This window comes from Zychaea mexicana, assembly GCF_025766255.1.
Source record: "Zychaea mexicana strain RSA 1403 chromosome Unknown BDB00scaffold_142, whole genome shotgun sequence".
NCBI lineage: Eukaryota > Fungi > Mucoromycota > Mucoromycetes > Mucorales > Lichtheimiaceae > Zychaea > Zychaea mexicana.
The window spans coordinates 1-68936 of record NW_026516805.1 but is presented as its reverse complement, the minus strand read 5'-3'; the positions used below and the strand labels follow the sequence as shown (position 1 = coordinate 68936).

Genomic DNA, 68936 nt, shown 5'->3' with positions numbered 1-68936 from the left:
GGCCATTTCTAAACTCGACTTATTCATGCGGTGCCATTTACTTGACCATCAATAATCTTCCACGATCCGAACGCTACAAGACAGAGAATGTCATTCTTGTTGGTGTAATGCCTGGCCCACGAGAAGCGAGCACAACCGACATAAACAATTACCTTCGACCCCTGGTTGATGAATTGTTGGAATGGTACAGTGGAAAATCGATCAGTACGCGCGAGCATCCACAAGGAACTTGTGTCCGTTTCGCCTTGTTCATTAATGCTTGCGATATCCCTGCTGCACGGAAAACCAGCGGTTTTACGTCGCACGCGAGCCTTTGTGCCTGCCACAAATGCGTTTGCCAATTCAATGTTTTCCCTGGCACAACCAACATTGACTACTCTGGGTTTGATGTCGAAAATTGGGACTTGCGGACGTTCGAGGACAATCGAGCATGTGCTGAGCAGTGGCGGGGTGCAGAGACGATGAGTGCTCGACGAGATCTGGAACGCGCAAATGGGACGAGATGGTCAGAGTTGCATCGTCTTGGCTACTTTGATCCTGTCCGTTGCACCATCATCGACCCGATGCATAACTTGTTTCTCGGCACGGCAAAGCGCATGGCAAAGGTCTGGATGGACAGAGACCTCATTGACTGAACCGACCTCCAACAGATGCAGGTGCTGGCGAATGGCATTGTTCTTCCTCCTGACTATGTTACCTTGAGCCGAAAAATCGAAAGTGGCTTCTCGTTCATGACCGCTGACGATTGGAAATCATGGTGCATTGTATACTCGCCTTTTGTGCTCGACGGCCACCTTCCCAGAAGATATCTCGAAAACTGGCTGATGTTTGTTGATGCGTGTCGCTTGCTGGTCAAGCCATCGATTACTGTGGATGAAATTGCAGAAGCGAACAACCTGCTCCAGCAATTTTGCACTGGTGTTGAACGGTTGTATGGCCCAGAAGAAATCACACCGAACATGCACCTGCATATGCATTTGAACGCGACGATCGAGGATTTTGGGCCGTTGTACGCGTACTGGCTCTTCTCGTTTGAACGGTACAACGGTTATCTGAAAGAGATCGACACCAATCAGAAAGACTCGTTTGAAATCACGTTTATGAAGAAGTTCTTGCAGAAGACTGGTGCTCGCGATTTTGTCCGTTCGTTTGAAGCCCACTTCCAGCACCACCAACACCATTTCTCTTTTTTGAATCGGTTCCTTGACCTTGTACAGCCGATCCCACGCGCAGCTGATGTTGTCCAGCGTCAATTCGATGTTCATGCGTTTTTGGCGTTGTCGACGGATGTTGGTACCAACCACTACGTTACAGGAAGTGAGCCGCTGCCGCCAGATGTAACCCCTTTGCATTATGGACGGATAGCGTTTATGCCTGAGCAACTGTACAGTTTCTTGTTGGCATTTTACCGTGCTGTATATGACGATCATCTCGTTCACTATACCCAAGCTGGTGATGGGCAAGTTTTCATCAGTAACCAGTACTGGAAAATGAAGACGATAACGATGATGGGGCAGATTTACTGCAGTGCTGAAGCGAGATCGCGACGTGGTGCCCACGCTCAAGTTCTGTTCCACGTAGACGATCGCGGAGAAGCAATGGCCTGGCCATGCGAGATCCAATTTTTCTTTCGGCATGTGCAGTTGATTCGTGGGCAGCAGAGAGAGCATGTTTTTGCGTATGTTCGATGGTACAGCATCCACAGAGACAATGACGGCCGACGATTCGTGGATCCCTACGTTGAAACTTGGTGTAGTCGTTTTCGAGGCGAAGCGATGGATTGTATTGTACCGGTCCATCGTTTATATGGACAAGTTGCTGTTGTGAAACTGGGTGCACAAACTAGTGCAAATGCTAGAACAGTAGTCCTTCCCTTGGCGAAAAAGATGCTAGCATAATCAAAGCGTTGACTTTTCTTATCCGTCCCTTCTAAGTTTCCGCTATTATTGATGAGTTAAAGTGTTGTATATCGCAAAGGGAAATTCGGTAACTAAGTTGCAAAAAAAAGATGAAGTTAAATTCGAGATCCAATGCGGTGCGAACGAAAGAAGAGCAAAGCTACCAGCAGCTGTATACACACCAGGTACCAATTCGTATTATGTAGCTTATGAGAACGGTTGTTAAGACTTTTTATCGAACTTGAATCGAAACTAATCGTACAGCAAGATGTTATGGTTACCAGATTAGACGAAAAGCTTTTCCACTGTTGCTGTTTGTAAAGCTTTAACGAGCACATTGAGTGACTCTGTTGTCTGTGCTGCAATAAGAGATGACAAAGAAGTGACGTGTCTAAGAGCAGTGGCCAAAAAAGAAAAAAGATACATTTACCACGAGTGATATTTTTTATAGACTCCCCCCACTCCGAAAACAACAGCTGCATATGCAATAGTAACTTTTCTTTTGCCCACCCCTTACCCACACGACACGAAGCCGTGCAACCATTTTTTTTATTTTTTATTCTTAAAAATCAACTGCCCAACCCTCCAATTGCGCTCTTGCATCGTCAGACAAAGGTGCACCACCAACACCATCCACCCGCATCAATCTATTGACGTCTGCGTCCGGTCTCAGTCCGTCGAGTGTGCTTAAGAACTCATTTGCCTACAAACAATTTGTCAAACACAACTTCGACGCATTTACCAAACAAGCACACAACAATTACCCTCTCACTCCTCCACAAGGGCTTGAGTACAACCAAACGCTTGTCACCATCACCTTCGACGTCCGTCTCTTCTTCAGACATGTACTCCAACTGGAGCAATGCCTCCCCTCCCGGATATGTTGCATCCAGCTGTGCCTGATGCTGTCGGTAAACTTGAAGTCGGCGCTTGTGCTTCTACTTTCTGTGTCAGAACTGATTATACTAAAAAGAATGGATGGTTGTTTCTTTTTCTTACACTGTGGCGACGACTATTTCGGCGAGCCGACACTTTTCTTTGTGCTGCACGCACAGCCGACCGACGACCCTCACGACGCATATTAGCAAAAAAGTCGTAAATCTTTGTAGACAGTTCAGCGTGTGATAACTGGTACCGTCCACCACCATCGATGTACGACATGATGCGGGTACGAACAGCGCGATTGCGTGCTGAACGATAATCGGCATCCAACTGGAAGCCGCCGTCTCCCAGAGAACGATGGAAATGGCGGATTGCGCACTATAATTCGATGATACTATTAATCGGCTATTTACCTAGATATATCCATTAGTTTTCTTACAGAAACATGCCTCAAACGATGCACTGGAGGTTGTTGCATTGGAACCTCGGCTCGAGCTAGATGTTCAGCAGGAGAGGGCACAGGCTGCTGTTGTATGGCCAGGTTCTGTCTGGCTACGACGTTCCCCATCGCTTCAAATTGGTTCTCCAGCGCCAAGTTTCGCGCCTCCAATGCCCTGAGGCGATCCTCCATATTCAAAACGACGTTCCTGGCGTTTTCTTACTCAACTGCCGCCCTACGCTCGGCGTTCCGTTGCTCTCTGGCGGCATTACGTTCTCCTATAGTAGGCATCTACACAGAGTCTTAATATACAACACTCAATGGATGTACACTAACTGCTACCTATTCACTTTTTTTTAGTAGTTAAACGTGAGGGAAGGTAAAGCAAAAAGAAGGCAGATTGTATTGAGGGGTTTTTAAGGGGAACACTTTATCATAGGATAGATCGATCGATGGTCTCCTTCCTATGCATAGTGAGGATGGAAAAGAAGCTAGTCTGCATGTACGGCTTTCTTTCTCTTTTTTCGTGTTTTCCATACATCCATTTTTTATCTCTTTCTTTCACTTTTTCCACTTTTCATACTTCTCCTGCCCTTTTCCAATTGCCAAGTACCCATTCACCAGGTATGTTATATCATCATGTACTATGAAGAACAAATTATAACTAATAATTAATTTCTATATATAATTTAAAAAGAGTTGTTGTTAATGTTAATTTACTCGTGAAAGGCTTGCCTCCCTCTGCAACCTTCCACCTCTAAATCTCATTGTCAAGTTAGTTTTCGTCCTTCGTCCTCAACTAAAGGAGGGGATGCTCATTACCATTCCGCTTGGTTCAATTAATAAAGAAATTATGTTTTTATTTTATATATTTTTATTCATTATGAATAAAATGTTTTTGGAAATTATTTTTTATAATGATAAATATTATTATAACTTTTGAAAATAAACTAAACTAAATTATGTGTTACACCATAATTTATGTTTAAACTATTTTTTTATTATTCTCAAAACATAATTAATTTCTTCTTTAATATTTATACAGAAAACAAAATTATAACTTTTTTATCATATATAACTTAATACAATAATTTATAGTTATTATTTATTCATCTATACGTTGTGTGCTATATGATTGTTGATATGTGTAAGCTCTTGCTATATACTTATAGCTCTTGTTGATTATGTTCTTTAGGTTATAGCTTTCATTTTCGCTATCAGGATCGAGTGGTTATGATGTAAGGTTTCTCTCCGTTTCTTTTTTATATGGTCTCCACAAATACGTACAAGAATTGACTACTAACACTCTATCATGCTATAAGATATATCATCCACTCGACTGGTTGCTAGTAAATCTCAACGTGTCTCAAGTAGTAATACCTATGGTAAGTATCAAACGGCTTTTCTTCCCTTTTCCTTACTACCTCTGTTCTCCAAACTAATAACTGCTCAATCTCTATATGTGGTCTTCCAATTGACGACACTGCTCCATTCCACACTTTACCATCTGGACATTTCGCTTTTGCTTTCTACCATTCTGCTATGGTGCATACTGACTTAAACCGTGAGCTGTCGAAAATTGAGAATTTTTGAAACGCCGCGGCTAAATTTGCACCCGAAATACCCAATATGTTTCTTCATATATCATACTCTATGTTTGCACTGGTCAGGAAATTACATGATCGATAGCTATACTCATTTATTTATGGAAGTCAGAAATAACAGAGGTAAAAATAAAAACTAATCACTTGCTCCAATTCTGCGGTGGGATTTGTAACTTCTAGAAGTAAATTTCTCTACGATCTTGGCAGCTTCACGATCGTCTTTCATATCCTTGTATGCTTGGATATAACGCCAGCAACGGTTGTAGTATCGACGTATTGCCAAAGGAGGATCATCAGGAGGAGACGTGCGATCAAGATAGCCATCGAGATTATTTTTTAAGGAAGAATAAGAGTAATTACACTCTTTTCTTGCAATACGTTTCGACGCGCCCCAGTATCTTTCATCCAGTTGGTTTCACAATGGTACTTCGGATACAATGCAAAGAGATGGCCTGCCTTGAGTACAGCTTCGTGCAACATCGTTTTTTGGGCAACGAAGTCAGGTTGAGCTTGAAGCATATGGAAGGGGCAGCAGTCATTGTACTCATTTGGAGGAGCTTTGCAATTGGTTATCCAATGTTGTTTCTTTGCCTCGAATTCACTCCAACGACCAAGACCACGCTCTTCCAGTATAGTCCTAAGTCCTTTTTGAATCCAGGTTCGGACCTCTTTTGGACCACGTTTTGTCTTGACTACTTCTTTTTGCAAAATATAGAAGTTCTGTATCTTCTGTTCGCCGTTAAAATCGGTGTACTTGCCAGGTAAGATAACTCTTTCTTCGATCCCCTTTAGCACTTTGTCCTTCAAGGTAAATTTGCTTGCTAATTTTGCACTTGCTCCGTAGGCATTGTGGTTGCTGGACTGGTCGAATACAAACAAAGCCTGGCAGTCAGGGTGGAGTCGCTCAAAGAGAGGAATGGCATCTTCTTTTAGCTGCTCCAGCATATCTTTTGAGGTCCAGTAGCCATCACGGTTCACACCTGCGAAAAAGAACTTCCGTGATTTCCAACCTTTGATCCTCATGGTTCCATGACATGGGCACTGGAACTCGCTAACCATGATTGATCCTCCTGGAGACTTCTTTCTGATTGGATTTTCACCTTCATGGAGCCAAAGATCAGTTTTGCCATCGTTTGAGTAGAAGGTTGATTCGTCATGGGTTACCATGACAATCTTCCTTTGTCCTTCCGTAGCCGAGGTTCTTGGATGACATGCTCTTGCCCTTCAGGATACGTTTCCATGAATTGCTTATATTCAATCATCTGTGCTGCCCACGTTTGACGATATTTCACCACATCTTTGCGCTCGTGACCGTCGACGTAAACGTCCTTTTTGTTCGTACGATACTTGTAGCCCCATTCATGAAGGTAATTGCTTAGGACAGAAGCTGATATTTGTCCTGGAAGTCCAAGGAGTGTCGGAATGACAATCTCGTTCAGAAACTTCAACAATTCTGGCAAGTCTCTATGCTGTGGTTTTGTTTCTTTCAGCCAATGCTGTGCTGCTTCAGCCACGTCTTCATCACTTAGAAGTGATAATCGCTTGACGTGTTTGCCTTGCTGATGTGGTGAAATGCGGCCAGTCTCGAGATACTGTTTGGCATAAAAACATCGAATTACCATGGGTCGATAATACTTGGATGGACATATCCATGCAATCCTAGCTGCTATTTCGGATGCTGCTATTGCTCCTTTGCCTCCAACGCGTTCGCGGAAATACGCATGGACCGCAATGTATTTTCTCAGCTCAAAGTCATTCAAGCCCCTTTCCGCCTCTTTCTTAATGTTCATTCGGGGAACAACGAGAGGTTCCAGCCGTTCGCATGCTTCTTCCATAGTCATCATCGGCTTGTAGTCGAGCAGCGACTCTATCCATTCTTCATTGGCACTTGTCGTCTCTTGCGACGCTTCTGTGTCGGTTGTTTCAGCAGTGCTACGCATGAAATCGGTAATACGGTAAGACCCATTTGCCTTCTTTGCTGCTATTTGCTGCCGGTAGTACTTTGTCGTTCTTCCATTTCCCCAGTATGGGCCACGTGAGCACACTTCATTACTCGATCGTATACCAAAATCAGGTATAGAAGCAGTCGAATCAGGTTCATCGTCGATTGATGCAAGTATCTCGAAATCGTCAAGTTCCTGATCTTCAACAATCGGGATTTGCACAGTGCGATCCTCAAGTAACGGTGAAATGGATCCAAAATGCTTGTAAGTGGTATTGTTCCGCTGTTCTTTGGCGCGTCTTTGTCGCTTGTTTGGAGGGGGCATGGGTGTGATAAACGTGGGTTGTGGATAGAGTAAAAGATTGAATAAGAGACAATATGAAAATACAGTGAGAGTCAAATATGAGATGATTTTTATTGAATGAATTCACAACCCTTTATATACTGTTGGAGATGCTATCAAAACTTCCGTTCGGATGAACTGATAAATGGATCGCGGACATGCCGGGTTTCGGATGTTTCAAAGATGAAGAAGGATGGGAAGGTTGAGTTTGTCGGCCATGATAATAGACGTTGTCTTCCGATTGTAAAGAGTGATCTTTGCCTCGATCAGTGCGTTCCTTGTTTGGTGAAGTCTCACTTTTGTCTGTGCTGGAATTAGTATCCGCTCTTTGACAGGTACACTTCGCTCAACTCAGATAATGTAGATTGAAACTAAGTACTGACAATGGTTGGTCCTGAGTTATGATTCTCGATTCTGATTCATGTTTAAGAGATTATCGATATTATATTGCAACGAAGTATTGACAATAGTTGGTCCTGAGTCATTTTCGATTGTGATCCATGTTTGAGAGATTATCAATATGGTGCTAATTATGTAATATTTGATTCATCCATGTGTGTGGTGTTCTCTCTACTGCATTTTAATGGTTACGAAGAAGATGGAATGGGTTGAGTTATTTGGATCAAACTCAAAGTAGTGTAGTTTCACCACAATGAGCGAGTATCAATGAGGGAAACACAACCCTTGTAAAAAAGCAGTATAATGATGAGGATAACATGTTTGTGTAACCATGACAAATACAATGTTACACAGGCTGTAATAGCCTACATCACCTCACTGATCTACCCCTCCCACCTTGTCGAATTCTTGGGTCTACATAGTAAATTTTCATATTCCGACAAAACTTTGATGGCTATCAGGGCTCTCTAAAACACCTTTTTTCATAAAGTAACGAGTAAGAAATGCTTATAATATGCTATTAAACACATCTTGCTGGTCAGAATCTCAAAAAATTCACTTTGGACAACTCTGATACACTTTCTTTTTTTGGGTCGGTATTTCAAATATATTAACGATTCAAGTCAGTATGCACCATACAAAAGGTCTCGAACAATATAAACATATGTATGGAGTAAACAATGAATGCATGCAAAATAGAAATAAACAGTTCTAGATCAGCACTAAAGTACTAGAACAGAATCAATGCATATATATGGTAAACAAAGAATGCATGCAAAGAGAAATAAATAGTTCTAGATAAACACACAAGGACTCAAACAGCGTTAATAGAATGTATAGAGTAAAAAAATAATGCATATAAAGAGAAGTAAATAGTTCCAGATAAACATACAAGGACCCGAACAGTGTAAGTGCAATGTATAGAGTAAACAAAGAATGCATGCAACGAGAAATAAATAGTTTCAAATAAGCACATAAGATCCAAACATGAATAACCTATGATTATGGAAAAGCAAAGTAAATGGTTAAAGATAGCTCCAAAGGATTGATGCCACTCAAATGCATGTACATAATAAATAAAAGATATTGAAGAGAAGTAGGTAGTTATAGATAGCATCAACAGATTGCAGCAACACATTATATGTATGTATAAACAAAAGATGCAAGGAAAAGAGAAACAAATAGTTATAGTACTAGCAAAGGATTAGAGGAATATAAATGCATGTACGGAGTAAACAAAGGATGCATGCAAAATCAAAATAAACAATTATATGCAATAATCCATACCCAATAAAGTTAAGAAGATACAACAGCAATAATATGCTGTGATATATCTAGTAAGATTACCTTCACTGTTAAAAAACTATATAAAGGCACCAATATTTTTCAGTTTAGTTCATTGCTATTTTCATTATCCCTTTTTTACTTACGTTCTTCATATTCTGTATCATCTAACTATGGCTCTTCCAAACATTCTTGACTTTATGGCTACTATTCCAGACCATCATGAAGCTTTGACGTAAGTATATCTTTATGTTGTTGAAATTGTGTCCTTGTAAAATGTGGTGTTTTTATAAATATATGTACTGACTTAAGGAGAATCTCCTTACTTTAGTTTTTTGGTTAATAACAATGTGTTCAGTACTACCATGGTCTGTGATGAGGGTTCATCTATGGAACTTTACTGGCCCCCTAGTTGGAAACGACCGAAATGGCGCTGCTCGCGTAGCTGTCCTTGTGGTCGGTCATCCAAAAGCATTACTACTGGCAGCTACTTTTACAACCGGAAGGCTGATATACGGATGATTCTTTTCATCTTGTACACCTTTATCGCACGAGCTTCTGTTACAACACTCACAGCGTTGACAGGGCTCCACCGGGATACTACATCACAAATCATTTTTGATGTCTATCAGGTTATACTTCAGGATATCACAGATGATGATCTCATGCTTGGTAACGCATTTATTTCTTTTTTTATTGATGATGCTTTTTGGGTAATTGTTGTCATTAATCAAATATATTTTTAAACAGGTGGTGAGGGCGTCACTGAAGTACAAATTGATGAAAGCAAGTTCGGTAAACGGAAATATAATCAAGGCAATCGTGTTGAAGGTGTCTGGGTCTTTGGTATGATCGAAAATCGTAATGGCCGAGCTGGGAAGGCATTCTTAACCATCGTGCCGGATCGTACGGGTGATACACTATTGCCACTTATTAAGCAGTATGTGCGTCCTGGTACCACCATCATCTCTGATTGTCATGCGCCGTATATACGTATAGGCGATATAGAGGACAGAAATTTTACACATCATACCGTCAACCATAGCATAGGCTATACGACTACTGACCATGCTCCTGGTAATTCTGGTGATGATTCTGCATTGTACAATACGAATATGATCGAAGGTAATATTTATCTATATTTATACTTTTTTCTTTAAAAGATAGTGAGCTCTCTACTAACTATAGTTAATATTAGGGTTTTGGGCAGTTGTTAAGCAACAAATCAGCCGCCGCCACCGCACAGTTTCTGCTTACCCATGGAAGCTTTTAGAATTCCTATGGCGTAGAAAGCATCAAGATGAGCTGTGGGGTGCCCTTTTACAAGGCCTTTCTGCAACTGAGTTCTCTTCTGAGAGGCTTAGTGATGAGAACACTGAATTTGTTTTAGACTCTCTCCCGACTAGGGTTCCAGGTGACTATACACAGTACGAACATCCAGCTGATAATGGCCCTTTCAATATGATGGAATTAGTCCCTAGTAATGTAGAAGAAGAAGAGGAGAGCAATAATATTAGCTCTGAATCAGACGATCCATCAGGAGACTCTGATGATAGGTAATTATCTCTATTTATTTTCTATAACAATTCATACTCTTTTACTAATATATAGAGTCTATTTTAAAGTGAATGGTTACCTCCGCTCACCAATAGGGAACAAGGTCCAAGTGTAGTTACTCCCTAACAGGAGGCGCCACGATATAGGGTGATCCCATTGTCTCTCCTTAGAAGGTTTCCTTCTTTCCCTAGTGATAATGACCTTGGTCTTTAGTTATACTAGATGCTTCTATATCCCTATATTATTATCTCATTTATATTTCAATCCCTTGCAGTTTTTTCTTATAACAATTTAGTTTTATATATCTTCTATCAATAAAATAGCTTAGTCTGGACATTTCTCTGTATTAACTATTGATATATCACTAGTAAAAAGTATAGGTAATGTTTACTCTACTTCAAAGTTTAATTGCTCCCCGAATATGTACCGCTAAGCCACAAAAATTACACCAATAAACAGCCTATTGTCTTGGCTACTTTGATGCAAAATTTTATTTGTGTAACGTCACGTGAACGCTGGGAAACCCCAGGGTTCCTATATTAGGCGGTAACCAACAAATAAAGTATAACCACCATCTGTTGCCAATACATCTTGTTTAGATATTTTTCTATATAATTTCATGTTCAAAAACATACTTCCAACAGAACTATCAGAATAATAATCGCTTTTGGAAGCATATAAAATCATATCGTTAATATCACTAATAATTTGTGTACGAACTCCATTTTTTTTAAATTTATATGACCATAATCTTTCATGTTTTATATCAGTATTAACATAGTTAATTCTTGAATCATGACCATCTATTATAAAAGTTATGTGTTTAAAAAGTGGTAAATTATATTTATAAGAAGATAAAATTCTTAAAGTTAAAGAAGAAAACATATTCTCCATAGAATCATTAACAATTTTATTTAACCTTTTATAGTTATCTTCATCTATCCAAAACTTTTTATAATATTTGTGAAATGATGTTTGCGGGATAAACTTATTAATTTCAATACCAGAAACACAAGAAACTAAATGATATAATAAAAATAAACCTTTTTCAACTTCAAAATAAGGGCCAGGATATTCACAGCTAGTATATAAAACAACCAAAAGAAAAAAACAGCTATATGACCAAGTTTATCTACTAAAATCTTTTTTAAACCATCAATACCTTTAATATGTTTTAATTCTGTACGATGCTTGTAATTATAATTAGCAATTGGCCAGTTATATTCCAAAAATTCCCACTTATTAACAATAATTTTGTTAACTTCATTATTAATCTTTTCATCTATTTGTTGGTTATCTATTGTAATATATTTTTTATATTTAATTAAAATTCAATTTTTTTTATATTCAATTTTTAAAAATATAATAATTTTGTAAACATGAAGAATTTTTGTGAACCTTAAATATTTTACTGACCTTAGTTTAGATGAAAAACTTCAACTAGTAACCATCCTCCCTAGAAGTATGAAGTAAATTAATTATAAACAAATGTTGTGTAATGTTAATATGAAAGTTTTGCATACTTCCCTTTATAGAAAAGACAGTAACTCAATCAATGAAACCATAAAAAACAATTGTTATTATTTCAAAGGTAGATAAAACACAAAGCCCTGCCCATGAGAGGAACATCTTGTTGGGACGGTACCACCAAGGCCATCTGACAAATGCGATGTGTTAAGAAAAAACGCGCTACCCATGAGAGGAACATCTTGTTGGGGCGGTACTACCAGGGCCATCTGATGTGCATTACTCGGACTTCCGAAAGTAGGTCATAATATACACCCATGAGAGGAACATCTTATAAGGACGGTACCACCAAGGCCATCTGATGTGCATTACTAGTACTTTTCGAAAATCCTGATTATTATTGAAGAAAAAAACAAAAGTTTCATCAGGCACGTTAAGACTAAGGCATAAGCTCTGAGATTGAGAATATCTGAGTTATTATGTTATGTAAGATTTAATATCGTTGTAAGTAGGTGGAATGGAGGCTTTGTAAATGTACTAAGATGTTTGGTCATTTTTTTTTATATAGAGGTTTTACCCTCAAAATTCTTATTGTAAATGGTACAAAATGATGAAGAGGGGTTCTAAGGCCGCTAATATATAAACAACGGAAGAGAAAAAAAATTGCAATAAAAGAGAAAGATAAGAACTATTTATAATAAAAGAGTGTTGATATGTTCAATCGCTGAATTTGCAATCTTTTTTGGAAGAAAAGGAATGTCCTGGAAAATAAATTTCTAATAGGCACGCCATATATGTAAAAGAGTGTAAGAAATAATTAATAATAAATTTGTGTGTGAGAAGATTGAAGAAGCAGGATCTCCTGTAAAGAAGAAATGAAGAAAAGTCGAAGGACAGGATCATGAAACTATAATAATTCCATACTTGATATTTTGATGGACATAAGAAAAGAAAATGTATATTATTTTCTATGAGAGTTGGCATATACGTATTAAACTGAAAGGATGATTGAAAGCATGTGTTAAAGCTGATGTTGGTAATTTGTGATGATATATTCGAAAGAGTAAATTACGTACATAGTGATCTATAGGAGTTGACCAAAAAAATTCCAATTCTGAGGTAAAATTAGTGAAGTAGAAGTTTATTGTTTATGATTTTGTCAATATTTTTTTTGTAGACCATTGTTGAAGCATTATGTTGGATGTGGCTGTGGTGGTGAATGGTTGATAATTAATAAGTTCAAGTGAATGGTGATGATTAATTGTTTGTTGATGTGGTGGTTGATAAAAGTGTGTGAAGAAGGGAAAAAAGACATAATGGTTGTTGTTAAGGTCATCTTTGAGTCAGTTTTGAAGTGTAGGGTATTGGATGTAATTATGTTGCTGTTGATCACGTAATTGTAGTTGACCCAAGGTTGAATCATAAATAAAAAAAAATCTTGAACAATGCGTTTGGTGAAACCTGGACAGCGTGGTGGTCGATTTGAAGATATTTGATCATAGTGTGGGTATCTTGTTTTTGTGACGTGTTGATGAAAATAAATAGGGTGGATCCAGCAGTGATATATTTCTCATACACATGGCTCACACACCATCTTTTTTTGCTGGGTACTCTATCATGATTCTCATCCACCTGTTCAAGAAAAGTTGCTGCATTTTATATTGTTTATTACCCAAAAACCAACACGGATCTCTAATTCCTGCTTTACATATTTAACGACAATTTGTTTTGTGCTCATGAATTTAAGATCTTTTGATTTATTGTATTCTTTATATCATTCACTAGTGGAATCTTAGTTATAATCATGTATTATTGTTTATGGTCAAGGTATCTTTGGCAGCAAGGGTAGAGTTTAACTTTCCCTATTTTTTTTTTATCTTTCTCTATCTCTTCAATAAAAAAAACAACCCGTCTCGTATATTTTTATATTTATTTACTGGCTTATTTTTCTATATAACAGTATGGTCGATGTTGTTCCGGTACAATCACTCTCTAGTGGAGTTGATTTTTTTTCCAGGAATTTGATGAAGGTCAGAGCGATGTGGCGCATAGTAACTTTTAAACTATTCCTTTTGCTAATGTATTGCCTGTACAAACATCCCAGCGTCAAACATGACTGATAATAGTGAAAGACTCGAAGGTAATATAATGCTGCTCCTTCAATGAAATATTAAAAATAATAAGGACTAATATAATATACCAGCGATCTGTTCTCAATTGAGTCGTATGAAAGAGAATGGGCCAGTTCTGTTTCAGTCTGTTATAGATGCCATGGAAACTGAAATCGTTCAAAGCAGTCTTTATTTTTGGTGTGAATTTTGATTATAAGGCAATGTAGATCAAGGACATTCAAAATTGTGCCAACAATCTTGGAAATATGACTGGTAAATGCAAAAGATTGATGACAAGATAACTTCGGGCGAATAATACGCTACTAACACTATTTGCATAATATGGTTAGGATAACGCGAAGCCAACATGGAAGCGTATTGAAAACAAGCTCAATATTGAACGTCAAGACAACACATCAGCACCAGTAAAATCACGATCAACTCCGGCACCAGTAGCATCCTCTTCCTCCTCATCCCCTTCTTCTTCCTCGTCCTCTACTTGTCCAACTTTAAAAACCAAGCTTTCGACCATTGACCGTGACAAGGTATTGAAAGTGTATGATGCATTGATACGAGATGAAAACACATGCTGGGTGCTAAAGGCAACCAAACAACAAGCCACACTCGAAAAAAAGACACTATGGTTAGTCAAAAGAAAAATGCGTGAATTCGTTGCCACTCTTACCTACGTCCAGTAAGTATTGTTCATGGGAAATAAAAAAAACGAAATGAGTCACTAATTCATCTTCAGTCCTACTTTATCATTTATTCTTGACATGAGTGATTTGAATTGGGTCAATTATTTCAATAAGGAAGAGCTGGAGGAACTCAAGAGTAGTGGCCAGCCTATCCTTCGATGCATACACGACGAACTCAAACCAAAGTTCGAGCAGATTGAAAATTTGGTAAGTCTGTGTATGTGAACGGCAACACCACATGTATATTTCAATATTATTAACTTATTTCGGTTATCGTCGTGATAATATGTATATAGAAATCTGCTTTGGATGCTTATAACTTTAGACGACTCATTGATCATCATCCCATTGAACAACCTTTGCTTGCATGGCTTTCCCAGACGTTGATGTAAACGGCAACGTTTTTTACTCCTGGCACGCGTACACCTACTCAAAATATGTTGGAAAGTGATAAACTATATTATCTGTGGAGCTTATTGAGTACGATTCACCGTAATTCGGGCATTGAAGCATTGGGGTGAGTGTAAAATTTAATTTGGATGAAGCTGGTCAAAAGCAAAGAATCTTTGGATATTCAGTGCTGACAAAATTTTCATTTTCATTTTATTATTTAAAGAAAGGAAAAAACAAGTACCTTTCATGCTAAAATCTTAAATTCAAAACGCAAACTATCTGCTGTTGATGAGATTGAACGTGAAAAGATTGGTAGAAGACTTGATACAATTTATATTGGCAGGGGTATTGAATTGGGTGGATTAGAGGTAGGTCCTACGAAAGATAATACAAAAGAATTCGAAGATTCTATGTTGAAACTCCCATTTGTTTTCAAGGATATGTTGAGCGAAATCGTGAGCCGTCGTCCTTCACTCTTACATAAGGCTCATATCCTTGGTTACAACATAAATGGTATGTATGCAAAATAATAATAATAATAATAATAATAATAATAATAATAATAATAATAATAATAATAATAATAATAATAGTACAAGACTGATGAGAATATGTGCGCTAAAACAAATCAAATACAATAGGTGATGCTGTTCGTTTAATAGATGCAGATATTCCTGGTGGTCATATTGTAAGAATTCGACGAACAGATGAACTCGAGTACCCATCAGACAATGATGACTATGTTTTGAAGATGGTGTCATTGCTAGAACTAGCTTCGTATGGAAAAGCCATTATCGATGACACTTATTCTTTGTGCTGTCAAACCCGAGTCCCGCCATTGGCAACTGGTAATCTAAGTCTACTTTCTCCATCATTTGCTCCCAATACTGATAACCAAGGTCAATCCTCGAACGCCTCTAGTTCTGTCAAAAAATCGCGTAAAAATACAAATTAATTCCTTTCAGCATCCATTCCCTCCACCGCTGGACTGCTTTACTTTCACACATCCTATACACCCCACTACCTGAAGTTCTATGCATCATTTTCATTATTATCCATTTTCTATGATCATCTATGGTTGTTTTACTATTATCATATATGCCCTATCATTTTTATTATTATTACCATTTCCTCATCATTGTTATTTTACTATCATTTTTTATTATCATCATTTGTCTCATTACATTCTCTTATTACTCCCACATGAGTACATTACAAAATTAGCAAGAACAATTGTCTGATATTATCACAAAGCACTGACACCTAATACACAAGATTATAAATAAGCATATTCAATAAAAGGGAATGCCCTCTATTTTTTTTTGTTTGATCATCTCTATTTTACTATGTGTTGGTAGTCCATAATGGATGATTTTCATTTTGACTTCTGGGACAAAAAATATGTGTGTAAGAGTCATTGTAGCGTTGTTGCTATGGCTACGCCTAAATTTGCATGGTGTGGCTCAACTTCAAGCAATTTCGTTCAGATAGCTCAATTTGGATAACGTGGCCCATTTTCAAAATCGTAGCCCGTTTTAATTTTGTGTGGCCAAATTCAATTTCTAACGCTGTAATTAAAAAGTTCAAATGCTTGACACTATAGAAAATATAAATATTATATGAAAGCAGCATTTTTCTTTTTTCTTTTTCTTCACAACTTTACAATCAAAACTATACATCATGATACAATTTTTTTATGAAGATGGACAGGTAAATGCTGTTGATGAGAACCGCAGGCCTGAGCCAATGGATTACATTGTCGATTAAAACCTTTATGCATTAGAATTGCTTACATCACACACCGAGTATTTGTAGAAAGTAAATTCTATGAGCACAGTGCGTAATTTCATGAGGACAGAATGCAACTCATTATTGAAAAAAGCAGAGTTTCACTCTTTTAGGATGAACGTCATGATCGTCATGATCGTGTTCGAGAATGGGATGAAACAGATATGAATTTCTTGATGAATCAACATTCCATATAAATATGAAACGTACAAGAGCTTGGTCAACAGTGGGTACTACAAGAGCAAAAACTACCACGGTATTGGGAGCCATCTCTGTTTCAGGACTAGGTAAGAAAATAATCGTAAGTATAAAAGGTAAGTAAAATTTTTCTTTTCTCTATCTATAGGTAAATCATCAAAACTTTATGAAAATAATCTTCAAAATGGTCTTTATTTGACAGCTTAATGCAACATTCGCAAAGTTGCTTCTAAAAACAGGCGACATCAGTATCAAAAAATGCGACATTTGATTTCTAAGCAAACGACTTTGATTTTGAAACATGTGACATAAATTTTGCTGCCAAGCGACATTGATTTTTATTGGTTTGCGACATTGATTTCTACTGGCTGCGACATTACTTTTCAGCTAAGAATACCACCCCCGCCCGACCTCAACAGTCGAAAATTACGTGCTGCAGTTGCCGACCTTCAGGTCGTGATTGAAACCGCAAAGTAACCGCAAGCCTTCGGGTTTTAAATAAACAAGGAATCATTACTCATATTTCCCAATCATAGTCTCATCCCACATCAAAATAACCATGCTACATCACAACGAACAAACACTTATTGTAAAATATGAGAAAGCTACAGAAGCACTTATGCAAGAAGAAGGAGCGAGAAGTGACGAGGAAGCAAAGTTGATTGCAGAAGACAAGAACATTCAGTCAATCATTTGCGAACATGATGAGGTGGCTGTTCAACTGAACGCGCTTTTGAACGAAATGATCGTTTGAAGGCATTTCATTTGATGGACACCCCTTGCCCCAGTGATATATTTCTGCGGCCGTTACACTTACTACTGATGCCACCGACGGTAACAGAGAAGCTACGATGATGGGTGAAGTCCGCGCTTTGAACAAGGCAATGGAGAAGGAGTATCAGGAACGCCTTGCTCGTATTGCCGATAGGTACAACGCGCCTGTAGACGCTCTGAAGCACTTGAAACCACCATTCATTCGCAAAAATACTGGCGGTTTTCTGGCTTCAACATCTTTCAGAAACGCCCTTTTGATTCTGATGGTTAGTTTATTATCTTCTATCTCTTATGTACAACCAAGAACGCTGAACACCCTTTTATGACGTGAAACTATGTTTTAGAAAAAGCAGAATTGAAAATCAACAAAAGATCAATCGGAAACATCCAGGCGCGCAGAGGGGCAATTTGGAGGGAGATGGATGAAGGTGCCAGGAAACCGTATGAAGACAAGGCACAAAGTTGAATGGGGAGATGATTGGTACACAGAAGACCATGCGAGACAGGTACCATCGACTCATACCTGCTCTTGAGAAAATCTCACCATGCTGAGGGATGAATGTGGTGTAGAAAGCATTTGCTTTCTTGCACCAAGCAAAACGGACGGCGTCATCAAGCCTTATAGGGATGGCTATGGCTCTGGTAATACAACTTCTTAATGATATGTGAAGGAAACCATCTAATTGAAACCTTTACAGTGAAACTTTTTGCAACAGCGGAATACCGTCAAAAAAGTTGCAAAATCCGAGAACTGCAAATGTGATTATGTTACACAAGTGGGATCGATAAGCTGGCAATCACATCTTTCCTTATTTAGTTTAAAAGCTCTTAAATATAGAATACAATAGTGTATCTCTTTTGCTACTGGTTCGAGTCTCACTGTCTCTGAAGTTTGAGATTAATATACAATATATAAGGCTGAAGCGGGAAATTGCAGGTCCCGATTTCCAAGTTGCAATCTGCAAAAACTGAGGAATTTGCAATTTTACTAAGTGTTGAGCGGGAATCTGCTCAAAAAAGTTGCAATAAGTGGGGATCTGCAATAAACGGGGGTGCAAAAAGCGGGGGTTCACTGTAGTTGGCGGAGGCCATTTCTATAAGCTGATGTAGCATGGTGAAGTCGAACTTAGCAGCCGGTCGTTCATTGACGATTTCCAACATGAAATGATCACTTATAACCGAGGTACTTGGAAAACTGTATGACTTAAACCGCCACAATTCAGTACTTATGCTTTAGCTTATCAGCGCAAATAGCACACAATGCCGTTGATACGAATGTTGCCTCTGTTCCATCTTTCGCTACACCAAGTTCTTCTTCGACTACTACTGCCACTACCACTATTATTCCGTCTACCACCACCACCACTGCCACGAATCACAGTGTGCCTGCGCCATCTCTTGTTGCAGCTGCTGATAGATCTATCTCCAAAAAAAATCAGCATCGTAACGAGAAGATATGCGGGATACCATTTTGGTCATATAGTAAGTTTTATCGTATAAACAATACAGAGACATTTAATAATGTATCTATTATCTTGTAAAACCTTAGGGCAAGCCGTACAGCAATTTTACGGCGTTCATATCGATGACAATGCCCATATGCCCTGGAAGGATGAACGGATGTATGAGGATATTGTCATGGAAGGATGGCCGGATATTCCGCGCGATCATCCTTCTCGTTTGTCCGACATGCGAAATTTGAGCTTGCGGATGTTTGAACAACATTCGATTCGTGCTAGCACCAAGACAGCAACAACAGCAGCAGCAGGAATAAGGAAAATCCTTTTAAGATCGCTTAATATATATACTACATATTTACGACTGACAATCCGGATCAATAGGTTGCTTTGTCTATTGGTTTTACGTAGACGCCATGAAGGTTTTTGTGAGAGTATGGTATCACGGTAATACTTAGACTCCAATGTATGGCGTTTCTCTGGTAGGTTAAAATATATAATTAAGCGGTAAGCAATGATATAATAGCAGCTAGCGAAAAACTTATCTAGTGGAATATGAGTTATTATTTTTAGTTTGTATATGTCTCGAGTGACATACTTTAATACCACAATTGTACTTGCATCTTCTTCATAAAGGATATCTGAGGCTATATACGTCCTATCTATTTTGTGGGTTTATATTACTATATGATAAGTAAAACGAGCAAAGAGACCGGGGTATCATAGCTATCTATGGTTATGGTACACCTCAAATCTCTCATTGTTATAAGACATCGATATATTTCTGCTTGTCCTATGGGATTTAAAGCGGCTTCATTCCTGTGCGACATATTAACTACGACTGTCTCACCTTGCTCTTGTTGCTCCTGTATTTCTTTGTTTATTTTGGGCGGCTGTATATTGCTTTAGGGTTTAAGCTGTACATGCATAATAGGCAAAACAGCAACTTCGTAAAGACGAGCTCAAGGCGCTCTATAGAAGATTTAAGTATTTTCGCTGGTTGCGCCTAGAAGCAAAAGATTATTACTAGCTGTCTATGCTGACGGTACATAGAGTCAACGATTTATGTAGAAAGTTCGTACGCTTGATTTATAAAGTACATACATACTTTGCTCTCACACTCAAACGTCACACTATAACTTACCACATCATGCTGCTGCCCCCACTATCGAATAACTCAATTATTTGTTTATCATACAATACAAATGAACTATCTCCTATTGTCATCTATTGAGGTAAGCTCAAACTGTTTACGATAATCATTGTAATAGATTCCGATCTTTACTTAAAGATTTGTGAACTGCTTTACGAGCAAACGCTGCTCCATGCACAAGCACTGCTATAATCTGATTGACACACACTGCTGCAACAATAATTAGCAAGATGCAATCAGTTTGGGTTTTCCTCGTAAGATTATAGTCACTATGTACTGTATTACTGTATGTACTTTATAAATAGGTAAACAGTTTAGTTCTTTAGTATCTTTTTCATTTAACGTTACCTTTTTATCTTAACGAAAGGTTTATCTTCTATGATTTTCACAAGTAATAATTCCTAGTTGTTGATTCCCACACTTATCCTTTCTATTTTAACTTATAATTAAGCAGATCCATCAGTTTTATCCACTTTTACTAATATCTTCCTTCCTCGTTATCGGGATTTGTGATCTATATATAGCTATATCAAGCTTTAAGTAACACAACTTCCATGTTCGAAGATGAATCTAACAGTACTGGCCAGTTTCCGAACTATATAGTGCTAATTATAGATCCTTTATAATTTGCCTTTTATGAAAGACCAACTGGTGCCTCCCATTTCTGTACAAGAAATGTTACAGCAACAGTTCGTTCCATTTTCTCTACTGAAGAGAAAAAAGTTAGAGCACAACCAAGCTGATGGAAAAACGATGGTCTTTCTTATATGGACCTTACCTGGCACTTGGAAGTAAAAAGAGCAGCTGTTGCCTGTATTGTCTGTACGTGAGATCACTCCCAAAAGAACGAGAACTGTGTAAAATAAAAGACGACGCTAAACTCGTAAAACTCCTGTACTCATGTTAAACGAAATCGAATAAACAATACTGATCAAAATTATGGGCATTAATGCTTTAATCACCTTAAATAGTTCAGTTGGATAACTGGGCGCTCGACCCGTTAATGCCAGTATCTTTGGCCCACAGTTGCGAAGTAGCGACAGATAACACCTTTCCAGAAGAGATCTGTATCCTGAACTGTGACCCAACGGTTCGACCGTTTTAAACTGTGTATCTCATTCTGTACCGATAAGATTATTTCACAACCGAGATACACACAGTTTCTTCATTTTTTTAACGTGAAGAAAACATAGAACTTGCCAATGCTTTAATTGCCTATATAGGCCATTTGAGAAGATCAGTCACTGTACAGTATACACTATCGTCTTTACTATCAATAAATATTATTATATACTATCATATTGGGAATGGGCCCAGCCCCACACCCGTTTAGCAATACCTGTCAGGAATAAAACCAGCACCTTGACCAACCGTTTCTGCCTTAACGCGATACATTGGTCAAATTTAGAGCCCTAGAAACAAGTTGTTGCATTTACTCATACACAGCTGCATCAATGTGTCTGACTCGTTTATCTAAATGCAACTATAACAGATCCATCTGTTTGCGTTATGCAACTACAGCAGAACCATCCGTCTGAGTTGCGCATCTGTGACAGACCCGTCTGGCTGGGTTGCGCAACCACAGCAGAACCATCCGCCTGGTTTGTGCATCCATAACAGACCCATCTGGCTTGGTTGCTAGGCACCTGGCTTACGTTGAATATAATAGATAACTCCATCAATGATACAATCAGAAATGATCACTTACATTGTTTATCTTTGTCTGGGTCTGGTGAATACTTATAAAGAAGAAGAGATGGTCGTATTTTTAGCAGTACTTGAATAAGCTATCTAATAAGAAAAATGTTTAGCAATTATAGCTTGATAATACTGAGTATGCAATGAACGGGAACGGCTTTACTGTAGAGAAAGTATTGTTATTCATATATTCTTTAGATATATTTTTAAAGCTGTATATATTTATTTGCAGTTGGAAAAAGCTATACAGATGCATTTACTTAAATCTTGAGAAGAGTGTCGGGCAACTTAACCTTCTCATTTCAAGCTTCATTGATCATTCAAGTCAACAAACAAGGGTACGAACTAAAATTTTGAAAGTTGCTTTGCAGATTACTTTTAACGCTGACTCTTTACTTCCTCGTGAGATATGAAATATAGTGCCTTGTATTATCGTACAAAACCTATTATTACGTTATTATCTATTATGTTTGATAAATAAAAATAAAAATAATGCATTATGCTCATTCAACTATGTGGAAGAGAGAAATAGATAGTAGCCATAATATTAATTAGTTTGCACAATGGATGCACGCGATGTAGACAGACGGATCTGCAACCCACACGGATGGTTCAGTCAGAGTTGCGTAACCCAGCCAGACGGGTCTGTCACAGATGCGCAACTCAGCCAAACGGGTTCGTCACAGATGCGCAACCCAGACGAATTGTTCTACTGTGGTTGTGGGACCTAGGCTGTCCAACAGCCACATGCATCTTCGTCTTTACAGTAATTAGCCTGGCAGATTAGTTGCATAATATGATGCTGACAACGGTGGGTATATCGAAAACCACTTCGCCCTTTCGCCACTTACCGCAATGGATACTGTATTTTAACTGGGTGCTAATCAGGTTCTTTACCAGCTATAAAAGGCTATGATCATCGTGTAGGTTCATTCGGAGATGGCTCAAGAGTAGCAACAAAAAAAGCCTTTTTTTTTGTAGTGTATGTCCCTTACCCTTTTTCACCTGTAAAATCGTTTTGCTAAAAATAAACCATGCCCGAGTCTTCTGCGTATGTTTCTAGAAAACGGCACCGTAGTTATATCACATTTTTCATAGTATTAGCAAACTAACCATGACGCAGCGAAAATTACTCCTTTAACGACACCAGCTTCATTACTCCAACCCTTCCTCCGCCACCCCAGCAGGGTAGACCACGTCGCGCGTCCATGACCCCTGGAACGCCAACTTTGACATGGTACTCCGACAAAACTCGTCCCACCAAGTTTCCTTTGCAAAATTATTGCATCAAGCACTCCAAGCACTATGCTACTGAAGACGCCTTCAGAAAGCACATGACAAAGTGCCATGGAATGAAGCTTGAAAAAAAGCGTCCAGGTCCGCCATCAACAGTGTCAGCAAAGAGGCAAAGGCACACAAAATGGGAGAACTCAAAGAAGTATGCTCCCACTGACAAGGCCAGAAAGACGATACAACGACGAGATGCCGCTGCTTCAAAAATGTTCATGGAGCTGCTGGTGATGGGTGAATTCCAACGGCAACGAGCTTATTTAGAGCTACTCGATGCTGTTGAAGTTGCTATTGAGCGAATTGAATTCCATTGTACAATTCAAGAGTGTCAAAGCAAGATCGGATCCTCCTGGAAATATTGCGTCTACTCTTTGTGCGCAGCAGAAGGTCGCACTGTTTTGGATTCGACAAAGAACCAATTTTTCGACAACATTTTTATGCAAGAAGCAGAGAAGGAATACGATCAGCTCTCTGTGTCCGAGATCATGGATGTCGATGCTGCTGTCAGAGACGCTTTGAAAGCAACTTGCCCTCGATTTCTTGCTGACCATGGGCCTAAATTTAGAGCTTTCCGTTGGGTTGGAAACCCTTTTCTGTTGCGCTCAAGCCATAGCGACGAGAGCATTATCGATCTGGGGACGATCACCGACGATGAAGATGAAGAGAGGGGCCTCTTTAAGAAAAACGTCCCAAGACCCGACGAATGGAGGTTCCTTCTCGAAAACGATTTGGAACCAGTGCTGTTGCGCATTGAGTCCACCGGTATTAAAAAACTCAGAGGACGTCGATACGAAGAAGAATATGTAGGCGAGGAAGCAGCTCATAGCAGCTCTGAAGGTGGAAGCGGCCGTAGTAGTGTTAGTGAAGATGATCAACATGGAGTAGAGTACGAAGATTTTAATAATGATGTTTGCTCATGCTCACATAGACAATACTTGTTTGATGATCTACTCGGCAAATTATTAAGTTACATCATGATACAAATCCTTCCATCAAGGCTTTTCACATATCAAAAGGCAGCATTGATTTTAATAGCTTAATCCCTTACAATAATCAGCATTGAAGAAAGCATAACCGAAGTAGTAAACACATTGTTCACATTTATTTATCAAGTAAAAAAGGTGATGCATATAAGAAACTGACTTAGCTTTTCCCTTCATCGGTTGATCACCGAGCATATAGATTCTGGTAAAAAGAGCTGGCTAACCTAAGGATTCAGATTCCCTCTTGTATATCATATAGTAACCGTTAGCTAAGTTAGACTTTACATCCGTTGTCACAAATATGGCCGATTGTTAGATGCGATCCCCGATGAGTTTGATTGTGAAGAAAACCAACTAAATATAATGCTTGTTAGCATACATAGCACTTGAGCTTAATCATAGCACCATTGTTACATATCCATATTCTTGTTTATCGTAAGCAAATAGAAAAAAGGTTGCGAGTTGTGTTTACTGAGCGGACGAGGTTGGTGCATCTCAACCGGAATTCCGTCTCCAAATAGAGTTGGATCAACTTCCCATTCCTCGTCTTCAACTTCATCGGCTATCTTTGTAGGGTCTAGCACCTCCAATTTGTCTCCTCTTCTTCTTCTTCCAAGTCTTCTTCTTCCGTACCAGCAGCATTACGAAGCAGCGACAAGGATCCTGGGTTAGCCTCGGTAGAATCAAGAATTACGGCCAATTGTTTCGCTTGTTCTCTTTGCCAAGACTTGGCACGCTCCAACTTGCGTTTCCACATTTGGATCAAACCGATCTGGCCATAACACGCTTCCAAATTGTATGGCACAGTTACGGCTGCGTTGATAGCCATTTCGAGCTTATCAATAGCAGCTTGTCCATACTTTAACACAGAAGCGGCTTCGTCCTAATAGCGGTCCATAAATCTGTGCATTAACATTACCGGCAAATTAAGTCAAGCAAAATTTCCATACCTTCAAAAAAGCAAGTTCTTCGTTTGCTCTTTGCAAACCATGGAAAGCGTCGTATGGTGCGTTATCCTCAACGGTGCAAATGATGTTCATGCGAAAACGTAAATGACTGTCTTTTCGAAGTACTGCATTGATATCGTTACCATAATCTTCGAAGCCTGCATATAGCGTTAGTCATTTGTTAAAGTCGGTCATGCTGTATGATGCGAAGATATAACACGTACCAAAAACAGGTCCGGCATTGATCTTCGTGTTGTATGTTATGAGGCGCTTTTCAATTTGATTTCGCGCTGCTTGTCTTTGGCCTGCGAGATTCTGCGTCTGGTTGTGGCCTACAAAGACAATATCTCAGATGAGTTTGTCTTTACTCGATCGAGCTGATCAAAGATGTTACCATTGCCTTGGTGTTTGAAAGCTTGATTAATAATATCATAGATAGCAATAGCAACACGCAAATTCTCTATAGCTCTGCATGTTTGAGCAAATCTGCTGCTGCCATCTTTTTCGACGTTTCTTTTTTGGACTCGGCGACGTGTCTATCCATTTCTCTTCCATCTCTTTCATCGCTTCTTCATCATTGACATAACGCCGACTGTCTTAGAGCTTTCAGCGCATCTTCTTCAAGCTTGAGTGTGCGTACGTATCTGCGGCGGATGTATTGGCCTACAAGAGCAAACGTTCAGTGGATTTGCTGCAATTTGACATGTTGGTGCGATTGATATACCTAGATTGTCATCTTTTTGTTGGGCGTAAAAGTTCAGAGCAATCGTCAGCTTGAGTCGTCTGTTGAGAGACGACATATGTCGTGTCATAGACACAAATCCGTTGAGGAATGACCAAAGTCTCTCTAAATGTTCACCATCTTGCAGCCCAAAGCCGATCCTCAAACGAGGGTGAAAATGGATTTGGCATTCGGGATTATGCCCAGTTACATGAAAGATGCCGACAGCAATGTCAACATCCTTAATGCTGTGTAGACGATCGGTTCTCTGGTAATAAGAAATAAAAAAAGAGAGATATGTAACCGCTGATAGGTTTGCAGTGTATGGTATTTAAGAATCGAAGATTACCTGCAGAGCAGGACGAAGCTTGCAACCGACATCGTACATGATGCGGATGTTTGATCCGTAAAGGGGTAAGTCGATCACCTTCTGTAGACAGCTAAGCATGTACGTATATCTAGTATCATTTGACATCGGTTAAAGTAAGACCTGATACATTAAATGTATACTTCGAGAAACTCACTGTTCGCCTGGCGTATTCATATCGATGATGGCCACTGGATGACCATGACCACACGTACACGCGAATGCTCCTGTCTGGTCCAGATGGCTTGTTTTTACTCTCTTCTTTGAGTTGAGAGCTTGCCAAGTCTCACATCCGTCAGTTGCCTGGGAATTAAGGTTATTCAATATAAATGCACGCTCCATGTATGTCCTAAATATTCATACCGAGCTTTCATATTGAATTACTTGCTCCGGATTGACCCACGAGCGATCGACTTCCTCTTGGCCTTCAAAGGCGACTTCCTTCGGATCCTTTGTCTTAGCAAACCGACGTAGCGACTGGTCTCCATCTCCAGCTATGATCTTGGGACCAGACTAAAACAAACGCTCGACATGTTTAACTCCTTAATATAGAAAATTGTTTCACAGCACATAAATTAGAAACATACCGCATATCTGCATGCGGGACATGCGTCATCCAGGTCACACAGATCTCGATGCTTCTTCTCCAGATTGAGCATTAATCTCCCATAAATTGGGAGAGCTTCCGTCAGTCGTTGCTTGAACGATGCAGGTATCGGAAGCTAATAGAAAGTGTGTAATCACATTAAGTTCATCCTATTTACTTATCTTTCCATCTATTAAACTAATCATACCTTGAAGTGATACTCTGCTCGAGCCCATTCAGCGATTGCATGGATCGAGACACGGCAAATGTAATGCATGTTATGGAAACTGCGCATTTGTTCAATGTGAATGGCGTGCTGCGGATCGGATGGTGTCAAAGGAAAGAGATGACGACGCATCGTGACTACTGGCAACGAATGTTCGGGGCAAATCTTGCAGTAAGTGATCTTGTCAGGGCGAATCCCTAACACATATGTTGATCAATTGATGGTCTACTATCTAACTGTTTTTCCTTTTCTTATTCGTAAAGTTGAGGAACTGCTTCTATTCATACCACACTTATAGACAGTCGTGACGTAGGTCGACTTCTTCTCTTTGCACGCGCACGTCAAGAAAACGTCGTCGGTGGCCTTTAGTGACTGAGGTACTGGGACCTGGACACCATAGCCTTGGATATACGCCTCAGTGAGAAAAGGTAAGAGCTCGGCCCATTCCTTGGCACGTTCGTCGGTTCTCTTCCTTTCACGCATGACGAAAGGACTTTCAACGACATTGGCCCATTCATTTTCGTTGGTGTCAGAGGGTGTAATCTGAGCTCGCGAATTCGAAGCATTACGTCCGATCAAAGAGGTCGTGTGCGTAAGCTTTTTCGTCCCATACTTGTGGACTACTCCAAAAGTTCTTTTGCGTTTTTCACCGAGTTCAGGCATTTTATTGTTTGATAAGAGGAGAGGGATAATAAACTACTGACGGCAACTGCCACAAATGGCAAGCGTGCACAGGTGTATAATGTAGACCCCGCACTTGCGGTTGCGGTTGCGGTTACTTGTCGAGCTGTTCCTCGATAATACCGCAAGTAAAAATCCGACTATCCAAGTCGGCGGCTGGGTATGACTAGGACCACTTTTTGGAAACCCTGTATATATATATGTATGTGCAACAAATAGTGTATTATTAGCATGTCTGATGACATGTTGCCAGTCCAAGCTTGGTACATCTGTACCTTACGTTGGACTGTAATCCAATGGCTGATTTTTCTATAAAACATATACAGTGTACACCGTCGACATCCCTCTTGTCTTTATTACCTTGCGCCCTCTTTGTCGGTCAGTGATCATACTGGAGGTTATTTTACATCAAGAGCGGTGCCTAGAAACGAAAGTCTCTCGTACACAGGTACCACAGGCGAATAAAAATCTTGTGTGAATGGGCGGAGGAAAGTATATATCGCTATTCATTTTTCACTGCTAAATTCACGAAACGGCTTGTCGATCTAGAGGTAGCTCAGAGGAATGCATCATATTATGATCAATACTAGGGAATTTTGGTAGAAATAAGATGATATCTATTAATGTTACTCGGAGCAGGGATTAGAATGCCCAAAAAAAAGTTTATTCTGCAGCAGTAAAGATAGCGAGATATGAGTCGTAATTTAGGGTAGCCACTTGTACCTGTTTCTGTTGTTACTGCAGCAATTCCCAGCGTTACGTAAGTAATTATCTGGCCACAGTACACAAAAAATATCCGTTGACGAAACTCATCAGGATGGTGGTGTATCTTAGCTGTAAGCAACGAATTGCGTCTATACAATACAAAGCGTGTAAAAGTTATCAATCGTGATGCGATAAGAAGTTGCATGTCGGCATCTAAACAGGTATCACAAATATTAGTTACAGTATTAGAAAAGATCGACTTTGACCTGGTAAAACGATAAGCGAAAGTTTTCTGACAAGTAGGCTTTCTTATTCAAGACGCCTTTTGTCTGAACAACAAACGGAGGCTTAAATCAACAATGTCAATTAAACGGAAAAGAAACCCAGAAGAAAAGGACTAAATGATGTTCATGTGTTATTTTTTAGACGCTAAACCTAAATCAGAGAAGCTACAAGTAAGACCTGTCAAATGCGCAGCGTTTGGCCATTGCCAACCATTGTCCTCCTTGTCTGTGTGTATCATACGTGTGTGTACACATGAGCGTGTTTTGTGTGTGTTACTATATTTACTACAGCATTCTGCTTATTGTTTTTTTTCCGTTCCACTGCTAATGTATACACTCCGCCATCCCATCATTGTGTTTTTGGAAGTAGTTCTAGACAGACGATCTTTATCATCGACACACACCTCTTCCCTTTTTCTTTTCTTCTTTTTCTCTTTCTCCTCTCCTCCTCCTTCCTCTCCTCTCCTCTATAACTCTTTCTAACCAGTCATTCATTTATCGTAATATAGACATACCTATCCTTTCCTTATAATACACCTCTTTGATCATCATGGTCGGTTTCATCGAAAAACTAAAGAACCAGCTCGAAATGTGGCGAATTGAAAAGTACACCAAGCGGCGCACATTTTTGCCCGAGTACGATTCCAGAGGTACATTCTAGATAAAGGCCCTTTCCGACAAGCATCCATCTCGTTTTACCATCTATCACTGTTGTCAGTGTGCGATTGTGATAACTGATTATGAGTGCTTGTTCTGTTTTTCTAGACAAGGATTACTACGACCGCTGCTACAAAGATGGCGTTTACCATGCGACGGATGGAGTACCACAACCATCAACAACCGACAAACTTCGTCGCGCTCCATCTGTAGCCACTAGACGAGCCGGTACCTTACTTCGACGTCAAAGCAAGCGTCCTACCGCTCCTCCACGTTGTTCAGAAACATACAATGCAAACTACGAACGATGATAAGGAAAAATTTGATATTTACATACAACCTTACACACATTTAACAAGAGTGTTTTTCTTTTCTTGTCCTTCCAACAATTCAACTTTCCATGTACATACTATTTCCACGTTTCTTGTGAACTTTTCCAAAAATAATAAAAGATCGTTATAAAGAGCGCGAACTTACTGCCTGCCCTGTCGTACCGCCCCCGCCACCTCTACTGCAAATTTCTCACACACCGCACCCAAAAAGAGGAAATCCCTCTCCAGCCAATCACGGTTCAGAATGGGGGAAAGGGCTTCCTCTTTTCTATCCGGTAGTGAATTCATCCGGTCTGTTCCGGTTTATATATATTTTGTGGGTTTGCCCCAGCTCAGGTTTTTTTTGGGTTCTTTTTTACCTGTCTTTACCCGCCCCTTTTCTAGATTTTACATAAGAAATGGCCACCTCTGCAGCATCACAGTCGGCAATCTCGAGATTCATCAACTCGCCAGCGGGTCCCAAGACCATTCACTTCTGGGCCCCTGCCATGAAATGGGTAAATTACTCTACTTTTTATTTAGAGTTTATGTGAAAACCTTCTGATTGCTGAATAATGGGATTGTGCGTTTTATATGTTTGCATATTATATTTAGGCTTTGGTCATTGCTGGTATCAGTGACTTGCAGCGCCCTGCTGAAAACTTGAGCTTGCCGCAAAACTTGTGTAAGTCTCTTTCATTTGAGCGTTCGCGTATGGTGTGCGTGTATGAAAAAGCAAATACATTTCAAGCAAAAGAAGTAACGTGAGTTATTATTTGAATAGCTTTGGTCGCCACTGGTCTTATCTGGACCCGTTATTCCATGGTGATTATACCCAAGAACATTACCCTCGGCACTGTCAATGTTTTCGTAGCAGGCACTGGCCTGATGCAAGTGGCAAGAATCATGAAGTAAGTCTTCCTAGTAGTAAAGAGGAAACAGGAAAAGAACGGCAACTCAACATGGTTTTTTACATTAGCTACCGTATGTCGGATGAGTACAAGCAAAAGCAGGCGCAAGAACAGGCCGTCAAGGCTGCCTAGAGGATGTGCGATTGTTATATGTTTATACTTTTTTTTGTGCATAATGTATATTCTTTTTCCTCCATTTGACATATAAAAAAAGAGAGAGAGCTCATTCCCCCTACAACCTCCTATACTACTACTATACTATGATATATACTTTAAAGCGAAGCTTGCATTGGGCATTTCACTGACGAAGAGACAGAGGAACATGGTTGTTACTGAAAAATACCTGGGAATTGGGTGTTACATACCACGCTAGCACGGTGTATATTTTCGGATGTGTGCGAAGCACCCGCGCTCTATTTTTTTCGTGTTCCTCGGGCTCCTGTGTGAGCTGGCAACACTCTCACTGTTTTTCTGGCTTCTAACGTCAAAATATGCCATTATCTTGCAAGATCTTCTTTTCCACTTTTTATAACATAACATTAACCAAGACATGGCAGCACTGCTCTGATTAAGACAATATACTAAAATGGAAAGTTACGTTATAGTACAGCCTCTTTTAGTTTTATCTAAGGTTATGCTTGGATAGAGTCCTACCTAGCCTCGTAAACAAGAAGTAAATAGCATAAACCCCATGAGTATTAACTCATGGAAAACCGCGATTCGGTGAGAAACATGAAGAAACATCGTAGCACAAAGCGCTTTGGAAAAGCAATGATATAGAAACTTGCCAGGATGCTGGAATCAGTAACACCAGTACATAGGTTCTCACTTATGGCACCTTGACAGCCTTAAATAAAACAGCATTTTGTACAGTTAGATAGGAAACTTGATTGTATGAATAACACGAGTGTACACATAGTTTAGCCTTTACTAGATGTTTCTCTAGCTCTATTTTGGGTTGTTTATAGAGATTATTTTAAAGACATGAGTAGCTATATTATTTTATAATGAAAAGTTATCAACATAATATTAAGGAAGCAAAAGGTCGTTTGTACAGATTCTATTGAATTGTTATACACGTAACTGTATTGCACATAAACGTTATTGTAGTTTCGGTAATGTCTCTCTTGCAGACTATCTACTCTACAATTTGTTCGGCTACAAGGTGTTTCGTCAATTGTTCGATAACATAATGGGGAAAGGGCACGCCTCGCTTGAGCGTCGATTGATAACGCAAGGCGTAATCATCAGCGTGTCCAACGACGTACAGGGCGAAATAGAACTTATACCAAAAAACATTGTGAGCCCTTTGTATCAATGAGATGATGGTGCAAAAACGGGAAGCACCGCATCTAAAATGTAGATGATAGTTGCCATGATTTTCTTGCCCAAATATACGACGTTTCTTTTCCAATGGTTGTTGGAGATATTTCATGATTATCCTCATTATATTTAAAAGCGATTCAACGCAAGTTAGGATGTTGGCCAACGTCGGCAGATCACGTTGTGATTTCCTTATTTCCACCGCCCATCTTGTTTCCTTTGATTATGTATCTGATGACATGCTACTGTCCACACGTTTATATGACCAAACGATTCCCTAAACATCATAATCCACTGTTGGGAAAACTAATTTCAGGAATTATGAGTTTTTCCTGTAAAGCGACGATCCCTATTGGAGGGACTAGTCATTTCGGCGCTCATTATCAGCCGTCGCCCACGGTGTGCAATGCCTTTGAAAGCGATCCAGAGACTAAGTCCTTCTTGACCTATTGGTAAAGGTGACATGGCTCGGTGAACATTTTCGTACACTGACCGGATCAGTGGCTCAAACCAAAAACGTAGCCTTGGAGCGTTCATTATACGGGAAATTCTACATGGTTTAAAGCAAACGCATGTAGTCCAAGAGCAAACACATATTACTATCCCTGCCAACTTTAATTGATATGCCACCTTGCCACCAGTCAATGCACCAGTCGTGGATGGAACTACTGCTGGGAGAAGTCTTGTAGCGAAGAAGCTGCTCGTCCCCAGCACACTTTTCTGTGGCATCTAAAGACAAGACTTAATAAAAATTAAGCGGATCGTGGATCGTAATTTTATACCAAAAGGGACTATATGTTAAGCTAAGTGGGACGTAATGCACAGTAAACGGTGCTTTTAACGTATATAAAAAGCAAAAGTAAAAGAGCAGGATTTTTCTCTCGTAACATCATTAATTCGGCAACGACAAGTAGACTGCAAAGAGACGATCAGAAACACAATGTGTATTTTGCTGTGGAAATAGGCAACAATAGGGGTAAATTCGTTACGTCTCTCTTTTTTTTTAACATAACGAAGGCTATGAACGCGTACGCACAAACCCACACTAACGACAAGCATAACGGAAGTAAATCAGCAGGAAGCAAAGGTAGTCTAGGAATGAGGAAAATCAGGAAGAGCACAACACAGATCTTTCTTTTTTGGATAGTGACGAAGTTACGCGTGTGTCGAAACCTTGAACGTTCCAACAGCTTTCCCCCTGAAACGAAAACTATGTAGAGTGAAAGCGCATTCTGACGCAACGATTTGGCCAATTGACTTTGCACTCGAAATGCACAAAGGGATGGCGAGTGAACAAGGTAATAAATGGGGCAACGAATTACGCACGCAAAAGTGTCAAAAGTTGTAGGAAGTCATCGTTTGTAGTGTTATTCTTCTGATCATCCCCTTGGATCTTGAACGCTGCTTTAAAAGAACGTAGAACCGCACAAAAACAAACAAACCGATTTACTTTATCGGCAGCAATGAAAAACAATGAAGGAATGAGTCGAATTCACTAGCGGCAGCAGATACTTATTATGAGCGGGCCAACTTATCTGTAGCAGCACATACTTGGGATGGAGGATGGAGGGAGGAGGTTACACGGCGTGGTTCAGAGAACTGTTGGCGGATAGCGAAAATGATAAAGCAGCAGTTGACGAGCACGGTTAAACATAGAAGATAACGGGTCTTTATTATATACTGCAGCGATGGGGGCATCTTTTTCCGCACACACATAACATTACGTACCACACACACAGTCAAAAAATAATATCAAAGTACTGTGAACTACGCTATATACACACGCTGTTTGTCTTGTTGGGTGAAGGACTGTAAACTGGCTGCTGGGTGGAATGTATTCTCAACATTCACTGATAGTGAATTGTCTACCTTGTCAATCACTCCTGTATTGCCATTTGATTGCTCACAGAAAAGCATTTCTTCCGTGAATCTACATGCTCATTCACATTCGTGTCTTTGTTTTCGCTTTACACGGTGCCGTGCACGGACCCCCTCACAACCAAGCGGCGACATCGTCGGAGGGTACAGCTCCGCATGGTGAGAGACACGTACCACTACCGCCGAAGCACGCTTGTCTACTTGACCATCAAGTACCACTCCTTTCCTTTCCTTTGGTGCTGTATGTTTTGTTATGTCATAGTAGGCAACCCACAAGTTGATTCGCAATCCGTTATCTGGGCCAATGAGAGTCCACGGGGATTTGAAGTCCCGAACGAGAAAAAATGTCTATATAAAGCGAGCAATTTCGCCTTTCTTTTTCTCTTCTCTTCAGTTCGTTTTGGTACAGCTTTGGTCTGTAGTACAGATGCACTGCTCTGTGCCATGATCGGGTCATATGCTTGTGCTGGCGATTGTCAAGAGGATTCTGAGGATTGGCTGGATTCAGTGGTCCGCTCGGAGGAAATCTTTTGCAATGTACCAGTGGGAATGTGGACACGTACCTTTGGGTATGTGGTGGGATAATTAAAACGAACTTTTTATTTTTATTAAACACAAATAAACAAAATGATAAACAAAATAAAACAATCTTTTTCTTTTCGCACTCTTCTCATAAACGTTTTACCGCTTTATTTTTTTTGCTTTGTCTTTTTTTCATGTGCTTGACAAGTTCCTTATCTTTTTTGCCCACCCACAGCTCCGTGCTAAACAAAGCGCAGAACAATGACAGACGACAGTAACATGATCACAACGCGCTTTATCACACTTTGACACTCCTCTTCACTTTCTGTGTTCGCCTACATTGCTTGTTACCGCAGATATGATGCGACCTTCTTGTGAAAAGGGGTTATTTTATAAGAGGCAACACCAGAGCATACGCCAACAGACATGTATATGATAACTGCCAGATCTTCAAATTCGGAAAGTCTGTTTCAGCTGCTCGCCTCTCTCTCTTTTCCTGCACGTAGCTTATCACAACAGGAGTTTCGTATCATTTTGGTTCTTTTAAAGCGTGATTCTTGAACCAAACGTCACTTCCAAGAGGCGACAAGAAGGCGATAAGGCTTGCGCAATGACCGTGCAAATAGTTCTTATGCATGTTGACCGCGTTGTAAACTCTTTGGTCTGCTCGAATTTGTATCCTTTGAGTAGATCGATGATGACGTCTGTATTAGAAATGTAGTTTGATGTTAGTGAGTGGCTTTTATGTCAGTGTGCTAAGAAAACACTAAACGAAAACAAAGAATCGGCAGTGCTAAGGTCAATAGTAAAGAGTAGATCTCGCTTGCATACTTAGATTTATGTATAGATACTGCTTAATGAATTTACTGAAGTTTAAAGGGCGCAAATGGACGCCTTCAATTCAACAAACCATCTACGAAAGGGGCCATCTTGCTCGCCTTTTCCTCAAATGAACTTGCACCTGACGAATATGAGTGATTCCATTACTGCAGTGGTATTACTGTATCATAGCTGTCTGGCTTCTTCCTGATGCTTTGCTTCTTGATTGAGCTATCATCGCTACCATCTGATAATATATAAATCATAGCATATATAAGATCGACACGTCATTAACCATCATCAGGACAAATATGACACGTCTTAAGAAATCCCACTGGTAATACATAATGCTATAGAGTATGCAGACTGCGTGTGAGCAATGATAACGTTACCTTGCTGCGATTTCATAATGATGCACCCGATAGGGTCTCTTACTAAATGTTCATACGCGCGAAACATTTTCTGCGCCATCTAACAACAGCGACAATAGTACAAGTTGGGTTGAAAGAAAAAAGTCTTGTGTACATGTGTCGTTTAGCCATTTTACCGTCCAGTTTGACAGAAACAACAGCCTACACTACTTTGACAACAATGTCAGTACCGTATGGGTCGGGTGCTAGTGAACTCACTGTAATGGTGCGTGCTATACGCCGGAACGAAAGAAGAAAAAAGACGAACCTGCTGGCATTTATTACTATATATAGGAAAGCTTGCGTGTGGTGTGGCAGCGAAAAATAAGGTATACACGTGCCTGGATTTAAAATGTGCATTATCACCAATTTCGTGCTTCAGGTTTATTTCCTGAGAACTCTGTGCTAGAGTGGAAAATCCGTTCTGCTGCATTACATATAATATTACAACTACGCCTATAGTGTTAGCAGCAGCAACAGCAGCAACGGATGGTATCACGGTAACAAAGACGATACCTCGCCGATTAAGCAATGTACGGTTTAGATGAAGCTCTTGTCGTTTGCCTTGTGCATCGTCAACTGCACAATGGCCCAAATTATACTTTAAAGTATCGTAAAAGGTCCTCAGCTTATGACCAAGCTCTTTGTCGGTTAAAGATGTTACCATTGGTATCGTATTGCATAGGAAGAGCTGCAACTTACGATACATGTGGCAGCCCATCTTTGGCAACAGTGCCAAGAATGACCATTTGGAAAAAAGCTTTGCGTATGATACACACTCTCTTTCACTTTTAATGCCTCACCCCTCACCCCCTTGCTTGGCTCATCTGGTGTCATCCAGCACCTCTGAAAATTATGATGTCAACGGGACTTATTGCAAAATATTATACATGTAAACCTTCAGAGCTAAATTCATTATGATATGGACATACTTTTCTTGTAAGGATGTTTGTCTTTTGTTGACCCAAACCGTTTAATCTTGGCTGGCCGCTATTGTTGCTATCGTCGACGACTCGAGTTGTATGGACATAAACCAATCAAGCAAACCATGTTATTTACCTAGGGATGACCAGGAGCTTGGCGTTTTTTTAAAACTGTTTGCCGTGATCGTGTATCAGGATTTCATCGCTAATCTAGCAACACACATAACTGCCCACAATTCATTATCACCTATATCACTGCTATCATGGATAGAACAACCGGTACACTGCTCGACTAGTTGTCAGTCTTTTAAATATATCTGTGACAATCGCTTTCTGTATGATTTTGGTTCTTGGTGACGCTTGGAAGCGAACCTATTTCTTTGCCGACTTTTGCAAATCCTATGGGGTCGTTTCAACGTACACGTAGAGAATGATTAGATATCTGGGCTTTCGCGCAATCAAAAGGAAAGGTAGTTTTTATTTTTATCATACCAAAAGTTGATCAAAACTTGTCTTTCAGTGCTTCTTGCATCGTTTTTTCTTTAAGGCAATCATTGTTTTTTATTTGTCTTCAACTTTTATGGTATTCCTCATTTCTTGACATGTACAAAGTAAGCCTATCGAAAGAGAAGAAACGGAGAGGAACTTTATAGGGATGTGTAGGCAAAGGAAGAGAGGAAGACCATGTAGCGCGTAAAAAGGTGTAACAACCCTTTACTATGGGCGCGGAACTTTGAAAAGGAGAAGGTCTGGCAGGCATCTGCAGAGCTTTTTCTTGGTGCTGGTTCGTTCTCGTCATATCGCGTTTCTAAGTGGTTCACTTTATCGATCTCCTATAGGAGTCACGCCAGGTGGTGATTTAATCATTTGGCTTTTGGATATGTCAACGTCCTAACTAGGGAGGCCGTCCATGGCATAAACGATGGGCTGCATTTACTTCTGGCGGTTGGGTTAATTTGGGATGGAGACGGAAGCGTCTAGTAAATGCTGACATAGAGAGCTTATTCGTCTCAATATCAAACTTCTTGGGTATGATGGATTTTTCGGATATGAATTCTAGAATATGTTCAAAAAAGCCCCGTCATATTATATTAAGCTCTGCCCTTGTTAAAAAGTGGCCCGGAACGTAATAACATGTATCGCCGTAGCGTATGTTCTGAAATCTGTAAGAGACTGCAAAAAAAAACTTGGATCAACACCAGAGGAGCCACAGCTATAAAAAAATCGCAGAGCGGGTCCTCTCCTCAGAAAATTAAACATTTCTTTTTTTTTAAAAAGCCCTTGGGCGTTAAATACAACTTTGTTGGCAATAGATCAACGTAAAAAATAGAGAGACAAGAGACAATGAGTTCCGGAATTGCACGTGGTCGTTTAATGGAAGAACGTAAATCGTGGCGTAAAGACCACCCTCATGTAAATAGTAAAAAAAAGCATGGAGCCTGCATTTATTGTTTCGATAATTAGCTAACAGTTGCATGACCATTGGACAGGGTTTTTGGGCACGGCCTGGTAAGCTTCCAGATAACACACTCGACCTCATGCAATGGACATGTGGCATTCCTGGTAAAGAAAATGTAAGTTTGCTTCTTTGTTCTTTAGAATGTTCCATTGAAAAAGAAAATTGTGGTCAAACACACAAAAGAAGAAATGAGCTTACTTGAATCCTTTCAGACTCCATGGGAACATGGGGTGTACAAGATCACCATGATTTTTCCTGAAGGTAATGATTGCGTTTTTTTTTCTGAACGAATATAGTGTGGATAAGAAAACGCATATCAATGAAATTCACTAACAAGCATACATTCGCATTATATCAATCTTTATAGAATACCCAAGCAAACCACCAAAATGTAAGTAACTCTGCATGAGTGTACACGGGCTTGACGACTGGGAATAAGTCGCTTTCTTGGGTTTTTTATAGAATAAAAGACTAAAAACATATCCTTTTTCATAGGCAAGTTTACTCCACCACTGTTTCATCCCAACGTTTATCCATCAGGCACTGTATGTCTTTCCATTCTGAATGAAGATGAAGGATGGAAGCCAGCAATTACTTTGCGACAGGTATAACGGCTTTTCGACAAGAGAAGAAGATGCGCAGCGATAATGGGAAAGGGGAGAAATTTAAAGTATATGTTGATAATAGATCCTTTTGGGCATCCAAGATCTACTGAATGATCCCAATCCGGACAGTCCTGCACAGCAAGATGCTTATATGCTTTTCAGGTAAAAAGAAGAAACAAGAATTGATGGTAAAGAAAAGGACGACGGAATTAACACACGTCACATGTATGTATTACAGAAAGGATAAGGTTGAATATGAGCGACGGGTTCGCGAACAAGCAGCAAAGAACCGAGCGTAGAAGCAGCAGCAGTCCAGTACTAGTCAAAATACATTCATACATACATATAAACATATACTTCAGCGTATATTCTTGTGCATTTTTACCTCAAAAACATATCAATAAACGAAAAACAGAGAAACAACAACACAACGTGGTAATATTTTACTTTACTTTATCAAATATGTACAATCTCTTGTTGAGTGGGGGTTGGGGACCACGATCAATATACGTTTTAAACTTTGCATTCCCAGCTTGCCACGACGTAAAGACCACCAGCATGGTGGAGCAAACACACCAACGTCCATTGACCAACCTCACTCACAGTGATGGTGCCGTCATAAGTATGGTCTTGTGGATAATACATTAGTTTATAGAGTCGCCCGTTCGGACTACGGATAGCGAGTTTGTGGTGCGTTTGATTGCTTTTGACCGAAAAGTTGTATTTCTGCAGCGGATACAGTTGATAGCATTGTGGTTCTTGCACATAGAATTCGTACTGACATACATGTATATGGACAAAATCAAATGTCGGCTGTTGTTGTTGTTGTTGTTGTTGTATTTGTGGCATCTGTTGCGTCAAGCGGAAACAGAGCGCCAATGGATAATGTTTTGCACCAAGCTTTTCTTGTTGCTGTTGGCCCGTTCCCGTTGTCGGAACCACACGTGGACCGGCATAAATCTTGAGCCAACCCATCCATTGACCTGGCGGTAACTGGGCCTTGATTTTACATATCCGATCACCGCCATTGTCATCCAAACTTTGTGCTAATCCGCGTGTTTTCAAAAGTGCTGTGCGCGTCATGTCATGTTGTGTCGTTCGCGTTTCGACTTCAGCGTAACATGCAATGTCTGGATCGATTTGGAGCGTAATGTGGCACATCTTGTCGCCGACAAGCTCGCAACTGGCAGGGTCGTAGTCGAGCACGTGGATGTGATGCTGGAAGAATGGTAGGCAGACGAAGGGCAAGGCGAAAAATGTGTTGATGCTGACAGGTGGTTCGAGATATTGGTCGACGGCGCTCGTCGGGAAATGGGTGTAGATCATATCGAGCGGTCGACATAAAAACCAGTGTGGTTCTACTACAAGTGGCATGGTATCACCATTGTTGTCGTTGTTACTCTTGTTGTTATACTGGTGACAAGGTGATGCTAGCCAACAATCAATAAATCTATATTCGCCTCCTACTTTAACTGTATGATAAGACCCCATTAATTTTGTATTGTTAGAAAAATCATTCGTTGCGTCAACATCGTAACTGTCTTTTCTTTTTGCTTGTTTACCAGAACACCAAGCATGATTTTCTGTTGGCATGCCATCTGCAGCCATGGTATCCTTGTGTCTACGGAGATAGCCATATACGACTTGAGCTTCAAGGTCGATGGCTTTGGCCATTTCACAGAATAGGTTTGCCATCCCAACTGCCGATGAACAACTTCTTCGAGCCAACACCTTATCGGCTGTTGTTGTTGCTGCTTCATCGTCTGTTACTGTTGCATGTTGGTTGTTGTTGTTGTTGTTGCTGTGATGGTCTACTGTTATTGCAATATTTTGTAAAATCCATACAAAAATAGCCCGCACTTTATGTAAATCGCGCCGATACGGTCGTGCCAGAAATTTCGTTGCTAGTAGTGTGGGCGTTAACATGGGTCCGCGTTGTTTGACGTTGGCCGTGTATGTATCGATGTGCGAAAATTCATGCTCGTAAAAATCGTCTATAGAAAGCTCGTCGGCTACTGGCAGCGTATTACTAAGAGAATACATGTATTAGCATATGTATTGTGATTAAAGTGTGTGTTATATGTTGAAGGAGAAAAAAAAGCTTGGCGTGTATACCTGAGGATCTGGAACGGGTTCAATAGCCTGGGCTCCGCGACTCCGTGAGTCGACATTGGCGTCGTCGTCGTTATTGTCGTGTCACCAGAAGCATTATAATTACTACCAAATGCGGATATTGCTGGCGGTGGTGGTGTTTTCGGTCGGTTGACACTCCATATGCGATATGCCGCATGCTGATCCTTGGTCACGCCCTCTATCCGAACCTTTTGTGGCTGTAAGAGACCTTTGAGTCTGCGAGACAGATTACGCCGTAATGGTGCGCCAACATCTGGCCCAGGCCTTGGATTCCAAAACGTCGGGTGTAATACACTGTCGGTTTCTGCTGCTGCATCATCTTCATCCATACTGAGGTCCTCTTCGTCCTCATCTTTGTCGTCATCGCTTTCTTCTGGTCGGGCAGAGTGTATTCGATTCAGTTTATGCGGTTTGTATTGATGTCGTGTGGCATTTGTACTCAAAGCCGTGGCAGTACGTGCTGTTTCTGTAGTTGTTGGCATGAGTGGTAATGATTGTCGTTTACGTTGTTTATGCTGATGCTGTTGTCGATATTGATAAGGATGGGAGTGCGGTGGTGCCGATGGTGCTGGTAGAGCAGTAGGAGGATAAAAGCCATTTGAAGATGATGATGTTGAAGAAACAGAAGAAGGCGATGATAGCTCAAAGATGCTGCTGGACGTGGATGAGACAGATAATGGTGAGCGCAAGAGAATTTGTTGGTTTTGTAACGATTTTAGCGGATGCGACGGCCGTGTAATAGGTTCCTCTTTACTATTCACATCTGCTAAATAGATATCTTCTATGGCATGTGTAAGTTGAGCTACAGGCACTGGCTTACGCGTGATTTTGCGTTGTTGCTGTTGTTGCGGTTGCTGTTGTTTCTGTTGCTTGTTTTGTCGAGACAGAGGAGGCGGATGTATTACAGACTCTGTCGTTGCTTCCGACGATATAACCGGTTCAGGTGACGATGACAAGGGAAGGGGCTCATGAGGATACAATGGCATTGAATGATCGTTGGACATTTGATGAGGAGCTGACAATCGACGTGCCAGATACTGTTGTTGTTGCTGTTGCTGCTGAACAGGTTGCGGGTGCTTTTTGGGACGTCGTCGTTTGGTTCTATTTGAAACATGGTGGCGACAAGTGGGTGAGGTGATGGCATGATGATTTTTATTATTATTCTTAGGAGGGTTGTAGTCGTAATAGTCCATTATTGGAGTATGAGTGGGCAAAGACCGGGAAGGAACAGGTTGAGGATATCGGGCTGCTTGCACGGATGCTAACCAATACGGACTAGTCCAACGTTCATTCATTGGTAAAGAAATATATTTATTATCACAAAAAGAGGAAATAAGAGAGAGAGAGAGAGAGAGAGAGGCACGTACACACACAACTAGCTGAAAAAGGAGGTTGTTTGTGTATCGTGTTGGGAGTAACAGAAGATGTAATGCGTCATTGTTGGATTGCTGTTGTGTGTGTGTGTGTGTGTGTGTGTGTGTGTACATAAACTAATACTAAACAAATCGATCAAACTTTATCCAAATTTGATGCTTTGTTTTCGTCACCGGGAAAAGAGGAAAAGGGGAGAGTTTTGGGTGAGTACGGAAGATGGAGAAAATGTCTTTCAATTTTTTTTAAAAAGGTATCGTATCGTTTTACAGAATAATAGGTGTTTTTATAAAGAATAATCATTATTAGCATGGTTCTCCTGCTGCTATTTCTTTCAGTCGGCATCGCTCATGATTGCATCCGCCACCTCGTTCAATTTCTTGTCCTCTTCCTGTACTGCATCATGGATTCGCTTATCCGTTTCTTCCTTCAGCATCGCCTCTTTGGCTTCGCGCGTAAGCGGCAGTCGTTCGTTTTCACGATCGGCCTGCTTGGCATCCTCGAATGTAGTGATCGCCGACTTGATGCCCTCGACGCCAAGGGCAAGGGTTCCCAATGGCAGCTTGCCTGTTGGTGACAGCGTCTTGAGTTCCATCACGCGCTCAGAGTTCTCACGCAATACAGAGAATACGCGTGACATCTTGCCAACGGCAAGGATCTTGTTGCGAATGACAGTTCGGCGTTCTTCTTGCTCTTTGGAAGAAGACGAGGCAGACTCTTCAAGTGATAACCGGTGCTCTTCGTCGGCCAATTCGTCTTTGCTGCAAATGTTCAAGATGGCGATCAGCATGTCGGTAACTAGAGTAAGTAGAGAGGTGAGTATCCATGGACCATGCATCGATCCAATTATCCTGCACAGCACACACGCGTGCGCGTATAGACAACTTACTCTTCTCGCCAACAAATGGCAGACTCCATGTAAATACATCCATGAAGTTCGGAAGCCAGTAGGGGTGGGGTGTGCAGTTGAATTGACGGATGTTCATGACGTTGTTTTCGTATTTGAGGACGGCAGCCTTGTTGTTGTATATGTCTAGGTAGTTGGGCGCAGAGAAGATGGTCATGACCGAGGGGAAGGATGTTGTTTTGCTTTTACGGTACATGCGATAGCCTGCATCCTGAGCTTCGTGTGCACGGATGATTGACAATAAGCCGTTTCGTTCAAGGAATGCGCATGCCGCGTGATAACTGAATCAAATTCCGCTTTGCATGAATAAAACAACAACAACCCACAACCACAACCACAATTCCTCACAATCTTAAACCAGTTTTCGTTGGCACCCCCTCTCATTATGTGAATTACCTGAAAAAGTATGAACATCCTCGCACATTATTGTGAATAAACAACTCGTTTGTCTTTTCTTGACCGAACTCTTCCAACGGATCGGCCCACAGCAAATCACACATTAATCCATGCGTAGGAGGCTCACGGAAACGATCAACCTAACAAAAGACATTGTTAGTAACCTCCTTCCTAATGCATGTGTCTCATCCACTAACCAGTCAACCGACTAACTAACTCTCTAGCTCCCTTTTCCTTGTGCAAGATCTTGCTTACATTTCTCAAATCATCCAAAGTTTGTAATTCAGGGGATAAACCGCCATGGATACACAGGAATTGGCGGTTCATGACGGCGGCCAAGGGCAGTGAGCAGAACGATTCCATACATGCATCATACACGGGTTCAGTATACTTATGTCGACCTAAATATGTTTCCGTCCCGAAAATGTTAGCGAGATTCTCTTCTCTATTCTATTCTTACACTAGGCCACTCCATCTTTCTCTCTCTCTCTCTCTCTGTGTAGTGTGCCTTGAGACCAATAAGAAAACTTACATTCAATCTTAAAGGTGAAATAATCTGTCAAGTGCCTGCACTCATGGTTGCCTCGAAGCAAAAAGAAGGTATCGGGATACCACATTTTTAAAGACCACAAGTATAATACACACTATCAGAGATGATGTTTCGGCAATATCGGCCGTCGCCGTTTGTAAAAAAAATTAGTGTCACTTGAAAAAAACACATACAAGTGGCAAATGTTACCCCGCACAGCCCACTGTCCAGCCATCCCATCATCATCATCACCATTCCATCATCGTCATTATCATCTGATGCATGTCGCACATACCTCGATTGAAAAGTATCCTCTATCCACATAGTCGCCCAAAAACAAATATCGCGTTGATGCAGGGTCGCCACCCACTTCAAACAACTTCATCAAGTCATAGTATTGACCATGGATATCACCGCATACTGGGTTTGTAAATATAAAAAAAAAACCCGTTAGAAGAGAGAGTCTCGAACGACACACATAAACACACACACACACACACGGACGGTACCTGTGATGGGTGCTCCCACTTCCAACAGATTAGGCTCTGTCTTTAGTATCTCGGTGCCTTTCTCAATAATATACAATGCCTGTTCTTCAGACAGTCGTCCTTCTCGATAAAAATGGTCTTTCAAGAATGCAATATTTGGCAAGCCCGGTCGTTCTTGACTCCAAAATTCTTCGTCTGTAGGAACAGACACTGCTGGTGCAGGAACATCTTGTTTTACCCAACACACACACACAATTAAAACAGTGTTAATTCAAAGAAAGCACTCACAGTCCCTGAGACGTTTGAAAACTATTTCTCGGCTGAATATATGTATAGAGTACCTTTAATGACTCGTTCTCTTGTGCTTACAATGGTACCATCCTCGGTCTTGTGCATGGTAAAGTCGATTGTCGGAATCTCGGGCTTGTTTTGCAAACGACGAATGATAGGGCTGACATCAGCCTTGTTTTGCTCATCAGTATCCATGGTTTGAATAGTATTTAGAGGTTGGTAGGTAGACTGTGAATGAAAAGAATGCGTGATGGAAAAAAAAAAAAGTTAAAATAGAGAAAGGGAAATCTTTAAAACTAAGACCTCGAGTAACCAAGAAAAAAAAAAAGTGGTCGTCGTGCAAACCGAACAGCGAATAAACGACAAAGTGCTGCTATGGTTACACAAAGCGTGCTCGTGAATTGGAAGCTCGATTGACATTATTAGCAGCATAAAGCTGCCTGATATATAAACAGGCTTGCTTCCAGCCATGTGATTTAAACACTTCTTCTCTTTTTCGTATACCTCACCTCCTTTTCATCCTTTTCTCGCCAACCCTCTTTCTCCCACTCTCTTTTCTTTTATTTTCCACACCCCATAAACTAAATGGACACAGTTGCCTACGATTCAGTCAAGGCAGCTTTCAAAGTAGCTGCCTCCATATTCTTCCGAGAGATCAGGTCAACAGGGTCTTCCCAAGTGCCCGAAAACGATCCCGTCATTTTCATTATTGGCCCCCATGCCAATCAATTCGTTGATCCCGTAAGTGTCTCTCTTCTTTCTTTCTATATACCATAGCGGTGAACTGAAACCTTTTCAACGTATTAGGGCATGGTGCTTATTACCAATCCACGTCGATTCGCACCCCTCATGGCCAAATCGTCATTCAAGAAAAAGGTCATTGGCCAGCTGGCCACAATGATAAAAGCCAGTGAGTTCTACTTGGTTCATCCAAAATGGATATATACTACGCGTTGGGAGGAAGGGGCAAACGAAGGAAAATTACTGACTAGCATATTATACAATTACAAAAAAAAAGTTCCTGTTATCCGACCTCAAGATCTCGCATCCAAAGGCAAAGGAACCGTCCGTTTGTCAGAAGATGGATCACGCTTGATCGGCACAGATACGGCGTTCCACCAACAAGTGGCAGCACGCGATTTAATTTCACTCAGCAAGCCATTGAAAGTCGAAGTAGCAGAAGTAATCTCGGATACCGTAGTCGTGCTCAAGAAGCCTGTGGCAGAACCTAATGTGGTAGCAGAGGATGTCACGTATAAAATCATCCCGCATATCGATCAGAGCACCTTGTATGATCAGGTGCATAAGCGTCTTGCTGAATCGGGTTCTATTGTGATCTTTCCCGAAGGTGGTAGCCATGATCGTTCTGAAATGCTTCCACTCAAAGGTAGAGGATAGTCCATTGCTGTCTATTTGCTTATTCAACGTCCAGTACGAGAATACTTAGCACGCTGATTATTTTTATTGTGTATCATTACTAGCTGGATTCGCTATAATGGCATTAGGTGCTATGGCCGAACATCCCGGCATTTCGGTCAAGGTAACAATAGTAGTAACATCTCACCAAAAATCAAATGATCAACTCTAAATTGCTGTTCTTTTTTTTTCCCCCTTTCATCAGATTGTTCCTGTGGGTAAGCCTTTTTCATATCACGGTAGTACCATCCAAAGGTTACAAATATATTTAATAATCATGACATTTGCTATAGGACTGAACTATTTCCATCCACACAAGTTCCGATCACGCGCTGTTATTTCATACGGTGCTCCTATTACGGTCGAACACGAATGGGTCGAGCAATACAAGCAAGGTGGCGCTGCCAAGCGGGAGGCCATTGCCGCACTTTTGGAAGCTGGCCATGAGGGATTAAAGAGTGTCACAGTGAATGCGCCGAGCTATGATACCCTTATGGTAAGTAGCACTCTATTATAGTTTGCATTGTTTTGACACATGAAAATGTCTAAAAAAATCCCCATTATGGCGGATCTCCAAAATGCATTATTTTAGATGATTGCTGCAGCCCGTCGATTGTACCGCCCTGCAGCTGAACGCAAACTACGATTGGATCAGGTGGTGGAACTCAACCGTCGTTTCTTGCTTGGCTACAAGCATTTTGAAAAGGATCCGCGTTTGATTGAATTAGCGCGCAAGGTCCAAGCTTACAACAACACACTCAAGTATTTTGGACTGCGTGATCATCAGGTGGAACGAACAAAGACTGCGCCGCTGTCTGCCGTCTCGTTGCTGTTGTCGCGTATTGCTCGCTTGGTCGGACTTGCATGTGTCGGATTTCCTGCGTAAGTTAGTAATACTCGTGGTTTTCTCTCTCTCTTTGTCTCCCTCTGCTAAATGAATGCTTCAATGTTAGTCTCCTTCTGAATTCACCCATTGTCCTCCTTGTCTCTACCATCAGCCAGAAAAAACAAAGAGGTAAAACAGTCACTGCTGTTCTAGGAGAGAGAGAGAGAGAGAGAGAGAGAGAGTGCGTGTGTATTAAAACCTTTTTGTGTGTGTGTGTATATCACAGAGGCACTCGCAGGCTCCAATGTCAAAATTGCTGCTCGCGATGTCCTTGCGACGTGGAAAGTCCTTGTCGTTGCCATTTTTGCGCCTGTTGTCTATGGCCTCTATTCGACCATCCTGTTTGGCTATCTGTACATGACGCAGTACCCACAACACATGGACTTGAGCCGTATTCTGGGCTGGTCCATTGCCAGCTACTTGATCCAGCCATTCTTGCATTATGCTGCCATTCGACTTTTGGAAACGGGTGTTGATTTGTACAAGTACGTTGATGAGTGGCGGCGGATAGGAAGATCTCTTTGTTTGTTTATGTTTTGCTCATGGTTTCACATTTATACACCACACGTTGTTGTTATTAATAACATCTGCTCCTTTTTATGTTATCATAGATCATTGAATCCATTACTTCTTTCCACTTTGAACCCAAGTGCTGCAGCCCACTTACGCAGTATGCGTGAGCGCTTATCGGACGACATCACATCATTCGTGAATGAAAACGGCCCCTCGGCACTGGAAGACTTTGATCCGCACAAGTTTGAAAAGTTAGAGCAGCGTGGCATGTTTGATGGTTCCACCATCCCTTGGCTTGGCCATGACCGGTCGTTGTTCAATTTCCATTCTTCTTCTTCGAGCAGCAGTCTTGCTTCATCGTCGTCGTCAGTATCGTCAGATGAAAAATGCTGATCCTGGCTTCCTTTAAATGGCCACTGTAATCGTACGCACAATCTTCCCTTATCATTGTCAATCATCATCAACGCATACCATAGCAGAACCAAGTTTTTTCTTTGACTCCCTCTACTTCAAGTCATACAAACTATAATAACACCGACAAGTCGTTTTCTTGTTTGATACCAATCTAATCTAGTGTATACCGGACCATTCGGGTTCCTGTGTTTAGTTTTTCATACAGCGATCAATCAGGCACACGTCGCCATGCCAACAAATGAACTATGCCTGTCTTGACCATCATAGGGACAAACATGGTCTTTACGCTTCCTGAAACACACACACACACACATAGGATACACGCGCGCTTCACTTGACTACTCTCGTACTCTGTGCTTAGAAAGAAAAGGAGTACAGAGACAAGACGGCTTAAGCAGAAAGTGACACAATTCAAATAAAAAGGTTGCTGGCTTTTTTTTTTTGGCATAATGATCGCGATTACGCCCTGGAAAAAAACGAGTATGAAACGATTCGTGAGCATAATCAAATTCCATCTGAGTCAATGGCGAGTTCAGGATTTCGTTGAAAGAACAGAGACTACGTTCATACGTTATACCCAATAGCGTCTGTTTTTTTTTGCCCGCCTTGTTCCTGCGCGCCTTTTCCGAGAGCAAACCCCACCCCCCCTTTTTTTTTCTTTTCCTCTCCTCTTCAAAAACCCTTCTTTCGCCTCCCTCTCTTCCTCTCTATTAATTATTTATTTTTTTTTCTTCACAATTACTTTATCAAATCACAATAACAACAACAACTGTGAAAAAAGCGACAAAGGGACTAACTCCAAAACAACACTTATAAATATATTGTATTTTTTTAAACCTTCCGTATCTATTTTAAATCTTTCTCTCTCCATCTATCTTGAATCCAATCACAAACGCTCACCATGAGTGGAGGCAATATCAAAGTTGTTGTTCGCTGTCGTCCGATGAATTCGCGAGGTAAAAAAACAACAACAACAACAACATTTTTATTTGTGGTGCTCCCTTGTATGAACCGGGTCGAGAACCCTGAGGGGGGAGGAAACGATAAAAGACAGATAGACCCTTCTCTTGCAGTGCCCGTCATTCTGTCGCTTTCCTCAAACAGCCTAAAGAGAACTAAAAGCACAACAACAATAAAATGTAGAACTTGCACGTGGCGCAGAGTGCTTGATTCAAATGAACGGAAACCAGACGGTGATACGCAAACCGGAAGATATGAAAACGGGAACGCAAGACGATGTCAAGCCATTCACGTTCGACAAATCATACTGGTCAGCGGACAAGGCGGACCCATCTTATGCCGATCAGGAGCAGGTCTTTAATGATTTGGGTGTCGAGTTACTCGACCACGCTTTTAATGGTTACAACTGCTGTATTTTTGCTTGTAGGTTTTTATTCTCTTCACTTTGTAACATTTGACACAAATGACGTACTAACATACTCAAAAAAGATGGTCAAACGGGCTCGGGAAAATCGTATTCAATGGTACTCTCCATCTCATTTTCGGGTATTTGCATGAACAACAAAAACTGACAGATTTGTCAAATAGATGGGTTATGGTGAAGACAAGGGCATCACACCACGAACATGCTCAGAACTGTTCAACCGTATCGATGCCATTTCCGACGAACGAACAACCTGTCGTGTCGAAGTATCCTACATTGAAATCTACAACGAAAAAGTGCGCGACTTGTTGAATCCCAAAAACAAGTCCAATCTCAAAGTGCGCGAGCATCCGAGCTTAGGCCCTTATGTTGAAGATCTTTCCAAGATGGCAGTTAACTCGTTTGATAAAATCAATCAGTTGATGGATGAAGGAAACAAGGTTTGTTGTCGCAATCGTCTTCATCGTCATTATCAAAGCATTACTACAAGATATTTTCTTTTCTCTTTCTTCAAAGTCAATAAAAACAGTTTTATAACGAATATAATTCCTTTTTTATATTAAAAAAACCCCACGATATCAAAAAAAAAATCATTATAGGCACGCACGGTCGCAGCAACCAACATGAACGCGACATCATCTCGGTCCCATGGTGTTTTCACATTGATCCTAACCCAGACACGCAAAGACGACGTGACCAACTTGGAGACCGAAAAAGTCGCTCGTATCAGTCTTGTCGATTTGGCCGGAAGTGAACGTGCCAACAGTACAGGCGCGACAGGTGCTCGGTTGAAAGAAGGCGCCAACATCAACCGATCACTGACGACGCTGGGTAAAGTCATTGCTGGTCTGGCTGAGCAATCGATGCAGGAGGCACCAAAGAAGGGCCGTAAAGCAAAGGAAGTATTTGTTCCTTATCGTGACTCGGTACAGCATCTTTTTTTTTTGCATTAAGCAACTTGGCAGCAGGAAGACTCTATACAGAATAAGCTAAACCAGTACATGGATGTATTATTTAGGTGCTGACCTGGCTACTAAAAGATTCGCTCGGTGGCAACTCGAAAACAGCCATGATTGCAGCCATTTCACCTGCAGATTACGACGAGACGCTGAGTACGCTACGCTACGCAGACCAGGCCAAAAAGATCAAGAACAAGGCCGTTGTCAACGAAGATCCCAACGCCAAAGTCATCCGCGAGCTCAAGGAAGAGCTTGATTTGTTGCGCAGCCGTCTACATGTGTATGCTCCCGAGGTTGCCGAGCAATTAGCAGCCCAAAGTACATACAAAGGCAATTCACCAGCCAGCAAAAGCAGCGATCGTACGAAATCAGGCGATGCAGCTACTACTGCCGCAGCCCTATCCAGTATGCCCAATGGATCACAGGAGATTGAGGTTACCGATAGTAGCGGCACTGTCCGCAAGATGACGCAGCAACAAATCGTCGAACAGCTCACGTCATCCGAAAAACTACTAGCCAATCTCAACGAGACATGGGAAGACAAGCTCAAAAAGACGGAAGAGATCCAAGTCGAGCGCGAACGTGCACTGGAAGAACTCGGCATCACAGTGTACAAGAACAATGTGGGCGTCTACACGCCCAAAAAGATGCCGCATTTGGTCAACTTGAGCGAAGACCCGCTCATGTCCGAATGTCTCGTGTATCAGCTCAAGCCAGGCAACACGCGTGTGGGCAAAGAAGGCAGCGATACGCCAGCAGAAATTCGACTTTCCGGCAGCAATATCCAAGAAGAACACTGTGTCTTTGAAAACGGGAATGGCACGGTCACGCTACATCCAAACGAAGGCTCGCTAACCATGGTCAATGGGATGCGGATTGCAGAGCCACGACGACTCAAGAGCGGTTACCGCATCATTCTGGGCGACTATCACTTTTTCCGTTTCAACCATCCAGAAGAAGTGCGACGCGAGCGCGATCGACAGAAATCTGTGATTCTTTCGGGTGGCATCAACACCAGCAGTAGCAACGTCAACGGAAGCATGGGGCCACCCACACCTGGCATTGTCTTGGACGAACAGCCCTGGCCGACCACACCCCTTGGCGATAGCAACACGCTGTATTCTGAACCGAGCGATATCAACTATGCCAAGATGGAGAACGGGGGAAGCAAGTACTATGCTAACGAGATCCAAGGCCTCAAGGACGACGAACTCGACAAGCTGTACGGCGATATCTCGCGAATTCGTAATTCGCGACGATCCAGGCCGGTAAGCCGAGCTACTATTGCAGGCGACGACGATGACGGATCATCTAAAGATTCCATTCGGAACTCTATGGCTACGACTACGATCGTCGACCTGGAGAGCGTCTGCACGGATACAACGTTTGTGCACAGCAGTAATAACGAGGTGGAGGATCGCATGAAACTCGAACGGGACAAGTTGCAAAAGGTCCTCGATGAACAAAAGCAATTTTACGAAACGCGGATCAGTCGCATGTCGATGCAGCTTCTGCACCCACCTCAGCAACAGTCACAGCCAGAATTTACGGATCTAGAAAAGGCATATGCTCTAAAGGCGATCAAGAACTGGAAATCGATGCGTCGAGTATCTATGGCAGAGGATATCTTGACCCAAGCCGTGGTGCTCAAGGAAGCGAATATCATCGCCAGACAGTTTGGTAAGGATGCTGTGTATCAATTTACGATTGTCGAGGAAGGTCAATTTGCAAATCCAGCATCGTATTGGGAAAGCACGACGCCGAGTGTGTTGCATGATATCCAAGAAGACGACGATACGGCTCTGACGGAGTGTAACAAGCCTTGCATCGGCGTGCGTGTGATTGATCGCAAAAATAACACCATGCATGTATGGTCGCTTGATAAACTCAAGGCCCGGCTGAAAAAGATGCGCGACCTCAGCAATTTTATGGATAAGCCAATGTATCGCAAACATCTCAACTATGAGGACCCGTTCTTTGAGAACCCGTCTCGCAAATACAACTTGATCGGTAGTGCAGCAACAAGTGCCCGTAACTTGATATCTCAGCAAGCGTACGAGAGTTGCATTGCTGTGATCTGTCGCACAACTGGCCAGGTGAGGGGTAAATTACGGGTACTGATCTCGCCTATTGCTCGAACGTCGCAGAACAACCGCAACAGCATGGTTGCCGCCGGCAACAACGGCAGCCCAACAACACCAACACCGTCCACAGCCCTTGCTGCGGGCCAACAGATCATGTTTGAAGTACGCTTGCTGGAATTGAGCGGCATTAGTGAAGAAGACTTCACAAAGGTGCATGTTCAGTTTCGTCTATCGTCGTTTGGCAGCATTCCAGTACACTCAGCTGCCGAAAAAACGTTTGCCACGGATCCAGTCAGCGGGTTTGGTGACAAGCCCATCGATCTGGATCACAGCCAGACACTTTCGGTTTCAGTAACGGAGACGATGCTCGATGTGCTCATGAACGGCATGGTATCATTCGAAGTCTATGGCAAGTTCCAGCCACGTGCAATAAAACAGATTGAACGATGGGATGAGCAACGCGAGAACCCACGACTCAAGCTCGGTCGATCCGTGGGTGTTCGACCCAACAACAACAATAGCAGCAACGGCGTAGCCTATGGTCGATGCGCAGATCACTTGATGTTTGATGCCGAAGGTGGATTGGAACGACGACCCGAAGAAGAGCTATTAGCTGCGGAGCGTCATGACGTTGTTGCGCGTATCCAGGTATGCGAGCTTATGCCGAACGGCAAGTACGTGCCAGTGCAAGTATCAGCACAAAACGAGCTCGACCGTGGTGTGTTTACGCTTCGTCAAGGCTTACAGCGACGCATCAACGTGACCTTGTACCACACATCCGGGCGACAGCTTGAATGGACATCGATCTGCAACGCAACGATCGGACGACCCCGGTTTTTGGATGGCAAAGGCCGGATTTTAGACCCACCCAACGACAGCGGCCAAGTACCCATCAAGATGACGCGCCACCATCAATCAGTCGTGTACAATAACGACGGTACGAGCGAGCTAGCAGCATACGGTGCATGGGACAGCTCACAACACGAGTGTCCCTTTTTGAACTGCATCACGACGACCCAGTGCCGTGTCTTGCTCGAGTTGAAATGGCAAGTGGAGGCGGAAAAATGCGAAAAGCCGATGCAGTTCAGCACGGATATTGCAGTGCAGATCCACGGGCGGGACAAGGGCAGCAGCACGTCGTCAGCCCTGCGTAAATTCTTGGGTCAATCCAACAAACGGGTGCTCTCAAACTTTAATGCCATCTTTCTGGTCCAGCTCAACCCCCCGATGACGCGTCGTGTCAGCCAGCTGTGGCGTCTCAATACCGCTTCCAAGTATGTCCGTGGCGAGGAATTGCTGATGGATTACTGGCGTCCGCGTGGGGTTTCTTTGGTTAACGATTACCACGAGGTCCATCGCAACAAGATTGCACGGCTAGAACAGGTCGCTTCCACTGCTCAGGCATTGACGCTCAAAGCGGCCCAGTCACAGACAAGCAACGGATCATCGATGGCTGTGGAAGAAGCAGCAGCAACGCCGTCGTCGGAGCATACGGGAAAACTGTTGCGTAAAGTGATTGATCTATGGACTAAGAAGTCGGTTGCAGCTGAGGTAAACTATTATAACATCAAACTCCCACCTCCTTTCAAACCTTGTAACGTCACGAATTTAAGGTTTCTGTTCGTCGAATCTAAACATTTCCCTTTTCTGTCGTCGCACATTAGATGACGATTAGTCAAGATCCCCCAGCAGCCAAAGATCCGAACCAGAACAATCCTTTGCAACCGCAGCAGGAACAGCAGGAACAGCAGCAGCAGCAGCCTTCAGATGCTAAACTGTTGGCTGAAGTTAAGCTCGTCAGCAAGACGTAAGTTCACACACATCCAGGAACAACTGTGAGGGTTGGATAAGATCAAAGGGTGAATGCCAAATGTTAATTTCTTTCTGCATTATCAGCGGCAATGTATCCAAGAAGGGATACCTCACATACCAAGAAAACGCCCTCGACAACAAATGGGTCAAGCGATGGTTTGTCATCCGAAGGTAAGCCCTTTTGCGGCGGTAGGGTAGTGACAGGGATCGAGGCAGGCTGTGAGATGATTGGAAGGATTAACGGCTACTCTTCGTGACAGACCCTATATCTACGTTTATACCAATCGGTCAGAGACCGACGAACAAGGAGTGATCAATGTATCCTCCGTGCGAGTAGACTACAACCGGGAACTGGAGAAGATGATCAATGTAAGCGTTTTAGAGAGAGAGAATGAGACTCGGTTTATATATATTCCGTCTATGCGGAGAGAGAGAGAGAGAGAGAGATTAAGTTTTATTGTGATAATAGCGCAATCATGTCTTCTCCCTCTACACGAACAACAACGCATATACGCTCCAAGCGAGCTCGAAGGCTGAAATGACGGACTGGATCACCAAGATTGACCAACTGTTTCCGCTAGAGAAGCTCAGGAGCAACACCAACGATACCAGCGTCATCTGCTAAACTTATACATATCATATCATCATACCATTCTAACGTATTGCCAATCTTTACTTGCTCTCTCCCTCGATCCCTCATCATCATCATCATCATCATCCCTATGATACGCACACTTGCTTTTGAACACACCCTACATGCGCTCTCTCTCTCTAACTATGTATGTACACCTTTTTTCTTTTCGATACTCTCTTCGTACGCTGTTATTCTTCCTTTCTATACTGTACCATGTTTCTTTTATTATATGTAAATACCTTACACACATCTATTACACACACACACACACAATAGGCTCTCTTTCTCTCTCTTATGTATGCTCTCCTTTTTTTCTGTTAAAAACTCGTTTAGATCGTTGTTCTAAAAATTGTTGTACTACGCTTTAACACTATTATATATGTATATATATATATATACTATACTATTACTACCACTACTGCTACTACAGTAGTTACGACACTCGTACAAATGCCTGGTGAATCCGGGGTTACTGATTAAGCTCTGAGAAATTCGTATTTGTAAGGTTTTGTAAGGTTTTTGAAACCACCGGCTGCTAAACACCCTTTTTACCGCCAATATACTGGTATGATACCAGGACATGGCACCATATATTTTTTGATACATGCCACATTGATGATGGTGTGCATCTTTTTGCATGGTTTTATAAGCAGTAATGACAAAAAACCGACAGCTTTTTCACATGCTACCGGCCCAGTGCGAGTGGGAGCAGCACATGGCTTTGTTGGCGTTTCTTTATGAATGATATTACTTGGTGGGAAGAAAAGGTCAGGTGGTTTTTTGTTTATTTCGGGGGATTCGGGGGCGTGTGTGGAGAAAGTTCGTCCGTGATGACGACGATGTGATGAGTGTGTGAGAGCTACTTGGTTCGCTTCGGTTGGTCCTGTTGGTTCGACTATACTGGACTGGCTTATCACAGTCGTAGTCGTGGCAACAATGGGGGTGGGGGGTGTGGGGGTCATTCTATTATTACCACAAGGACCAGAGAATGAGGGGGGAGGGGTAGTACACTTCCACACACACACACGCACACACACACGCAAGTACACACGCAGCACGCATAGGCAGACACAGGGCATGAAGCAGCAATCCAAATCAAGGTTACTTGGTTTCCCGTGTCTCTCCCGTGTCGGCCGTTGTATTCGCTGTAGTGCTCTGTGGCAATAAAAATTGGCCCATTTTTTTTCCCTTGCATTCTCTTTTTCTCTTTTGCTAATTTTTCCCATCGCACACTTCTCTTTCACCCACCCCCTCACTCTGCCCACGTATACACACACACAACAGAAATGTCTCTGAAGAACCAAATCATTGTTGTCGGCGGCGGCCTCTCTGGCCTGGCTGCTGCACACACCGTCTACGAGAACGGCGGCAACGTCTTGCTGCTCGACAAGAATCCATTCTTCGGGTAGGAAAAATCATGCCACTGTGCTTGAAAAATGATAATTAATCCGAGTTTCTCTCCTCGCTTGTGTCACCAACCTCTAAACCTACTGCCATCTGCGTAATCTTCTCTCTTTTATATGATCACAGTGGCAACTCTACCAAGGCCACATCCGGTATCAACGGCGCTTTGACGCGCACCCAGATCGCAAAGAACATCCAGGACTCTGTTGAGCAGTTCTACCAGGACACCTTAAAGTCCGCACGCGATTTGGCCCGTCCAGAGCTCATCAAGGTCCTCACCGGCCGCTCTGCCTCTGCCGTCGAATGGCTTCAAGACAAGTTTGAGCTCGACCTGAGCTTGGTGTCGCGCTTGGGCGGCCACTCGTTCCCTCGTACCCACCGTGGCAAGGAGCAGTTCCCTGGTATGACCATCACCTATGCCTTGATGGAAGGTCTCGAAGAGCTCGCCGAAAAGCAGACCGATCGTGTCAAGATCATCAAGCGCGCTCGCGTCGAGGAGCTTATCAAGAACGGCGACGAGATCGTTGGCGTGAAATACGTCCTTGTCGGCAAGGACGCTGATGGCAAGACCTATGAAGCACATGGCCCCGTCGTCTTGGCCACTGGTGGTTATGCTGCTGACTTTGGTCCCAACTCGCTCTTGAAGCAGCATCGTCCCGAACTGTTTGATTTGTCGACCACCAACGGTGACCACTGCACTGGTGACGGCATCAAGATGGCCAGTATCGCTGGCGCCAACACGGTCGATTTGGAAAAGGTCCAGGTCCATCCCACCGGCTTGGTCGACCCCAAGGAGCCCGATGCCAAGGTCAAGTTTTTGGCTGCCGAAGCCTTGCGTGGCTGCGGTGGTTTGCTGTTGGATGCAGAGGGCAACCGTTTCTGTGACGAGTTGGGCCATCGTGACTATGTCACTGGCATGATGTGGAAGAACAAGTTCCCTATCCGCCTGGTCCTCAACACGGCCGCCTCCAAGGAAATTGAATGGCACTGCCGCCATTATGCCGGTCGTGGTTTGATGAAGAAGTTCGACAGCGGTGCTGCTCTTGCCAAGGAGATGGGCGTCTCGCCCGAAAAGCTCAAGGAGACCTTTGAGACCTACAACGCTATTGCCGACGGCAAGCAGAAGGATCCTTGGGGCAAGCGGTTCTTCCACAACGTTCCCATCAAGATGGAAGACTACTTTTACGTCGCTCACATGCAGCCTGTGCTCCACTACACTATGGTAAGTAGACGTGTCGTCCTGCTGCTATTTTTTAGATGGTATTGTAGCTATGCTAATCATAAATGGCACAAACACACAAATAATATAGGGTGGTGTTGAGATCACTCCCGATGCAGAAATCAAGGGTGGCGACGCTACTGTTCCTGGCCTCTTCGCTGCTGGTGAAATGTGCGGTGGTGTCCACGGCGCCAACCGTCTTGGTGGTTCGTCTCTCTTGGGCTGTGTCGTTTTTGGCCGTGTCGCTGGCCAGACCGCCACGCGCTACCTGTTTGGCAAGCTCGTCAACACCGGTTCCGGCAACGTTGCCCAGCAACGTCTTGGTGCCATTGCCAGCCACTTGGGCACCGTCGGTGTCAGCCTTTCGATGAACCCCAGCGACCCCAACCGCATCAACCTCGAGATTGCCTGGCCCGGCGCTGGCGCTCCTGCTGTCGCTGCTGCTGAAGGTGCTGCTGCGCCTGCACCCGCGAAGGAAGAGGCCAAGAAGGAGGATGAACCCAAGAAGATGGGCGAATATAGTGTAGAGGAGGTCGCAAAACATAACAAGCCTGAGGATTGCTGGGTGATTGTGAATGGTCAGGTGTTGAACGTCACGGACTTTTTGTCCGAGCACCCTGGTGGCAAGAAGGCCATTCTCATCTACGCTGGTCGGGATGCTACGGAAGAATTCAACATGCTGCACAAGAAGGATGTCGTTGAAAAGTATGCTCCCTACGCCATCATTGGTACTCTCAAGAAGTAATTGCCACCATAAAACACACACACACACACACTATTTCTTCTTTCTACTATACTTCTTTTACTGCTTATGTACACAGATCACACACAAAACTTATCACTCAACCCTATCACTTTGCACGACGATCGTAAACATCCATCTTACCACTCAGACACGCTCACAACACAAAGTATCTTTAGTTTTAGTACTTGATTTTCATTTAAAAAACGGGGCCAATACAAAATACATATAGTATAAACAGCAGCTATCTAGCATGTCTTGTCTTTTTACTCCAAAAGAGTCACTTTACCCATATTGAGAAGCGCGATGGAGCTCTTCACAGGATCGTCAGTCCTCCCAATGAATTAGATCTTGCTTTGGCAAGGAGAGCACATGACACACAAAACTTGATGCAGAATACAACGCGCATCTTTCGTCAATCAGGTGAGCAATGTCGCATGACACGATATACAACGCACCGGTCGTGTCGCGCGGAAATAGCGGAACCAGATATTCTAATTGACTAATTCACAACTTGACTCGGACAGGCGGAATGTTCCTATATATAACACACCAATCGTTTAGTCATTTTACATGTGCCTTTCCCACTTTTTTTAATAATAGCTAATTAATTATCAGTAACTTAATCCTTGCCAGTACCGGTTTCTGAGTCCCAGCCCAAACAATTTCCTGTTTATGGTATCCGAGCGTACTATCCTTGAAGTTGGACAGCCAGTGCTCATGCCGACAAGTAGATCACCGTGACGCAAAATGCCTGGATCTGCCATCACTGGACTGCCGCCGTCAACGGTTGGTAGTGGAAAAATCATCGAGGTGCCACTGCATCGTAATAAACTCACTTAGACCTCGGTATATAAGGTAGCACAAGGACGGGTACAACCCTGGATTTGTTGGGACATTGTAGATATAGTCGACGTTGTGGATGTGGATGACAATGATACTACTGTTGCTGATGAAGATGAAGATGGCTACGCAGCGACTTTTGGATTGGACGCAATCACATACTTGACCACATTATACACGGGTAGGAAGAACTATACAGCCATCCAATTACAGCACAATCCAATAAATGCTAACGCGCATAACATGATTACAGTAAGCGCGAGAAAACGACTCTGCAAGAATAGTACTTAATAATCGATTCATCTAGTAACTATGCAGAAGCCGTTCATCCAACATAAGGAGGTACCATTGTCATTACAATACTGTATAATACGGTTCAAGAAGTCAAAGCCAATCCCCTCAATAATAATACAGTAGCATTAGACATGGAGATTCTATATGTGCATTGATTCAGATAAGATAGCGGCACGAAAAAGTGGGGTGAAAGAAGCACGTAAAAAAGGTAAAAAATAGCGATAGAAGAAAGAAAGCGAGGTTCTGTAATTATGATATCTGCTACTACTCCACAAGTGGTTGATGTTGGTCGAAACTACCAAGTTATTAAAGCTAATACTGTTCTACCCAGCAGTACTGTGATGATTGAATATATTCGGCCATATGAATCCGATATCCCTCGGATCATACAGTACATAAAAATTTGATACCCCAAGACTAATTGTATATTACTGCACTCTTGTCATTCAAAACTAACGTTTTTATATACTCGATGTAGCAAAACCACTAGTGAGATTAAAGAATTTCTCAGAAATCTCAAAGTTCTTATTTGCTGTGCCAGTAATGCCCACTAGAAACTATTTTTACAAGGCCTTCCTTCTTGGCCAACAACAGCCAAAATAACACGTCTTTCAACACTTTGTTGTGGGTATCTATCATTTGAATTTTCGTATGCTGTCGTTCTTCGTGTAGATCAGTTGGTATTTAAATTGTTCTTTCAAAGGGACGAAACAATGGGAATCTCAAAAAAGCTATATTGTAAGCTGCTTTTTGTGCTGATATTTTAGGGCTGTTGTAGAAGATGTTGGAGAGATGACGCGAAGCTATCAGCTTACCGCCATTCGTTTTAAGCCTTCAGACATGTCTCGATCGGTTTTATTGATTGGTCTAGGCTGTGTAGGTGCATCAGGCTTGCGCGTCCACCGGGTCGATGGATTGTGCAGCGAACAGAGTCAAAATAGTCAAGGCAGCGATACAATTCAGAAAAGAACCAGCTCTTTCCATTTGCGCGTTTCGTTATCTTTTTTTAGTCTCCCGCTACTGCACAAGTTAACCCTCCCTTTTTTTCAATCACGGGGAAAATATGTTTTTGGACTATAAAATAAGAATGTTCTCTGTATGGTATTCTTCGTACGTAACATTAGGATGGTGCTGCCTGCCAAAACGTTTGGCAAAAAGTCGATTCCTAAGCATCTCATTGGAGTGGACATTACACATGGCAATGATACATATAAAGGGCGGCTTAACTTCTGGCTCCACTATGAGTGGTTGAGTTTCGAAAGACGTGATAGTATTGAACGCTTGACTGAGTACTACGTCGAGTTCAGGCACGGCCCAAATAATTTGAGATTGAACAACAGTGAATGTTGCTGCTCGAATTTGTCGTCATGGTCACGAAACTCATGTCATGGCAGCATACATGTCAAAGAAGGTACCGCGAAAAGAAACAAACTGCGATTCAAAGATTGTCAACGCACGGTCCTGTGTACAATGCATTGCGGCATAAAATGTTGTATCGGAGATCGTCGTCGGTGCTTTGTTCTTGGTCAGAACCAGACTTGGAAGATACAGGCAATTTTTTACGAATAAAGAAGAATGTAAGGCTCGTCGATACGTGTATGTGGTAATGATAAGCTGGCGTGCTGTTGCTCGTGAATGCTGGTGTTGTGGTTGTTGTTACAATAAGCGGGGGTGTCAATCAAATGTTGAACGCATTCTTTTGCTCCAAGCGCTGCAGTGATGCAGCCTTGTGATTTGCACTGTGGTACTGATTATTTTTTATAGACAAAATATGAAAATATATGTACAAAAGAGACTTATTCAAGGTGGATTTATGTTTTTTTCTGTTTTTTGTTGGTGGTGGTAAAATAAAGCGACGGGGATATGTACAACTGTTTTGATGAACTTTGCTGAAAACTGTAGCCTGGTTCACTGCTCTTTTCTTGCGGCTCTTGATGCTTCTCGATTTGCTTTATGCTTTCAATAGCAATGGCCTATGATACCAAAAATTTAGTCACAAATGAATGGGTAAGAATAATTACGATTAGCATACGGTTTTATTTTATACACAGAACTGACCTTTGCTTTTAAAACAGTTTTCATCATATTGAATAGATCTGTAACAATCGAGGCAGCTTTGACTGGTATTTCATATTCATTCATATGAAGTAAGCGAGTTACATATCCAGCCGGTGAGTCCATAATGGAAACCCTCAATCTTCTACCTATAGGTATATAAGCAGCCAATGTGAAAATTCGAAAAACGGATATAGTGCATCAAATAATGTATGACTTACTGTTTTCCATTCAAAGCCGCTATTTTTAGTTTTCGAGCAAGTGATTCGGCATTCTTTCCTTTGGTCAATGATTGACAAAACATGTCCTTCATTACTTTCGGTGTATGCAAATTGCGTTCGACTAGCTCTTTTTTACTTTTGCCACCACAATCCTCCTTGCCAACTTCACCACAAACAACTTCAACACCATCATTCATAACCAGCAGATCAGGACGAACAGATCGATGCTGATCATCAATAGGTTTTGAGCCGCTGACTTCACGATCAGCATTAACACGAACAAATGTTGCCTAGGGTCGTCATTAACGGATTCGAGACGGATCGAGCGATTCCGAATCCGTTTCGTATAAACGGATCAGCTCTTTTGCAATCCGGAAAGGATCCGGATTGTAAATATGGGATCCGAATCCGTTTCGTATAAATCCGGATCAAATCGAAATCCGAGTATAGAGTTAAGTTTTGAATACAAATTACTGAAAAGTAAGCTTTAGATGGTACAAGGTGGCATTCAGAAAAATAAGAAGAGGATAGGGAAGAAGAAAAAGCAACCAGGGCATGGCTACTGGAAGAAAGTAATAAAGAAGTCGAACGATCAATGAGGCAATGGCTTTGAAATAATGAAAAAAAGGGAGGGAAAGGGAAGTGGATTTTTTTTTTGTAGGTGACCGTGGGTCAAGGGAAAGGGAAGTAAAAAAGGGAGGGTGAGTGCGAAGAATTGCAGAACCGCTGTTTGTTTTCTCTAACACAACGTGGAAACGGCGAACAGCAACTCCTTAATCTTCACCAAAATACTTGGACCACGAGTCGAGCAGCACACTTGCTTCCAGTTTGCTATACCCAAGCCGATTCCGTTCACTTGGGATGTATTGCTTGGCACGGGAGAAAAGCCGTTCAGATCCTGTTGATGAGGCTGGAATCGCCAAGTATCTGCGTGCCATTTGCCTCAACTCTTGGCCACTGTTCACGTCCCTCCGCCAGAACTCCAAAACGATCGAAGTATGCTCACCGTCGGACTCGTCGATTACTGTATCCGTGGAAACATATCTTTCCAGCTGGTCCGTGTTCGATCTCCTCTTCTTGATCAACGCATCCGGGTTTGATGGGGAAGGTTCTTGCGTTCTTGATGGCTTATATGTTTGCCACGTCTTCTGCACCATCTCAAGAGTCTCCTCGCAATACTCTTCCCACCATTCATATTTTAATCGAGGGTCAATGGCAGTAGCAACGGCAAAAGAGTGGCCTTGAGCCTTGCAGTAGTACCATTTGAGCTTTTCCCAACCACATTGTGTTGCGTGCACGTATGTGATAATAGTGTTCGATGGAAATACGCATATATAGAGTTATAGCCTACATCCTCCCATTTATCCATGTATAGTTCGAGCTTTTCAAGCGAACGGTTGTAAGCACGAATGACCAGGTTCATAGTTGCGTAGCTGGCGCTAGACAGCAATGGGGTCATTCGGGCGAACTCATGGAGTAACTCGGCCACCTTCTCCAGACATGTCCATTCGTCATCTGTCAAGAAGTATCCTTGAAGGGCCTCGAGATTCCGGCACGTCGTATTGTATGCACGCTTGACTGTAAGAGCTCTTTGGAGCATGGCATATGTGGAATTCCAACGAGTGCGAACGTCCAATACCAGCTCACGGCGATCTTCAATCTCGTCCTGATCTACGGCTTCGTCGTTATCGTCGGTAGTTGGATGTTGGTGGGCAACGACCTTGAACGAGCTATGATAATGATCCAGTCTTTGTGGAGACGCTCTGATGGCAACAATCCCTTTGCGAAGCTTACGCAACGTTTTGCCTAAGGTAAATTAAGTTTAATTACTATACACATGTTGATGGGTGGATATTGCTTTTTTTTGCTTATTTACCTGCGTTGATGGTTGTAGTTATTTGTTGGTTGTTACTGTCTAAGGCTTGCTCTGCAATGTCGTACGCTTCCGCTTCTAAACCTTTGTGGAGGATCGCTTGCACCGCCAAATTGATTATATGCGTGATGCAGGGGATACAATTCTCTTCGGCATCAAAGACATCGCGTCCAACAGCAAGTTCAATCTCTGTGGCCATTGTCGTCATATTGGATGCATTGTCGGTAGTCAGAATGAACGGCTTGGACACGAGGTTCCAATCGTTCAAAACTTTCAGGAACGCCCCCGCCATGTTGGCACCAGTGTGAGGGCCGGAGAGAAGCTGGAGACCTAAGGCAATGGATTGTTGGTTCCAGTCGTCATCGATCCAGTGGGCAGTGATACCAAGAAACGGAACCTTCCATTCACTTGTCCAAGCATCGACAGTGTATGAGAGGCACGGCTGAGCTTGCAGGATGACATCAATACGGCTTCGCTGAACCTGGTACATGGTAAGCAAATCACGGGAGGCAGTACTGTCGCTTGGAAGTTTGACGTGGGTGAGACTTGGGCTGACTGCACGAGGTTCAACAATCGCTGGAAGTAGGGATTTTTGACAATCATGAATGGCAATGCAGCAGACACAATGAACAAACACAGCACCCTGCGGAAGACCTCTGGATCAAACTGTTGGAAACGCGGCGTGGTGCTGCCTCCCAAGTAAGTGTGGAGTGTATTATCTTTTGGTGGTGCATCGACGGGCGTGTCCTTAGTGATACCGTGCTTCAACAAATGTTTTATAAGGCCGGTGGTTGTTCCTTGTGGATCCTTGTACTTTTTATTGCAGAACTTGTCTCCCATGGGATAGCGGCAGTAGTAGTAGGTGATATTCTGGGCGTCGTTTACGCCCTCGAACCATTTGTACAGCCAGCTCTTGCGTGCTTTAACCCCTTTTCCTTTCGGCTGGTGTTGCACGGAGGTCAATACACCGGTTTCGCCGTCACTGGTGTTGTCAATCGCCTCATTGTCATGGTCGGTGGACATCGCAGAAAACTGGCGGGCTGTGGAAGGCGAGCTACCCATACGGTCAGGCATTGACGAATCCTATTTAAAGTCAAATAAATGTGTTGGATCAGGTAAGTGAGGATATACTGATATTCTTATAGAATAAAGGGTCAACTTACTTCATCAGACCAGTCATTATCGAGAGCAGAGGAGTTTCGTTTACCAGGGATGGAAAAAGAAGACGGATTCATGGTGGAACGTTAGAGTAGCTATTCAAGGTATGTAATTAGTGAATAAACAGGTATGTGATTATCGGTATGAAATAGAGAACTAGCTATATGGAGGAATATTGGGAATGCCTACCGTTATCTGGAACAATAATAAATAGAATCGTATGTCTTCAAACAACTTTTTTTTTCGCCCCTTTTATATCTTTAATGTCTTGCTCTTTTTCTACTTCTATTAAAAACTACATCGTTCACGGATATCCATGTGATTTCAAATCTTGGTGGCAATCATGACCCAGTTCGCAAAGGCAGATATCATCCTTCGGGAAATGTCGCCATGAAGACAATCATGAAAATTAATATGACAGTTTCCTAAAACGTCAGATCGCTGCTATCGGTGCTTGCTGGGTTGCGGTCTTTTCGTCCTTTCTCTGCTCAGCATGACAGAGCTTAGCACTAATTGACGGAAGAACGAGCTACTTCTGGATCTAAAGCATAGATGAATGCTTTTACGGATCCTCCCTAACCGGATGTATGCTATCACATGCGCATCACCAAAGACGACTTCGATTGATTGGTATAATTTTTTTTATACAACTATACCACTGATATACAGAGCGAAATAGATCAACAATATTTGAAGTTATCATATAATCAGCATTTGATAAGCTATGAGTATTTCTGCCTTAACAGGAACGGATGTAATGGCATTACGGATAACGCTTATGCATAGGAGAAACAGTAAAAGACGACCCAGCCTGATATCATTACTAAAGATGCTGTCACTGGTTTGATATCTTCAGATGCACACTTAATGAGGGGTGGATGACATCGGCGGGGTCAATTTATAGGAAGAATGCACAAAAGAAAAATTACTGGGAGAAAAAGCAAGTGCACACTTCTTGATATTTGACACTGCTACTTTTAAAAAACGATTTCTAACAAATCAGGTTGAACGGAATGTACGCGATCAAAGGTACAGCATCAAAAGCAGGGATAATTTTACTAAAAGCGAATGAATGAGTGACAGAAAATTGCGGAAGTGAAGGGAAAGCTCAGAGTTATTTTTTTCTTTCAATATAGTTGCCATTGCCTGTGCGCCATAATGTCTTGAACGATTTCCGACCTAAGCGATTGAAAGAGTGGACAATTTGCTGACACGATCCTTTCCAAGCAGCAGCGGAATAAGATAAAATAAAGCAGCTTTATAAGCTGTATAGCAGAAGAGATAGAGGAAAGTGCGGCTTTTACTCGGTTGGCTTTTTGCATACAGAACAACTGATAAAAGTGTTATGTCGTTTCCACAGGGATCGCAAAAGCATTGACGAACACAGTGTTGGGAACGTGGAAGGATGCACTTGTTAAACGCGACGGCATTAATAAAGCGAAAGGAAAAGGTAAAAACAAGCAGTTTACTATGTTGCTTTAAAGTATAGTATGATTTAAATCTCAAGGATGCCTATGGAGTACAATGCCACTGCCGGCGCCGCTCTATTTACTACGACCAATGCATGAGGGCAACGACGATTCGTGTTTTACTTCTTCATATGAAGAGCATAGGGAATGGAAAGAGGATTATCAACTATCAGCAAGTATTGAGTGTCTATCCTATGAGTAAGTGAATGCACACAATTTTATACTGTATAATATATGTATGTGTTTGTATGTGTCTTTGTGTGTATAGTATTGCCTTCAGTTTGGCTAGTAGTGTGCGGTGTATTTGAAACGAGGCAGTTACAAGCGGCTGCTTCCTTTTTTTCACCTATCCCTCAACAATAGGCACGTCGAGTTTATGAATCCCTCTACAATTGCCATATATTGCATTCCTTTAGGCATTAGCTACAACGACTTTATAATAAACCAAGACTTTTGATTATAAACGACTACCTTTAAACCTTTTATTATATGTAGTATATAAAAATGCTTAAATTCTGTTCCCCCTATTCTTCCCTTCAGTTTCGCACTTTCTTTCGCATTCCTTAACAATCTACCAATTACAAAGCTAACCATGAGAATTGCAATGGAAATAAAACGAATCAAACGGATCAATCCGGAATGGCACCTTCCAATCCGTTTTAAATCCGGATCGCTCAAGCTCAATCTGAATCCGTTCCGATCCGTCAAAGCCCTCGCTCGAATCCAATTTCTTCTCATTCGAAACGAAACGGATCGACGAATCCGGATTCGATGCCGATCCCTAATGTTGCCTTGGATGTTCGATCCCTATAGGTTACCACACAAAAATTTAGAAACAGTAATAATAATAAGTAATTTACTTTGCAAGATGAAAGAAAACCTCACCGTCCTACAACGCCAATATCATCAAAACATTTATGGGGACCGGCCATGGTTATGATGATTTTAATGCGATCTAGTAACCCTAGATGACTTATTAGCTAAGATATATCAGGATAGCCAAATTAATTTTTATTGAAATAATTCATGCACGAATGTCTTGGCATGCATACATTTAAATTTTTGAAAAAAATAAAAATTGAATTTTTTTCTAATATAAAAATAACACCAGACAATATAAAGCAAAATATATTTGTTATATTTTTTATTTTTATTACTTCAACAATCGACATGAACCAACTCAACCTTCTCGCATTCTTAGCCATTATGGCTGAATTTGTTCCTATTTTAGGAGTTACATTGACGCTCTTAATTGAAAGAGCAAAACACCTTACTGGAAACCATCAGCATATTGAGTATGAACCTCTTGTCACACAACTGAGGTCAGAACTCGAAAAAGACCTTACACAGGCTAAAGTAGATAAAAAAACTAAAGATAATGCACGCAATAAAATAACTGGATGAATTCGAGAATATGTGAGATTCCTCAAATCCTCAAATCCTCAATTTTCCGATGCAATGTTAGAGGTTAACACCTCTGGTGCAGATTCCTCGCAGGGCGGCAAAGAATTCCGATTCCAAAACACTAAATGGCTGTTCACATATATTTGTAAGGACTTCCATTTAACAAAAGAGCAAATCATGGAATGGTTTATAAAACATGAACGTATTGGTTATCGAATTGAAAAGGCAATTGCATGTGATGAAATTGCACCAGAAACCAATGAGAAACATGTACACATATAGATACAAATGGATGAGCGGTTCGACACAAAAACAGCATGTAAATTCTTTACTATTGATGGTGTTACTCCAAATATTAAACCAGGTGGTTATCCACAAAAGTCTATTAGCTATTGTATGAAAGGAAAAGATTATATTTGTTATAATATGGATCTAATTTAAGAAATTAAAACCAGAAAAATGCACCAACAGTTACTTGGATATGAATTAATTACTAAGCAGCTTAATATGCAGAAGGCTACTGAAATATATCCAGAATTACTATGGAAATATGATACTGTAAAATCAAATTTGAATTCTTACTTTCATGATACAGATATGGAAAATAACCCTGGAAATAAATTACATATGTGGTCTATGTTTGGTATTAAAACAATGTTTGGTGGTAAAAATAAGATACCACAATACTGGATTGTAGGTCCATCAAATGTAGGTAAGACATATAACATTGATGTATTAGAACAAGGTGGTCATCGAGCATATCTAATGAATAAAGAAAATGATTGGTCAGATTATAAGGATGATGATTATCATTTTATGTATAATGAAGAAACAGGTTCTGATTTCAAATTAACATTTTTAAACCAAAAGTTAGAAGGAACACGGTTAAAACTTAATGGCAAATTCACAAAGTCAATAACTAAAAAGAAAAATATACCAATAATACTGAATAGTAACTATATGCCGCACATGTTATACAAAAACAAATCAGTATATGAGTTAGAGCCAACGCTCAATCGTTTATATATTATCTATGTTGATAAGAACCGTAAAGGTCATATAATATAGAATCCATACACAATGAAGGTAAAGGATTATGAAGATAAGTTCATGTATTATGAAAATATGGATATATACGAGGACTTATATAAAAATGAGTATGGAAATGAATAACAAGACCAGCATACGTTTATCCGATATGCAATTAATAGTGGCCAAGATGGTGTTAAAAAGTATAAACCTATGGATAAAACAGTAGAAGATTTTACAAGAATTGGCTGATTCAGATAAATATATGAAAACACAAGAGGAAAAATATAAAAATAATAATATACAAAATAACAT

General features: G+C 41.6%; 15 protein-coding genes across 15 annotated transcripts; 8 read left to right on the top strand and 7 right to left on the bottom strand.

Annotated features, from left to right (window-relative positions):
* Positions 1-15241: 15241 nt before the first annotated feature.
* On the top strand, positions 15242-15547 carry BDB00DRAFT_774549 (uncharacterized protein; the record flags this gene model as incomplete). The annotated part of the gene is made up of 1 exon (XM_053120170.1): positions 15242-15547. A coding segment is annotated over one exon (306 nt), but the record flags the coding sequence as incomplete, so codon positions are not given.
* Positions 15548-17857: 2310 nt separating this feature from the next.
* BDB00DRAFT_878631 (uncharacterized protein) lies at positions 17858-21492 on the top strand (the record flags this gene model as incomplete). Its single annotated transcript, XM_053127758.1, has 5 exons — positions 17858-18043; positions 18888-18960; positions 19023-19220; positions 19327-19509; positions 21359-21492. 5 exons carry the CDS (start codon positions 17858-17860, stop codon positions 21490-21492), a joined length of 774 nt encoding a protein of 257 aa, XP_052973636.1.
* A 1589-nt stretch (positions 21493-23081) lies between these two features.
* BDB00DRAFT_127392 (uncharacterized protein) lies at positions 23082-24457 on the top strand. The gene is made up of 2 exons (XM_053116175.1): positions 23082-23136; positions 23209-24457. The coding sequence occupies exons 1-2, from the start codon at positions 23120-23122 to the stop codon at positions 24413-24415; spliced, it is 1224 nt and encodes a 407-aa protein (XP_052973635.1). The 5' UTR covers positions 23082-23119; the 3' UTR covers positions 24416-24457.
* A 7-nt stretch (positions 24458-24464) lies between these two features.
* Positions 24465-27111, bottom strand: BDB00DRAFT_854337 (uncharacterized protein). Its single transcript, XM_053125680.1, is given in 12 exon segments — positions 24465-24750; positions 24762-25241; positions 25309-25463; positions 25530-25637; positions 25700-25828; positions 25888-25968; positions 26030-26150; positions 26376-26484; positions 26551-26696; positions 26757-26849; positions 26860-26906; positions 26981-27111. 11 exon segments carry the CDS (start codon positions 27000-27002, stop codon positions 24936-24938), a joined length of 1317 nt encoding a protein of 438 aa, XP_052973634.1. The 5' UTR covers positions 27003-27111; the 3' UTR covers positions 24465-24750; positions 24762-24935.
* Positions 27112-30262: 3151 nt separating this feature from the next.
* Positions 30263-30886, top strand: BDB00DRAFT_774571 (mitochondrial pyruvate carrier; the record flags this gene model as incomplete). Its single annotated transcript, XM_053120171.1, has 4 exons — positions 30263-30361; positions 30459-30528; positions 30628-30754; positions 30823-30886. The coding sequence occupies 4 exons, from the start codon at positions 30263-30265 to the stop codon at positions 30884-30886; spliced, it is 360 nt and encodes a 119-aa protein (XP_052973633.1).
* A 6978-nt stretch (positions 30887-37864) lies between these two features.
* On the top strand, positions 37865-39127 carry BDB00DRAFT_854285 (SUMO-conjugating enzyme ubc9). Its single transcript, XM_053125679.1, has 7 exons — positions 37865-38042; positions 38120-38203; positions 38301-38349; positions 38456-38479; positions 38584-38693; positions 38776-38855; positions 38932-39127. The coding sequence occupies exons 1-7, from the start codon at positions 37974-37976 to the stop codon at positions 38990-38992; spliced, it is 477 nt and encodes a 158-aa protein (XP_052973632.1). The 5' UTR covers positions 37865-37973; the 3' UTR covers positions 38993-39127.
* A 79-nt stretch (positions 39128-39206) lies between these two features.
* On the bottom strand, positions 39207-40367 carry BDB00DRAFT_885212 (uncharacterized protein; the record flags this gene model as incomplete). Its single annotated transcript, XM_053128397.1, has 2 exons — positions 39207-40165; positions 40256-40367. The coding sequence occupies 2 exons, from the start codon at positions 40365-40367 to the stop codon at positions 39207-39209; spliced, it is 1071 nt and encodes a 356-aa protein (XP_052973631.1).
* A 1918-nt stretch (positions 40368-42285) lies between these two features.
* On the bottom strand, positions 42286-45132 carry BDB00DRAFT_854277 (serine/threonine-protein phosphatase 2B catalytic subunit A1). The gene is made up of 8 exons (XM_053125678.1): positions 44859-45132; positions 44539-44745; positions 44325-44449; positions 44033-44144; positions 43756-43901; positions 43501-43640; positions 43087-43385; positions 42286-42995 (listed from the first exon to the last, which is right to left on the bottom strand). The coding sequence occupies exons 1-8, from the start codon at positions 45001-45003 to the stop codon at positions 42532-42534; spliced, it is 1638 nt and encodes a 545-aa protein (XP_052973630.1). The 5' UTR covers positions 45004-45132; the 3' UTR covers positions 42286-42531.
* A 525-nt stretch (positions 45133-45657) lies between these two features.
* Positions 45658-48016, top strand: BDB00DRAFT_774547 (uncharacterized protein; the record flags this gene model as incomplete). Its single annotated transcript, XM_053120169.1, has 9 exons — positions 45658-45718; positions 45827-46195; positions 46290-46348; positions 46430-46442; positions 46518-46720; positions 46817-47106; positions 47178-47239; positions 47337-47595; positions 47722-48016. The coding sequence occupies 9 exons, from the start codon at positions 45658-45660 to the stop codon at positions 48014-48016; spliced, it is 1611 nt and encodes a 536-aa protein (XP_052973629.1).
* Positions 48017-48130: 114 nt separating this feature from the next.
* BDB00DRAFT_126963 (uncharacterized protein) lies at positions 48131-48672 on the bottom strand. The gene is made up of 2 exons (XM_053116173.1): positions 48608-48672; positions 48131-48503 (listed from the first exon to the last, which is right to left on the bottom strand). The coding sequence occupies exon 2, from the start codon at positions 48483-48485 to the stop codon at positions 48246-48248; it is 240 nt and encodes a 79-aa protein (XP_052973628.1). The 5' UTR covers positions 48486-48503; positions 48608-48672; the 3' UTR covers positions 48131-48245.
* A 7-nt stretch (positions 48673-48679) lies between these two features.
* Positions 48680-55354, top strand: BDB00DRAFT_854270 (uncharacterized protein). The gene is made up of 10 exons (XM_053125677.1): positions 48680-48993; positions 49181-49420; positions 49487-49521; positions 49586-49861; positions 50021-50347; positions 50440-54015; positions 54129-54271; positions 54361-54447; positions 54537-54645; positions 54746-55354. Exons 1-10 carry the CDS (start codon positions 48939-48941, stop codon positions 54899-54901), a joined length of 5004 nt encoding a protein of 1667 aa, XP_052973627.1. The 5' UTR covers positions 48680-48938; the 3' UTR covers positions 54902-55354.
* BDB00DRAFT_126957 (uncharacterized protein) lies at positions 55337-56586 on the bottom strand. Its single transcript, XM_053116172.1, has one exon. It carries the CDS (start codon positions 56134-56136, stop codon positions 55459-55461), a length of 678 nt encoding a protein of 225 aa, XP_052973626.1. The 5' UTR covers positions 56137-56586; the 3' UTR covers positions 55337-55458.
* Positions 56116-58585, top strand: BDB00DRAFT_854268 (FAD binding domain-containing protein). Its single transcript, XM_053125676.1, has 3 exons — positions 56116-56315; positions 56441-57536; positions 57625-58585. Exons 1-3 carry the CDS (start codon positions 56197-56199, stop codon positions 58276-58278), a joined length of 1869 nt encoding a protein of 622 aa, XP_052973625.1. The 5' UTR covers positions 56116-56196; the 3' UTR covers positions 58279-58585.
* A 2410-nt stretch (positions 58586-60995) lies between these two features.
* Positions 60996-62197, bottom strand: BDB00DRAFT_854261 (uncharacterized protein). The gene is made up of 3 exons (XM_053125675.1): positions 61689-62197; positions 61471-61616; positions 60996-61385 (listed from the first exon to the last, which is right to left on the bottom strand). Exons 1-3 carry the CDS (start codon positions 61696-61698, stop codon positions 61224-61226), a joined length of 318 nt encoding a protein of 105 aa, XP_052973624.1. The 5' UTR covers positions 61699-62197; the 3' UTR covers positions 60996-61223.
* A 4441-nt stretch (positions 62198-66638) lies between these two features.
* On the bottom strand, positions 66639-67284 carry BDB00DRAFT_933532 (uncharacterized protein; the record flags this gene model as incomplete). The annotated part of the gene is made up of 2 exons (XM_053129121.1): positions 67074-67284; positions 66639-66995 (listed from the first exon to the last, which is right to left on the bottom strand). A coding segment is annotated over exon 2 (288 nt), but the record flags the coding sequence as incomplete, so codon positions are not given.
* Positions 67285-68936: the final 1652 nt, after the last annotated feature.

Coding starts and splice junctions, on each gene's coding strand:
- BDB00DRAFT_854337 (XM_053125680.1), bottom strand. CDS start 27,002: ATGTCCCGCATGCAGATATGCG. Junction 26,151..26,375: donor AGCTTCGTCCTGCTCTGCAG/GTAATCTTCGAT, acceptor GAACATTTAGAG/AGACTTTGGTCATTCCTCAA. Junction 25,242..25,308: donor AAGAACTTGCTTTTTTGAAG/GTATGGAAATTT, acceptor GACCGCTATTAG/GACGAAGCCGCTTCTGTGTT.
- BDB00DRAFT_854285 (XM_053125679.1), top strand. CDS start 37,974: ATGAGTTCCGGAATTGCACGTGGTCGTTTAATGGAAGAACGTAAATCG. Junction 38,204..38,300: donor GCATTCCTGGTAAAGAAAAT/GTAAGTTTGCTT, acceptor GAATCCTTTCAG/ACTCCATGGGAACATGGGGT. Junction 38,350..38,455: donor CACCATGATTTTTCCTGAAG/GTAATGATTGCG, acceptor CAATCTTTATAG/AATACCCAAGCAAACCACCA.
- BDB00DRAFT_854277 (XM_053125678.1), bottom strand. CDS start 45,003: ATGGATACTGATGAGCAAAACAAGGCTGATGTCAGCCCTATCATTCGT. Junction 44,145..44,324: donor GAGGATACTTTTCAATCGAG/GTATGTGCGACA, acceptor CATCTCTGATAG/TGTGTATTATACTTGTGGTC. Junction 43,902..44,032: donor TTTCACCTTTAAGATTGAAT/GTAAGTTTTCTT, acceptor AAACATATTTAG/GTCGACATAAGTATACTGAA.
- BDB00DRAFT_126963 (XM_053116173.1), bottom strand. CDS start 48,485: ATGCCAAAAAAAAAAAGCCAGCAACCTTTTTATTTGAATTGTGTCACT.
- BDB00DRAFT_854270 (XM_053125677.1), top strand. CDS start 48,939: ATGAGTGGAGGCAATATCAAAGTTGTTGTTCGCTGTCGTCCGATGAAT. Junction 48,994..49,180: donor TCGTCCGATGAATTCGCGAG/GTAAAAAAACAA, acceptor AATAAAATGTAG/AACTTGCACGTGGCGCAGAG. Junction 54,016..54,128: donor AGAAGTCGGTTGCAGCTGAG/GTAAACTATTAT, acceptor GTCGCACATTAG/ATGACGATTAGTCAAGATCC.
- BDB00DRAFT_126957 (XM_053116172.1), bottom strand. CDS start 56,136: ATGGGAAAAATTAGCAAAAGAGAAAAAGAGAATGCAAGGGAAAAAAAA.
- BDB00DRAFT_854268 (XM_053125676.1), top strand. CDS start 56,197: ATGTCTCTGAAGAACCAAATCATTGTTGTCGGCGGCGGCCTCTCTGGC. Junction 56,316..56,440: donor GACAAGAATCCATTCTTCGG/GTAGGAAAAATC, acceptor ATATGATCACAG/TGGCAACTCTACCAAGGCCA. Junction 57,537..57,624: donor CTGTGCTCCACTACACTATG/GTAAGTAGACGT, acceptor CAAATAATATAG/GGTGGTGTTGAGATCACTCC.
- BDB00DRAFT_854261 (XM_053125675.1), bottom strand. Junction 61,386..61,470: donor AAACTGTTTTAAAAGCAAAG/GTCAGTTCTGTG, acceptor TTGGTATCATAG/GCCATTGCTATTGAAAGCAT.